The following is a 72,089-nucleotide window of genomic DNA, read 5'->3' as shown; positions in this document are numbered from 1 at the left end:
CGTGGCTCAGTTCCGTCTATCTCCAGTAGGGGGTGGCGTGGCTTAGTTCCGTCTATCTCCAGTAGGGGGAGGCGTGGCTCAGTTCCGTCTCTCTCCAGTAGGGGGAGGCGTGGCTCAGTTTCGTCTATCCCCTACACACCATACAGGATAGTGCAACGCACAGCGCCCCCTACACACCATACAGGATAGTGCAACGCACAGCGCCCCCTACACACCATACAGGATAGTGCAACGCACAGCGCCCCTACACACCATACAGGATAGTACAAAGCACAGCGCCCCCTACACACCATACAGGATAGTGCAACGCACAGCTCCCCCTACACACCATACAGGATAGCGCCACGCTTAGCACCCCCTACAAACCATACAGGATAGCGCCACGCACAGCGCCCCCTACAAACCATACAGGATAGCGCAACGCACAGCGCCCCCCTACACACCATACAGGATAGCGCAACGCACAGCGCCCCCTACACAGCATACAGGATAGTGCAACGCACAGCGCTCTCCAGCAGGGGGACAGCCCCCTACACATCATACAGGATAGCGCAACGCACAGCGCCCCCCTACACACCATACAGGATAGCGCAACGCACAGCGCCCCCTACACAGCATACAGGATAGTGCAATGAACATCGCCCCCTACACACCATACAGCATAGCGCATCGCACAGCGCCCCCTACACACCATACAGGATAGTGCAACGCACAGCGCTCTCCAGCAGGGGGACAGCCCCCTACACATCATACAGGATAGCGCAACGCACAGCGCCCCCCTACACACCATACAGGATAGCGCAACGCACAGCGCCCCCTACACATCATACAGGATAGCGCAACGCACAGCGCCCCCTACACACCATACAGGACAGCGCTACGCACAGCGCCCCCTACACACCATACAGGATAGTGCAACGCACAGCGCCCCCTACACACCATACAGGATAGTGCAACGCACAGCGCCCCCTACACACCATAAAGGATAGCGCAACGCACAGCGCCCCTACACACCATACAGGATAGCGCAACGCACAGCGCCCCTACACACCATACAGGATAGCGCAACGCACAGCGCCCCCTACACACCATACAGGACAGTGCAACGCACAGCGCCCCCTACACACCATACAGGATAGCGCTACGCACAGCGCCCCCTACGCACCATACTGGATAGCGCTACGCACAGCGCCCCCTACACACCATACAGGATAGTGCAACGCACAGCGCCCCTACACACCATACAGGATAGCGCAACGCACAGCGCCCCTACACACCATACAGGATAGCGCAATGCACAGTATCCCCTACACACCATACAGGATAGTGCAACGCACAGCGCCCCCTACACACCATACAGGACAGTGCAACGCACAGCGCCCCCTACACACCATACAGGATAGTGAAACGCACAGCGCCCCCTACACACCATACAGGATAGTGCAACGCACAGCGCCCCCTACACACCATACAGGATAGTGCAACGCACAGCGCCCCTACACACCATACAGGATAGCGCCACGCACAGCGCCCCTACACACCATACAGGATAGCGCCACGCACAGCGCCCCTACACACCATACAGGATAGCGCAACACACAGCGCCCCCTACACACCATACAGGATAGCGCCACGCACAGTGTCCCTGATGCTTTCTTTTACCTTGTTTCAAGGTCTGATCACTGGGGGAGGGGAGACTGAGGAAATGCTTTCTCCTGCCTGCAGCAGACTGATGACATCATCTGAGCCTAGACACAGTCATAAAAGTTGGAGTTTATCTAATTCTGCTCAGACTTGTAGTTACTGACATGCCCCCTTTATTGTCTCCTAAATATGGATGGGGGGGGGGGGGGGCATTTATAATGTTTGAAATGTACTGAGGAGAATTTTCATACAAACGTTTGGAAATCTACCAGCGAATGTCCAGATTCAGACAATTGTCCCCACCGGAAGATTTCCCCTCATTTCCTGTTCTGATGACAACTCATTATTTAGAATCCCCTCCCCCACATTTCCAGTATCAGTGATACCGAGACATATAGAGAGGGTAACTCTCCCCAGCAGGGGGCAGCAATAAAAACCTGCCAGGGGCTCCAATACTTCCCCCCTCCATAGATACTTAGAAGCTAAAATGTAATTTGCTTATATCTTGCCTTCAGTGGTCCCCCCTCCCCCTCCCATCAACACGATAACGACATTTCTATAAAACATTTCTAATTTCTTTACAGACATTATATTATTCCCAATGATGTCATCACCGGGTCTCTGCGCTTCTCTATGCAGTACAGGCAGATCATGGCTGGTGGAAGGGATCAGCAGGGGTCAGATCATGGCTGGTGGGAGGGGTCAGCAGGGGTCAGATCATGGCTGGTGGGAGGGGTCAGCAGGGGACAGATCATGGCTGGTGGAAGGGGCCAGCAGGGGTCAGATCATGGCTGGTGGGAGGGGCCAGCAGGGGACAAATCATGGCTGGTGGGAGGGGACAGCAGGGGACAGATCATGGCTGGTGGGAGGGGACAGCAGGGGACAGATCATGGCTGGTGGGAGGGGACAGCAGGGGACAGATCATGGCTGGTGGGAGGAGCCAGCAGGGGACAGATAATAACTGGTGGGAGGGGCCAGCAGGGGCAGATTATGGCTGGTGGGAGGGGGCAGATCATGGCTGGTGGGAGGGGTCAGCAGAGGACAGATCATGGCTGGTGGGAGGGGACAGCAGGGGACAGATCATGGCTGGTGGGAGGGGACAGCAGGGGACAGATCATGGCTGGTGGGAGGGGCCGGCAGGAGGCAGTTCATGGCTGGTGGGAGGAGCCAGCAGGGGACAGATAATAACTGGTGGGAGGGGCCAGCAGGGGCAGATTATGGCTGGTGGCAGGGGGCAGATCATGGCTGGTGGGAGGGGCCAGCAGGGGACAGATCATGGCTGGTGGGAGGGGCCAGCAGGGCAGATCATGGCTGGTGGGAGGGGCCAGCAGGGGGCAGATCATGGCTGGTGGGAGAGGCCGCCAGGGGGCAGATCATGGCTGGTGGTAGGGGCCGGCAGGGGGCAGATCATGGCTGGTGGGAGGGGCCAGCAGGGGCAGATCGTGGCTGGTGGGAGGGGCCAACAGGGGGCAGATCATGGCTGGTGGGAGGGGCCAACAGGGGACAGATCATGGATGGTGGGAGGGGCCGGCAGGGCGCAGATCATGGCTGGTGGGAGGGGCCGGCAGGGGGCAGCTCATGGCTGGTGGTTAGGGCCAGCAGGGGGCAGATCATGGCTGGTGGGAGGGGCCATCAGGGGGCAGATCATGGCTGGTGGGAGAGGCCGCCAGGGGGCAGATCATGGCTGGTGGTAGGGGCCGGCAGGGGGCAGATCATGGCTGGTGGGAGGGGCCGGCAGGGGCAGATCGTGGCTGGTGGGAGGGGGCAGATCATGGCTGGTGGGAGGGGCCAACAGGGGACAGATCATGGATGGTGGGAGGGGCCGGCAGGGCGCAGATCATGGCTGGTGGGAGGGGTCGGCAGGGGGCAGCTCATGGCTGGTGGGAAGGGCCAGCAGGGGGCAGATCATGGCTGGTGGGAGGGGCCAGCAGGGGCAGATCATGGCTGGTGGGAGGGAACAGAGCTTCCTGAAAACATCCCAGCCCCTTCTCCACAGCCCTCCGCCCTGATATGAGCAGTGGGCGGACCCTTGGGAGGAGTTATGCAAATATCAACATGCCATGATGGATGGGTGTCAGTCTGGAGAAGCAGGCGTTTGTAAATGCTTTCAGACCACCCACATGTGATACTGAGCCTCCATGATTGGAAGAACTGAAATCCAATGAATGAAAGAGGCGGGGCCAGGGACAGTAAGGTTGGGGAGGAAAGCGCTAGATGATGCTGGATGTCTTCCAGCCCGGAAATGAGGTGGGGCTCTATCTCACTGGCTGCAAATTCTAAGGAGCCGATACACCTGTGCAAGGCTGAAGGGGAGGAGCCGCAACACCTGTTTAAGACTGAGGGGGAGGAGCCGCTACTCCTGATCAAGACTGAAGGGGAGGAGCCGCTACACCTAATGAAGACTGGAGGGGAGAAGCCAGTACACCTGTGCAAGACTGAAGGGGAGGAGCCGCTACACCTAATGAAGACTGAAGGGGAGGAGCCGGTACACCTGTGCAAGACTGAAGGGGAGGTGCTGATACACCTGTGCAAGACTGAAGGGGAGGAGCCACTACACCTGATCAAGACTGAAGGGGGAGGAGCTGCAAAACCTGTGCGAGACTGAAGGGGAGGAGCCACTACACCTGTACAAGACTGAAGGGGAGGAGCCACTACAGCTGATCAAGACTGAATGGGAGGAGCCACTACACCTGATCAAGACTGAAAAGGAGGAGCTGCTACACCTGTGCAAGACTGAAGGGGGAGGAGCCGGTACACCTGTGCAAGACTGAAGGGGAGGAGCCTATACACCTGTGCAAGACTGAAGGGGAGGAGCTGCTACACCTGCTAAGACAGAAGGGGAGGAGCTGGCACACAGGTACTCTTTCATGCTCCAGTCAGATGTAAAAAAGATTGAAACATTTGTATTTATTTTTTGGCTGAACTGTAGAAAGAAACGCCCCCCATTCTTCAGGCTCCGCCCACTGCAGTTTGGAGTTGCAGAGAATCATGTGATGAGAAGCTGCAGCCGCAGATGATGTATATTATGGGAAGCCGAGGCGACTCCCAGAAATCCGCACAGCGCAGTACCGGCGTTCCCGGATGGTCCCCCCCATGTCTCTGATTGGTGTTCCTGTTCCCGGATGGTCCCCCCATGTCTCTGATTGGTGTTCCTGTTCCCGGATGGTCCCCCCATGTCTCTGATTGGTGTTCCTGTTCCCGGATGGTCCCCCCATGTCTCTGATTGGTGTTCCTGTTCCCGGATGGTCCCCCCATGTCTCTGATTGGTGTTCCTGTTCCCGGATGGTCCCCCCATGTCTCTGATTGGTGTTCCTGTTCCCGGATGGTCCCCCCATGTCTCTGATTGGTGTTCCTGTTCCCGGATGGTCCCCCCATGTCTCTGATTGGTGTTCCTGTTCCCGGATGGTCCCCCCATGTCTCTGATTGGTGTTCCTGTTCCCAGATGGTTCCCCCATGTCTCTGATTGGTGTTCCTGGATGGTCCCCCCATGTCTCTGATTGGTGTTCCTGTTCCCAGATGGTTCCCCCATGTCTTTGATTGGTCTTCCTGTTCCCGGATGGTCCCCCCATGTCTCTGATTGGTGTTCCTGTTCCCGGATGGTCCCCCCATGTCTCTGATTGGTGTTCCTGTTCCCGGATGGTCCCCCCATGTCTCTGATTGGTGTTCCTGTTCCCGGATGGTCCCCCCATGTCTCTGATTGGTGTTCCTGTTCCCAGATGGTTCCTCCATGTCTTTGATTGGTGTTCCTGTTCCCGGATGGTTCCCCCATGTCTCTGATTGGTGTTCCTGGATGGTCCCCCCATGTCTCTGATTGGTGTTCCTGTTCCCAGATGGTTCCCCCATGTCTTTGATTGGTCTTCCTGTTCCCGGATGGTCCCCCCATGTCTCTGATTGGTCTTCCTGTTCCCGGATGGTCCCCCCATGTCTCTGATTGGTCTTCCTGTTCCCGGATGGTCCCCCCATGTCTCTGATTGGTCTTCCTGTTCCCGGATGGTCCCCCCATGTCTCTGATTGGTCTTCCTGTTCCCGGATGGTCCCCCCATGTCTCTGATTGGTCTTCCTGTTCCCGGATGGTCCCCCCATGTCTCTGATTGGTCTTCCTGTTCCCGGATGGTCCCCCCATGTCTCTGATTGGTCTTCCTGTTCCCGGATGGTCCCCCCATGTCTCTGATTGGTCTTCCTGTTCCCGGATGGTCCCCCCATGTCTCTGATTGGTCTTCCTGTTCCCGGATGGTCCCCCCATGTCTCTGATTGGTCTTCCTGTTCCCGGATGGTCCCCCCATGTCTCTGATTGGTCTTCCTGTTCCCGGATGGTCCCCCCATGTCTCTGATTGGTGTTCCTGTTCCCAGATGGTTCCCCCATGTCTCTGATTGGTGTTCCTGTTCCTGGATGGTCCCCCCATGTCTCTGATTGGTGTTCCTGTTCCCGGATGGTCCCCCCATGTCTCTGATTGGTGTTCCTGTTCCCGGATGGTCCCCCCATGTCTCTGATTGGTGTTCCTGTTCCCGGATGGTCCCCCCATGTCTCTGATTGGTGTTCCTGTTCCCGGATGGTCCCCCCATGTCTCTGATTGGTGTTCCTGGATGGTCCCCCCATGTCTCTGATTGGTGTTCCTGTTCCCGGATGGTCCCCCCATGTCTCTGATTGGTGTTCCTGTTCCCGGATGGTCCCCCCATGTCTCTGATTGGTGTTCCTGTTCCCGGATGGTCCCCCCATGTCTCTGATTGGTGTTCCTGTTCCCGGATGGTCCCCCCATGTCTCTGATTGGTCTTCCTGTTCCTGGATGGTCCCCCCATGTCTCTGATTGGTGTTCCTGTTCCCGGATGGTCCCCCCATGTCTCTGATTGGTGTTCCTGGATGGTCCCCCCATGTCTCTGATTGGTGTTCCTGTTCCCAGATGGTTCCCCCATGTCTTTGATTGGTGTTCCTGGATGGTCCCCCCATGTCTCTGATTGGTGTTCCTGTTCCCGGATGGTCCCCCCATGTCTCTGATTGGTGTTCCTGTTCCCAGATGGTTCCCCCATGTCTCTGATTGGTGTTCCTGTTCCTGGATGGTCCCCCCCATGTCTCTGATTGGTCTTCCTGTTCCCGGATGGTCCCCCCATGTCTCTGATTGGTCTTCCTGTTCCCGGATGGTCCCTCATGTCTCTGATTGGTGTTCCTGTTCCCGGATGGTCCCCCCATGTCTCTGATTGGTGTTCCTGTTCCCGGATGGTCCCCCCATGTCTCTGATTGGTGTTCCTGGATGGTCCCCCCATGTCTCTGATTGGTGTTCCTGTTCCCGGATGGTCCCCCCATGTCTCTGATTGGTGTTCCTGTTCCCGGATGGTCCCCCCATGTCTCTGATTGGTGTTCCTGTTCCCGGATGGTCCCCCCATGTCTCTGATTGGTGTTCCTGTTCCCGGATGGTCCCCCCATGTCTCTGATTGGTGTTCCTGTTCCCGGATGGTCCCCCCATGTCTCTGATTGGTGTTCCTGTTCCCGGATGGTCCCCCCATGTCTCTGATTGGTCTTCCTGTTCCTGGATGGTCCCCCCATGTCTCTGATTGGTGTTCCTGTTCCCGGATGGTCCCCCCATGTCTCTGATTGGTGTTCCTGTTCCCGGATGGTCCCCCCATGTCTCTGATTGGTCTTCCTGTTCCTGGATGGTCCCCCCATGTCTCTGGTGTTCCTGATCATGGATGGTGGGAGGGGCCGGCAGGGCACAGATCATGGCTGGTGAGAGGGGCCGGCAGGGGGCAGATCATGGCTGGTGGGAAGGGCCAGCAGGGGGCAGATCATGGCTGGTGGGAGGGGCCAACAGGGGGCAGATCATGGCTGGTGGGAGGGCCGGCAGATCATGGCTGGTGGGAAGGGCCAGCAGGGGGCAGATCATGGCTGGTGGGAGGGGCCAACAAGGGGCAGATCATGGCTGGTGGTAGGGGCCGGCAGGGGGCAGATCATGGCTGGTGGGAGGGGCCGGCAGGGGCAGATCATGGCTGGTGGGAGGGGCCAGCAGGGGCAGATCGTGGCTGGTGGGAGGGGCCAGCAGGGGCAGATCGTGGCTGGTGGGAGGGGCCAGCAGGGGCAGATCGTGGCTGGTGGGAGGGGCCAGCAGGGGGCAGATCGTGGCTAGTGGGAGGGGCCAGCAGGGGGCAGATCGTGGCTGGTGGGAGGGGCCAGCAGGGGGCAGATCGTGGCTGGTGGGAGGGGCCGGCAGGGCGCAGATCATGGCTGGTGGGAGGAGCCGGCAGGGGGCAGATCATGGCTGGTGGGAAGGGCCAGCAGGGGGCAGATCATGGCTGGTGGGAAGGGCCAGCAGGGGGCAGATCATGGCTGGTGGGAGGGGCCAGCAGGGGCAGATCATGGCTGGTGGGAGGGAACAGAGCTTCCTGAAAGCATCCCAGCCCCTTCTCCACAGCCCTCCGCCCTGATATGAGCAGTGGGTGGACCCTTGGGAGGAGTTATGCAAATATCAACATGCCATGATGGATGTCTCTGATTGGTGTTCCTGTTCCCGGATGGTCCCCCCATGTCTCTGATTGGTGTTCCTGGATGGTCCCCCCATGTCTCTGATTGGTGTTCCTGGATGGTCCCCCCATGTCTCTGATTGGTGTTCCTGTTCCCGGATGGTCCTCCATGTCTCTGATTGGTGTTGCTGTTCCCGTGTGGGGTGAATGGTTCTGGTGAGTGCATTTCTTATGGGGAACCGAATGGAGTTTTTGAGGAGCACTTGTCACCTCTCTTATTTTACTTTACTAACTTCATGATATATATGGACTTGTAGCACACTTGCACTTTCTCTAGTATCCACTAGAGGGCATCACATGAGGATACAAGTGTCAGATTTATATGATGGCGCTGCTGTTTACACACAATATTTATATATTTTAATATCACATCAGATTGTTGGTGGTTTTTGCAGACAGGGATTGCACTAGTTGCTGGTCGGGCTCTTTGTACATCTGCACCCAGCACTACAATCGTACCGAGACCCCCCACATATGAAGATTGTACATGTATTGGCTTGTTTGGTATCCCTCTGATATCATCGGCAGAGTTATCACATTAGGAATAGAGAATCACTCAACAAATTTCGGGACCCTTCACAACGGGACGAGGTGGGAGGACAGAAGGGGCGGAGCTGAGGCTCCAGTGGGCGGATCTGCCTGTTGGGTTGATGAATTTTTTTTAAATTAATTTTCTGATATTATTACTTTACGTTATTATTTATTATTGAATGTCATTTAGTATTATTTTAGTACACAATGTTACTATTATTATTACTTTATGTTATTTATTATTATTAATAATATTATCCTTATTTTATGTTGATTATTTATTATCACTTAGTATTATTATTACCTTTTATTATTATTATTAGTTTATTTTATCATTTTTTATTATTATTATCATCATCAATGTTTCTTCTAAAACATATTTTTGAATGATTCCGGTTTATTACTTTATATTCCTCTATTGTAGAAATATTTGTTTCAGAAAAGTTCAATGATTTCAGGGAAAGGGTTAATCCCGCCGTGCCCGTCCAATTACCATAGAGCAGATATTGCGTTACAGGCGGCGTACACACACTGGCACGCAGCATCGCTGGCCGGCTCTGACGCTCACATTGGAGTATTGATCGATGTAGTCTAAACACAGACTGACTTATATATACAAATCAAACAGAACCCCCACCTGGAGATTCCTTCTACACCCGGAGAGAGCGTCCACTGAGGGGCGCCGTGTACCATATACATATAATGGGCACAGCGGGTGTACAGACCCAGGAACTCGGCACAGGGATGGTGGGAACCCCTCATAATGGGCACAGCGGGTGTACAGACCCGGGAACTCGGCACAGGGATGGTGGGAACCCCTCATAATGGGCACAGCGGGTGTACAGACCCGGGAACTCGGCACAGGGATGGTGGGAACCCCTCATAATGGGCACAGCAGGTGTACAGACCCGGGAACTCAGCACAGGGATGGTGGGAACTCCTCATAATGGGCACAGCGGGTGTACAGACCCGGGAACTCGGCACAGGGATGGTGGGAACATCTCATAATGGGCACAGCGGGTGTACAGACCCGGGAACTCGGCACAGGGATGGTGGGAACCCCTCATAATGGGCACAGCGGGTGTACAGACCCGGGAACTCGGCACAGGGATGGTGGGAACCCCTCATAATGGGCACAGCGGGTGTACAGACCCGGGAACTCGGCACAGGGATGGTGGGAACCCCTCATAATGGGCACAGCGGGGGTACAGACCTGGGAACTCGGCACAGGGATGGTGGGAACATCTCATAATGGGCACAGCGGGGGTACAGACCCGGGAACTCGGCACAGGGATGGTGGGAACCCCTCATAATGGGCACAGCGGGTGTACAGACCCGGGAACTCAGCACAGGGATGGTGGGAACCCCTCATAATGGGCACAGCGGGTGTACAGACCCGGGAACTCAGCACAGGGATGGTGGGAACCCCTCATAATGGGCACAGCGGGGGTACAGACCCGGGAACTCAGCACAGGGATGGTGAGAACCCCTCATAATGGGTACAGCGGGTGTACAGACCCGGGAACTCAGCACAGGGATGATGGGAACCCCTCATGGTTGGCACAGCGGGTGTACAGAGATCTCTTATGAAGAAGAGACTGTTGGGGGATTTTCCTCTCCGTCATCCACCACACATGGAGCTCTCAGTATTGGGTGGCGCCCCCTGTTGGTGTGAATGGTGGATGCGTGTTGATCAGAGTTCCTCCCCGGCACACACAATGGCGGAATGCGATCCGCGCGGCTCTGACCTCCATGATGTCTGTGCGGTCGGTCGGCGTGCGGCTCCACACATGAAAGCAATTCTGCGCCGGAGACATCTGCTTTTATTTTAGGCGGCGGCTCGTAAAGAGAGCAACAAAGTCTTCCTATTTTCATTTGACGGACGGAGGTTGGCATTAGCGGTGAAATTCTGCTGACCTCGGCACATTTCCCAGCCACCCACACAGCGGCCGCCCTGATGCCTGCATCCAGATCCCCGTCCTGCACCACACTGCGCCCTAAAGGGGAACTCCAGACAAAGCTCATCAGAGAGCAACATTGGACCTCACTGACACTTCCTGGCGTGTCACTGGGACAGGAAATGAGGGCAAATTTTCACAATGGGGACACAGAAAAAAAAAAGCTCGAACATCCTGGAATTCCCTTCACTATCTGCAGAGCTGGCCAATGAGGTCTCCAGAAGTCGTAGGTCTGGGACAAGTAGCCTTTTGCAGCGCTGGGACTCTGGACTGAGTTCCCACCAGGGATCCTATCTGCATGGAGTTTGTCTATTCTCATAGAGAGCAGGAATGTTGGAGAGTCACGTGATTCTGTGCTGTGCACCCTCCCTCTTGGGCTTGGTTCACATCAATGCGTTTCGGGAATGTGCTCAAAATTACACACTTTCCGTACGCCCCCCGAAACGCGCTGCCCTTCAGCAGATACACAGCGGTGCCGTTAATTGTTAATGCCGCCCCTACGGATCTGCAAATTGCAAGTTTTGGTTCTTTTGAAACCACATGGTGCCGCAGCACCGCGCAGTTCGGTACGACGCATGTTTAGAAAACGTACTTTCTGCGTTTCTTGCCTCAAACAAAATGCGTGGGAAAAACATTAAATAAATGTGTGACATGCACTTCCTTTGGACTAGAAAACAAATTCACATTCTTCGTGTTCCTCTAATTGCCCAACTGCATCGCATTTCAGTTCTCTGTCACACCTGCAGGGGGAGGGGGGGGCAGTGGTTGTCCATAGGGAAAGGGATGGTGGGAACCCCTCATAGTGGGCACAGCGGGTGTACAGACCCGGGAACTCAGCACAGGGATGGTGGGAACCCCTCATAATGGGCACAGCGGGTGTACAGACCCGGGAACTCAGCACAGGGATGGTGGGAACCCCTCATAATGGGCACAGCAGGTGTACAGACCTGGGAACTCAGCACAGGGATGGTGGGAACCCCTCATAATGGGCACAGCGGGTGTACAGACCCGGGAACTCAGCACAGGGATGGGGGGAACCCCTCATAATGGGCACAGCGGGTGTACAGACCCGGGAACTCAGCACAGGGATGGGGGGAACCCCTCATAATGGGCACAGCGGGTGTACAGACCCGGGAACTCAGCACAGGGATGGTGAGAACCCCTCATAATGGGCACAGCGGGTGTACAGACCCGGGAACTCGGCACAGGGATGGTGGGAACCTCTCATAATGGGCACAGCGGGTGTACAGACCCGGGAACTCAGCACAGGGATGGTGGGAACCCCTCATAATGGGCACAGCGGGTGTACAGACCCGGGAACTCAGCACAGGGATGGTGGGAACCCCTCATAATGGGCACAGCGGGTGTACAGACCTGAGCTCTCACATGGCCCATTCTGCTATATGTTGTATGTTGCTCGGTGCCTCAGTGGTTTGGGGTGTCCCCGCCACTCTTCCACACATGGGGGGGTGCAGTGCGGTTTGTTGTCGACAGAAGTGAGACTCTGGCCAGATTCCGGGTTATGGATTGGCTGTATCCCCGGTCTATGATGGGACGGTTCTTCATACATAGAATAGATCTGTTGGTTTGGATCTGTCGTGTGTGGTGAGATCTCAGATCCGGGATGGAGACTTGTGGACATTAGGAGAACATTTCACCCTCCAGCTCAGCTTTTCCACACGGGCCCAAAACAGCTGCCAGGGGCCCCTCAGGGTGGATCCCCCCCGAGCCGCAGAGCCAGGAGGGCGAGACTGAGAGCCATAAAAAGACAAATATACAAAACACACAGAGGGAGGAGCCATCGTTCTGGAAGAGCCAACAACTGCAAAAATTATCCCGGCTCATCACCGTCCAACTCACCAATGGGGTGCGGCACAATCGGGGGTCCCCGAGTACACCCCAATATACAGAGCTTGGTATAATGAGGACACCCCAATATACAGAGCTCAGTATAAATGAGGACACCCCAATATACAGAGCTCAGTATAAATGAGGACACCCCAATATACAGAGCTCGGTATAAATGAGGACACCCCAATATACAGAGCTCAGTATAAATGAGGACACCCCAATATACAGAGCCCAGCATAAATGAGGACACCCCAATATACAGAGCTCAGTATAAATGAGAACACCCCAATATACAGAGCTCAGTATAAATGAGGACACCCCAATATACAGAGCTCAGTATAAATGAGGACACCCCAATATACAGAGCTCAGTATAAATGAGGACACCCCAATATACAGCGCTCAGTATAAATGAGGACACCCCAATATACAGCGCTCAGTATAAATGAGGACACCCCAATATACAGCGCTCAGTATAAATGAGGACACCCCAATATACAGAGCCCAGCATAAATGAGGACACCCCAATATACAGAGCTCAGTATAGCTGAGGACACCCCAATATACAGAGCTCAGTATAGCTGAGGACACCCCAATATACAGAGCTCAGTATAGCTGAGGACACCCCAATATACAGAGCTCAGTATAGCTGAGGACACCCCAATATACAGCGCTCTGTATAAATGAGGACACCCCAATATACAGCGCTCTGTATAAATGAGGACACCCCAATATACAGCGCTCTGTATTAATGAGGACACCCCAATATACAGCGCTCTGTATTAATGAGGACACCCCAATATACAGCGCTCTGTATTAATGAGGACACCCCAATATACAGCGCTCTGTATTAATGAGGACACCCCAATATACAGCGCTCTGTATTAATGAGGACACCCCAATATACAGCGCTCTGTATTAATGAGGACACCCCAATATACAGCGCTCTGTATTAATGAGGACACCCCAATATACAGCGCTCTGTATTAATGAGGACACCCCAATATACAGCGCTCTGTATTAATGAGGACACCCCAATATACAGCGCTCTGTATAAATGAGGACACCCCAATATACAGAGCTCAGCATAAATGAGGACACCCCAATATACAGAGCTCTGTATTAATGAGGACACCCCAATATACAGCGCTCTGTATAAATGAGGACACCCCAATATACAGAGCTCAGTATAGCTGAGGACACCCCAATATACAGCGCTCTGTATAAATGAGGACACCCCAATATACAGCGCTCTGTATAAATGAGGACACCCCAATATACAGCGCTCTGTATAAATGAGGACACCCCAATATACAGCGCTCTGTATAAATGAGGACACCCCAATATACAGCACTCTGTATTAATGAGGACACCCCAATATACAGAGCTCTGTATTATTGAGGACACCCCAATATACAGCGCTCTGTATAAATGAGGACACCCCAATATACAGAGCTCAGCATAAATGAGGACACCCCAATATACAGAGCTCAGTATAAATGAGGGCACCCCAATATACTGCGCTGAGTATAAATGAGGACACCCCAATATACAGCGCTCTGTATAAATGAGGGCACCCCAATATACTGCGCTGAGTATAAATGAGGACACCCCAATATACAGCGCTCTGTATTAATGAGGACACCCCAATATACAGCACTCTGTATAAATGAGGACACCCCAATATACAGAGCTCAGCATAAATGAGGACACCCCAATATACAGAGCTCAGTATAAATGAGGGCACCCCAATATACTGCGCTGAGTATAAATGAGGACACCCCAATATACTGCGCTCTGTATAAATGAGGACACCCCAATATACAGCGCTCTGTATAAATGAGGACACCTCAATATACAGCGCTCTGTATAAATGAGGACACCCCAATATACAGAGCTCTGTATTAATGAGGACACCCCAATATACAGCACTCTGTATAAATGAGGACACCCCAATATACAGAGCTCAGCATAAATGAGGACACCCCAATATACAGAGCTCTGTATTAATGAGGACACCCCAATATACAGAGCTCTGTATTAATGAGGACACCCCAATATACAGAGCTCTGTATTAATGAGGACACCCCAATATACAGAGCTCTGTATTAATGAGGACACCCCAATATACAGCACTCTGTATAAATGAGGACACCCCAATATACAGAGCTCAGCATAAATGAGGACACCCCAATATACAGAGCTCAGTATAAATGAGGACACCCCAATATACAGAGCTCAGTATAAATGAGGACACCCCAATATACAGAGCTCAGTATAAATGAGGACACCCCAATATACAGAGCTCAGTATAAATGAGGACACCCCAATATACAGAGCTCAGTATAAATGAGGACACCCCAATATACAGAGCTCAGTATAAATGAGGACACCCCAATATACAGAGCTCAGTATAAATGAGGACACCCCAATATACAGAGCTCAGTATAAATGAGGACACCCCAATATACAGAGCTCAGTATAAATGAGGACACCCCAATGCAAGTCTTAAGGCCCGTACACATAGTCAAAAAAATCTGAAGTTCTAGTTCGTTCGATGAACGATCTGATGATTTTCTGATTGTTACTTTGCTGCTTTTGACAGTCAATTATGAATTTTTTAGCAGATAATAACTGGGGATCTGCATGTCATTGATGGTGTAGGGGATACCGAGCTCTGTATATTGGGGGGTCCTCATTTATGTACATATATAGATATATATAAATCTGTAGAGAGAGATTGTCTATGGCACAATTGCACCGCACATCTCCTGTGTATTCCCCAATGTCAGACTCGGAGCATTCAATCGCTATATTCCGGGTTGATGTACAATGTAACAATACACATCCCAATCCTGAGAATGGAGGACCCCCGACTCCTATTGTTACATTGTACACAGAGCTCTCGGGAAGAAAAAGATTGATTTGTGCTGCAATCGTCTGGTTGGATATATACATACAGTGTGTATATAGAGGTGGCACAGTGGTGTAGTGGGCGGCACAGTGGTGTAGTGGTTAGCACTCTCACCTAGCAGTAAGAAGGGTCGACACTACCTGCCAGGAGTTTGCATGTTCTCCCTGTGCCTGTGTGGGTTTCCTCCGGGTACTCCGGTTTCCTCCCACACTCCAAAGACATGCAGGGAGGTTAATTTGCTTCTGTCTCAAATTCTCCCTAGTATATGAATGGGGACCTTGGATTGTGTCTCCTTGAGGGTAGGGAGCGATGTGAGTGCAATGTACAGGGATGGGGACCATTGTAGACACTCAGGTTGAACTGGATGTCTTTATTCAACCTCACTATGTAACTATATAGATATAGATAGACGATTGTTTAGACATGGGAGGACTCTGTTCATATACAGATCTGATGAGGAGGATCGAATAATTTGGGACGTGACATCATCTCATTAACCCGAAGAGTGAGGACATCAGAAGAGAACCCGTCTGATGGGAAGGTCTCGGTGTGGAGGGATTGTCAAACATCGATTGTCTCACTAATTGTCACTGATCGATTGCCACTCATCAATTGTCACTCATCAGTTGTCAAAGATTGATTGCCACTCATTGATTGTCACCCACCGTTTGTTACTCATCGATTGTCACCCACCGATTGACATTTATGAATTGTCACCCATCGATTTTCAAACATCGATTGTCACCCACCGATTATCTCACTAATTGTCACCCACCGATTGTCATCCATCAATTGTCTCACTAATTGTCACCCACCGATTGACATTTATCGATTGCCACACACCGATTGTCACCCATTGATTGTCTCACTAATTGTCACCGATCGATTGCCAAATATCGATTGCCACCCACCGATTGTCAAACACCGATTGTCACCCATCGATTGTCTCACTAATTGTCACCCATCGATTGTCAAATATCGATTGCCACCCACCGATTGCCACCCACCGATTGCCACCCACCGATTGTCACTCATCGATTGTCTCACTAATTGTCACCCATTGATTGTCACCCATCGATTGTCAAACATCAATTGTCACCCACCGATTGTCTCACTAATTGTCACCCACCGATTGACATTTATCGATTGCCACACATCGATTGCCACCCACCGATTGCCACCCACCGATTGCCACCCACCGATTGTCACCCATTGATTGTCACCCATTGATTGTCACCCATCGATTGTAAAACATCAATTGTCACCCACCGATTGTCTCACTAATTGTCACCCACCGATTGACATTTATCGATTGCCACACATCGATTGCCACCCATCGATTGCCACTCATCGATTGCCACCCATCGATTGTCACTCATCGATGGTCACCCACTGATGGTCACCCATCGATTGTCAAACATCAATTGTCACCCATCGATTGTCAAACATCGATTGTCAAACATCGATTGTCACCCACCGATTGTCACCCACCGATTGTCTCACTAATTGTCACCCATTGATTGTCATCCACCGATTGTCTCACTAATTGTCACCCACCGATTGTCAAACATCAATTGTCACTCATCGATTGTCACACACCGATTGTCATCCATCGATTGTCTCACTAACTGTCACCCACCGATTGTCACCGATCGATTGTCAAACATCGATTGCCACACACCGATTGTCACCCATCGATTGTCACCCATCGATTGTCACCCATCGATTGTCACACACCGATTGTCACCCATCGATTGTCTCACTAATTGTCACCCATCGATTGTCACCGATCGATTGTCACCCACCGATTGACATTTATCGATTGTCACCCACCGATTGTCAAACATCAATTGTCAAACATCAATTGTCAAACATCAATTGTCACCCACCGATTGTCAAACATCGATTGTCACACACCGATTGTCACCCATCGATTATCACCCATCGATTGCCACCCACCGATTGTAAAGCCGCGTACACACGGGCGGACTGTATGGCCAACTTAGTCCGTCGAAACACATTTCAGCGGACAGTCCGCTCGTGTGTGGGCTTCAGCGGACTTTTTCAGCGGACAGTCTGGCGTACTAAGTATTTCGGAATTTCCGTAATATTGTCCGTCAGACTTTGGTTTCAGCGGACAATCCGCTCGTGTGTAGGCAAGTTGGACGGACTAAGAATGGCGCATGCTCAGAAAGGATTTACACGGCGGAAGGTTGCATTGCTGTGTATTGGACTTCCTATTTCTAGTCCCGTCGTACGTGCCGTTCACGTCATCACGCAAGCTTTCGGCGGACTGTTTTGCATCCGTGTGTGGTCAAGTCCGTTCATTCGAAAGTAGGACGGATTGTCCGTCGGATTGTCTGACGGACTAAGTTGGCCATACAGTCCGCCCGTGTGTACGCGGCTTTACTCATCGATTGTCACCCACCGATTGACATTTATCGATTGCCACACACCGATTGTCACCCACCGATTGTCACCCACCGATTGTCATAAACCGATTGTCATCCATCGATTGTCTCACTAATTGTCCCCCATCGATTGTCACCCATTGATTGCCACACACCGATTGTCATCCATCGATTGTCTCACTAATTGTCACCCATCGATTGTCAAACATCGATTGTCAAAAATCGATTGCCACCCATCGATTGTCTCACTTATTGTCACCCACCGATTGACATTTATCGATTGCCACACACCGATTGTCACCCACCAATTGCCACACACCGATTGTCATCCATCGATTGTCTCACTAATTGTCGCCCATCGATTGCCACCCATCGATTGTCTCACTTATTGTCACCCACCGATTGACATTTATCGATTGCCACACACCGATTGTCACCCACCAATTGCCACACACCGATTGTCATCCATCGATTGTCTCACTAATTGTCGCCCATCGATTGTCACCCATCGATTGTCAAACATCGATTGCCACACACCGATTGTCAAACATCGATTGTCAAACATCGATTGTTACTCATCGATTGTCACCCACCGATTGACATTTATCGATTGCCACACACCGATTGTCACCCATTGATTGTCACTCATCGATTGCCACCCACCGATTGTCATCCATCGATTGTCTCACTAATTATCACCCACCGATTGTCACACACCGATTGTCACACACCGATTGTCACACACCGATTGTCACACACTGATTGTCTCACTAATTGTCACCCATCGATTGTCACCCATCGATTGTCACCCATCGATTGTCACCCATCGATTGTCACCCATCGATTGTCACCCATCGATTGTCACCCATCGATTGTCACCCACCGATTGTCACCCACCGATTGTCTCACTAATTGTCACCCATCGATTGTCACCCATCGATTGTCACCCATCGATTGTCACCCATCGATTGTCACCCATCGATTGTCAAATATCGATTGCCACACACCGATTGTCACCCATTGATTGTCTCACTAATTGTCACCCATCGATTGTCACCCACCGATTGCCACTCATCAGTTGTCAAACATCGATTGGCACCCATTGATTGCCACACACTGATTGTCACCCATCGATTGTCTCACTAATTGTCACCCATCGATTGTCACCCACCGATTGCCACACACCGATTGTCTCACTAATTGTCACCCATCGATTGTCACCCATCGATTGTCCCCCACCGATTGTCACACATTGGTTGTCAAACATTGATTGTCTCACTAATTGTCACCCATCGATTGTCAAACATCGATTGTCAAACATTGATTGCCACCCATTGATTGTCTCACTTATTGTCACCCATCGATTGTCACCCACCGATTGCCACACACCGATTGTCACTCATCGATTGTCCCCCACCGATTGTCACACATTGATTGTCACCGATCGGTTGTCAAACATCGATTGCCACACACAGATTGTCACCGATCGATTGTCACCCATCGTTTGTCACCCACCTATTGTCACTCATCAGTTGTCAAACATCGATTGCCACCCATTGATTGTTACTCGTCGATTGTCACCCACCGATAGATATTTATCAATTGCCACACACCGATTGTCACCCATCGATTGTCAAACATCGATTGCCACCCATTGTTTGTCACCCACCGATTGTCACTCATCAGTTGTCACTCATCGATTGTCACACACCGATTGTCACCCATCGATGTCACCCACCGATTGTCACTCATCAGTTGTCACTCATCGATTGTCACCGATCGATTGACACACGATTGTCACCCATCGATTGCCACACACCAATTGGCACCCACCGATTGTCACCCATTGATTGTCTCACTAATTGTCACCCATCGATTGTCACTCATCAGTTGTCAAACATTGATTGCCACCCATTGATTGTCACCCACCGATTGATATTTATCAATTGCCACCCACCGATTGTCACCCATCGATTGTCACTCATCGATTGTCACTCATCAGTTGTCAAACATTGATTGCCACCCATTGATTGTCACCCACCGATTGATATTTATCAATTGCCACCCACCGATTGTCACCCACCGATTGTCACCCACCGATTGTCAAACATTGATTGTCACTCATCAGTTGCCACACACCGATGGTCACCCACCGATGTCACCCACCGATTGTCACTCATCGATTGTCACCGATCGATTGTCACCGATCGATTGTCAAATATCGATTGACACACGATTGTCACCCATCGATTGCCACTCACCGATTGGCACCCACCGATTGTCACCCATCGATTGTCACTCATCAGTTGTCAAACATCGATTGCCACCCATTGATTGTCACCCACCGATTGATATTTCTCAATTGCCACACACCGATTGTCACCCATTGATTGCCACACACCGATTGTCTCACTAATTGCCACCCACCGATTGTCACCCATCGATGGTCACCCATCGATGGTCACCCATCGATGGTCACCCATCGATTGCCACACACCGATTTTCATCCATCGATTGCGACACACCGATTGTCACCCATTGATTGTCACCCACCGATTGTCACTCATCGATTGTCACTCATCGATTGTCACCGATCGATTGTCAAACATCGATTGCCACACACCGATTGTCAGCCATCGATTGCCACACATCAATTGTCTCACTAATTGTCACCCACCGATTGTCACTCATCAGTTGTCACTCATCAGTTGTCACCGATCGTCAAACATCGATTGCCACACATTGATTGTCACCCACCGATTGATATTTATCGATTGCCACCCATCGATTGCCACCCATCGATTGCCACCCATCGATTGCCACCCATCGATTGCCACCCATCGATTGCCACCCATCGATTGCCACCCATCGATTGCCACATATCGATTGTTACCCACCGATTGTGACTCACCAGAGGGGATTTACTAACACTGGAGAATGTAGAATCTGGAAGCTGATTGGTTGCTCTGCTCCGGATTCTGCATCTCCTTTGTATCTTCTCTGATCTTAGATGGGGGGAGGGGCTGCCTTGGTTTTCTTATTTTCCTTTATAGATGGTGATCCTGCCAGTAAGTCACTTCCTGCCCTAGAGTCCCTGTAATGTCTCTATGGAGGAGCAGTGTTGTCAGCCTAGGACAGAACTACAGAACACCTCCCCCGTCCTCATCCCTATAACATAGAGATATTCTACACTCCTAACAGCCTTCCTGTCCCTGTAGTTTTCTATAGTGGGTGGAGCCTGTCAGGCCCCTTTTGTCTCCACCCCTTCCTGTAGTTTTCTGTAGTGGGTGGAGCCTTCTGTGCCCCTCTTGTCTCCACCCCTTCCTGTAGTTTTCTGTAGTGGGTGGAGCCTGCCGGGCCCCTCTTGTCTCCACCCCTCCTGTAGTTTTCTGTAGTGGGTGGAGCCTTCTGGGCCCCTCTTGTCTCCACCCTTTCCTGTAGTTTTATGTAGTGGGTGGAGCCTGCCGGGCCCCTCTTGTCTCCGCCCCCTGTAGTTTTCTGTAGTGGGTGGAGCCTGCTGGGCCGGTGTCTTGTAAAATAGTGTCCTCCATCAGATAGTGTCCTCTGTGTAGTGCGCATGAGCAGTACACAGCAACACAGATTCCGAAAATTGCCGAGGATGAACGGCGCCTGCGCACTGAGTCCAGGTTCTATCCCCACCATCCAAGTGGACATAGAGTAGGAATATAAAAGAGCCGAGCGGAGCGAGGCGGAGCCCGAAGCGTGGCGAGCGACCCTCTAAAATTCTTAACCCTATGTCCGCGTGGATAGTGGGGCTACCTCCTCCACTCACGGCGCAGGCGCCGTTCAGCTTCGGAGCGGACAGCATTTGATAGGCGGACTCTAATAGGCAGAACACCGGGTGCCTCTTGTCTCCACCCCTTCCTGTAGATTTATGTAGTGGGTGGAGCCTGCCTGGCCCCTCTTGTCTCTGCCCCTTCCTGTAGTTTTCTGTAGTGGGTGGAGCCTGCCGGGCCGAGCCCCTCTTGTCTCCGCCCCTTCCTGTAGTATTCTGTAGTGGGTGGAGCTCTGCTCTCTGTACATTGATGATGTCATATCCGGGTCGGTGTGCCGAGAACTTGTCGTTTCCATATATAGGGTGACAACGCAGGGGAGCCATTGTAAGACGGGGACAAAGCGTTGTCACCCTAGAACAGGAAGTGCCTCAATGGTGGGATCATTGCAGACATTTTAATGAAGGCGCGGTCCATGTGACATGCGCTTCTGGTGAGTTTCCTAATGTGGGTGAAAACGTGCGATTTTGTGCATGTTTACCAATCGCTGAGGTGTGATTGGAGTGAAGTCCGCGCACAGCGCCCCCCGGTGGGATCTCTTTATAAACGCTCCACCAATGGAAGTCGCACTTGTGAGCGATGGTATTGATAATGCCGCCGGCGTGATCTGTCACCGGAGAGACGCTCACTAAACGCACGGCTTTCACTTGCAGGGAGCGCCCCCCGTCCGGTGGCACAACATGGGGGGACCCGTGGCAGGCGGGGGAAGGGTTAAAGTCACACGCCGTACCACCCAAGACTTCTAATAATGTATTGTGTCCTTTGTCCCGCTGATGAATGGCTCCTTTAAGATTTTTGGGGGTCTTTTGTTTACACTTTTTGTTGTGCGTTGTGTAGCGGGGGAGGGGGGGGGCGGGTGGCAGGTGGCCGGTCAGTCGGGGGGCCGTTAGCGGCACACAAACTCTTTTCTTCCCGCTGGCGGGGGGACGTCATTCTCACAAAGTTACAAAATAAGCCGCTGCAATGTTTGCTAACATCCCCCCCCCCCCTCCTCCCAAAGTGACACAGAGAAATCGCCGGAGACAACGCACCGCAAACGCTGCGCAGCCTGAAATAAGAACTGTCAGTGCTCCAGATACAATGTATGTCTCCGCCTTCCCATGGAAGCCCCTCCCATCTCTGCGCCGTGGCAGCACATGTATCGCAGTGCACACGCATCCGCTTCAGAAACCTGAACGCACCTCGCCATCGCATGTTTTATGCGTTTTGGAGTCATTAGTCCTGTGAAAAACGCACCGCAAACAAGGTCAAATTGCGGCAAAAATGCGAATGTGTTTTTCCCGTGTGAGGCATTCGCCCCGAGCGTTACACTCAGGAGCATTTTTTATTGAGTTTTTGAGTTTTTTTTTAATTTTTTTCATTTTAGCTAATAAAGAAAAATATCTTTTCTCTCATTTGTTGCTGTTTTTCAGACGCTTTTATTATTTATTTGTTTATTATTATTGTTTTACTTGTAAGGGGTTGAGGCTCCGTTCACATCCCTTCCAATGGCACCCCGATAGCGCCGCCATTTTCCCGTGATTGTCGCCCAACGAATCGCAGTCAAATCTTCATTTGGGTGACAGGCGAACCGCGATTCTGTTTATTGTGATTCATCACAAGCTGGAAGTGACGCGGATTACAAGCGCGACGCGCGATTCACGGGGATTTGGGACGCCTAGATGTGAGCGGAGCCCGAGGGTTAGAGTTCAAAGGTTAGGGGTTCATTTATTTATTATTATTATTTATTTTGTTAGGTTAGGGGTTAATATTTGGGGTTAGAATTTAATGTTAGGGGTTGATATTATTGTTGGGGGTTATTATTAGGGGTGAAGGGTTAGGGGTTAATATTTGGCGTTAGGGGTTAATGTTGGGGGTTAATATTAATGTTAGGATTACGGTTTGGGGTTCATTTTTTTTAATGTATTTTTATTTTATTTTTTCATTTAATTGTTGCTTTTGAGTGGAAAAACTGCTGAGAAACTTGTGACAAAACGCACTAAAACGCTCAAATGCAGTGTTTCCATGCGTTTTTTTACGGAACAAAAACGCTCTAAAAATGCAGCAATCTGCCCGATGCGAGCTCCAGAACCTTTTCTGCGTTTCATGCGTTTGGGGTCATGCGTTTTGTAGAGGAGATGAGATCCATAGAGGAGAATTGGATTTTTCTGCGTTTTGGGGCTTCCAGCGACCTCACAGAGTCGCACGTTTTGTTGTTGTTTAGAGGTATTTGGTGTGGATGGAGATTACAGCCATTATTATCTGAGGCTTGTTAACATCGGACGCCAACGCATGAAAATGCATCGAGCCGCTCATTAGATGCGTTTTGGTGCATTGCTATTGACTTCAATGGGCCGCCCAACGCAGTAAAATGCAAAAAAAAAAAAGATATTTTTTTTTTTTTTCGGGAGCAGTGATTTTAATAATTAAAGCAATAAAAGTGTAATGTTCCTTTTAAATTTTGTACCTGGGGGGTGTCTGTAGGATGCCTGTAAAGGGGCGCATGTTAGAACAGTCCGAGAGCAAAATGACATTTCTAAAGGAATAAAAGTCATTTAAAACTCCTCGCAGCTACAATGGATTGTCGGTCCGCAATACACATAACAGCTCATTGATGGAAAACGGGATCCCCCCACAGTCCATTACCAGGCCCTTCAGGTCTGGTATGAATATTAAGGGGAACCCCAAACCAAATAAAAAAAAATGGCATGGTGTCCCCCCAAATTCCAGACCCTTATCTGAGCACACAACCTGACAGGCCGCAGAGAGCGCCCCCCCCCCCCCTCCTGAACCATATCAGGCCACATGGCCTCAACATTGGGAGGGTGCTTTGGGGTAGCCCCCCCCCCCGAAAGCACCTTGTCCACATGTTGATGGGGACAAGGGCCTCATCCCCACAACCACCGGGTTGTGGGGGTCTGCGGGCGGGGGGATTATCGGAATCTGGAAGCCCCCTTTAAAACATCACCCCTCCTAAACCATCCCGACCATTGGAATGAATGGACAGCACCTGAAAAGCGATTCAGCAGCGCCGCAACACTGGCGCTTTTAACCCTTTCTTTGGCCGCTAGCGGGGGTTACAGTGGTGCCCTGATAGCAGCTGAAAAGTGCCCCTAAAACGAGCGCCGCTTTGTGTGAAAGGGGTCTAACCCCATCATGTGACCCCATCATGTGACCCCATCATGTGACCCCATCATGTGACCCCATCATATAACCCTATCATGTGACTTTGGACACCTGAGGCTCACACTGGACCCGGCTGCGGATCGCTCTGCATTCTCCATCTCCCGGGGGCGGAGTCTTTGCCTGAATTGGCCCTGGAGATCTGTGATCCATGGAGAGCCGCCCACAGAACCCGGACTGAAGGTTCCGGACCGGCTTCATGAGACTCGAGTGCCAGAGAAGTCGCAGAATTCTCAGACTTTCCTATTAGCTATAAAAAAGGCAAAACGCCTTCCAATCGCATGGCTTGTTGCGGGTCGATTGAAGTCTGTTACAGGCAAAACGCAGTCTGTGGGAAAAGTCCAGAGAATCCCCCGAAATGATCCGCCGAGGACCGCGCCGCATGGACGCATCGCTGTGATCCCAAACCAGAGGCGGCTGCATTCCTTTTCTTTTTTAGGCTTTATTCACTCTGTTGTCACCTGGTGATCTGGTCAGTAACACACCTCCCATATAAGAGCCCCCCTCCCCCCACTCTGGAGGAAGGGGCACAGCATTGTCAGTCTGGGGATTGTTAGATGGACTAGCAGGTTTAGATACACTAACACATTGAAGCCGATCTCCACATCACACTTTATAATCCATTACAGGAAGTTTTGGGGATAAAGATTTTCCATCAATAAATAAAAGCTGATCATAGTAAGCACCCCTCTAACGGCTACATCTGCAGGACAGCTTGTTCTTTTGAAAAACAGCAGACTTGCTGGCTGGATCAACAGATGAAAGAATATCTGAAAAAGAAAATGAATGCAGCCGCCGCATCGAATGATCGGTGAAATCTTTTCTTCTGGGTTTAGCGATCGAATGAAAGGGGCACTCTCAGAAAAGAACAATGGAAAGTGACAGCGCGGTCTGTGCGGCGGCGGCGGGGGAATAAACATGGGGGGTGTCGGGAACAGCCGACCTCAGATGGTGCCAAAGATGATTTTCCACTGCTGATCGATCGGCGTCCCTGGAAGATGAAGACAGCCAGCCGTAGACTCGTCTCGCCAGTTCCTCCTCCGTGATTGGCTGAATGAATTGGGAGATGTGATATGTAATAGGATGGGGGAGGGGAGGAGTCCCCCACATTGGTGAATACGTCACACAGACATTGGATCACAGATTTCCGGCTCATTATGTGGAATCAAAACGCAGAACATGCCGGGCCACTATTTCTGATCGACAGTGTGCAGTCCACTGTGTGCAGTCCACTGTGTGCAGTCCACTGTGTGCAGTCCACTGTGTGCAGTATGCTTTGTGCAGTCCACTGTCTGCAGTTCACTGTCTGCAGTATGCTGTGTGCAGTTCCCTGGCTGTGTGCAGTCCGCAGTGTGCAGTCCGCTGTGTGCAGTATGCTGTGTGCAGTTTGCTGTGTACAGTCCGCTGTGTGCGGTATTCTGTGTGCAGTATTCTGTGTGCAGTATTCTGTGTGCAGTATGCTGTGTGCAGTATGCTGTGTGCAGTATTCTGTGTGCAGTATGCTGTGTGCAGTATGCTGTGTGCAGTATGCTGTGTGCAGTACGCTGTCTGCAGTATGCTTTGTGCAGTACGCTGTGTGCAGTCCACTGGCTGTGTGCAGTATTCTGTGTGCAGTATTCTGTGTGCAGTATTCTGTGTGCAGTATTCTGTGTGCAGTACGCTGTCTGCAGTATGCTTTGTGCAGTCCACTGGCTGTGTGCAGTATTCTGTCTGCAGTTCACTGTGTGCTGTCCGCTGTTTGCCGTCCGCTGTGTGTAGTATGCTGTGTGCAGTCCGCTGTGTGCAGTCCGCTGTGTGCAGTATGCTGTGTGCAGTCCGCTGTGTGCAGTCCGCTGTGTGCAGTATGCTTTGTGCAGTTCGCTGTGTGCAGTTTGCTGTCTGCAGTATGCTGTGTGCAGTCCGCTGTGTGCAGTCCGCTGTGTGCAGTCCGCTGTGTGCAGTCCGCTGTGTGCAGTCCGCAGTGTGCAGTTCCCTGTCTGCAGTATGCTGTGTGCAGTCCACTGTGTGCAGTCCGCTGTGTGCAGTTTGATGTCTGCAGTCCGCTGTGTGCAGTCCGCTGTGTGCAGTTTGATGTCTGCAGTCCGCTGTGTACAGTTTGCTGTATGCAGTTCCCTGGCTGTGTGCAGTCCACTGTGTGCAGTCCGCTGTGTGCAGTTTGCTGTCTGCAGTCCACTGTGTGCAGTCCGCTGTGTGCAGTTTGCTGTCTGCAGTACGCTGTGTGCAGTCCGCAGTGTGCAGTTTGCTGTGTACAGTCCGCCGTGTGCGGTATTCTGTGTGCAGTATGCTGTGTGCAGTATGCTGTGTGCAGTATGCTGTGTGCAGTCCACTGTGTGCAGTACGCTGTCTGCAGTATGCTTTGTGCAGTACGCTGTGTGCAGTCCACTGGCTGTGTGCAGTATTCTGTCTGCAGTTCACTGTGTGCTGTCCGCTGTTTGCCGTCCGCTGTGTGTAGTATGCTGTGTGCAGTCCGCTGTGTGCAGTATGCTGTGTGCAGTCCGCTGTGTGCAGTCCGCTGTGTGCAGTATGCTTTGTGCAGTTCGCTGTGTGCAGTTTGCTGTCTGCAGTATGCTTTGTGCAGTCCGCTGTGTGCAGTCCACTGTGTGCAGTCCGCTGTGTGCAGTCCGCTGTGTGCAGTCCGCTGTGTGCAGTCCGCTGTGTGCAGTCCGCTGTGTGCAGTCCGCAGTGTGCAGTTCCCTGTCTGCAGTATGCTGTGTGCAGTCCGCTGTGTGCAGTTTGATGTCTGCAGTCCGCTGTGTGCAGTCCGCTGTGTGCAGTTTGATGTCTGCAGTCCACTGTGTGCAGTTTGCTGTATGCAGTTCCCTGGCTGTGTGCAGTCCACTGTGTGCAGTCCGCTGTGTGCAGTTTGCTGTCTGCAGTACGCTGTGTGCAGTCCACAGTGTGCAGTTTGCTGTGTACAGTCCGCCGTGTGCGGTATTCTGTGTGCAGTATGCTGTGTGCAGTATGCTGTGTGCAGTATGCTGTGTGCAGTATGCTGTGTGCAGTCCACTGTGTGCAGTACGCTGTCTGCAGTATGCTTTGTGCAGTACGCTGTGTGCAGTCCACTGGCTGTGTGCAGTATTCTGTCTGCAGTTCACTGTTTGCCGTCCGCTGTTTGCCGTCCGCTGTTTGCCGTCCGCTGTGTGCAGTCCGCTGTGTGCAGTCCGCTGTGTGCAGTCCGCTGTGTGTAGTATGCTGTGTGCAATCCGCTGTGTGCAATCCGCTGTGTGCAGTATGCTGTGTGCAGTTTGCTGTGTGCAGTATTCTGTGTGCAGTATTCTGTGTGCAGTTTGCTGTGTGCAGTATTCTGTGTGCAGTTCGCTGTCTGCAGTATGCTTTGTGCAGTCCGCTGTGTGCAGTTCACTGTCTGCAGTATGCTTTGTGCAGTATGCTGTGTGCAGTCCGCTGTGTGCAGTCCGCTGTGTGCAGTTTGCTGTGTGCAGTACGCTGTGTGCAGTCCGCAGTGTGCAGTCCGCAGTGTGCAGTCCGCTGTGTGCAGTCCGCAGTGTGCAGTTCGCTGTCTGCAGTATGCTGTGTGCAGTATGCTGTGTGCAGTCCGCTGTGTGCAGTCCGCAGTGTGCAGTTTGCTGTGTGCAGTGCACTGTGTGCAGTCCGCTGTGTGCAGTTTGCTGTCTGCAGTACGCTGTGTGCAGTCCACAGTGTGCAGTTTGCTGTCTGCAGTACGCAGTGTGCGGTATTCTGTGTGCAGTATTCTGTGTGCAGTCCACTGTGTGCAGTTCGCTGTCTGCAGTATGCTTTGTGCAGTACGCTGTGTGCAGTCCACTGGCTGTGTGCAGTATTCTGTCTGCAGTTCACTGTGTGCTGTCCGCTGTTTGCCGTCCGCTGTGTGTAGTATGCTGTGTGCACTATGCTGTGTGCAGTCCGCTGTGTGCAGTCCGCTGTGTGCAGTCCGCTGTGTGCAGTATGCTGTGTGCAATCCGCTGTGTGCAGTTTGCTGTCTGCAGTATGCTTTGTGCAGTCCGCTGTGTGCAGTCCGCTGTGTGCAGTCCGCTGTGTGCAGTCCGCTGTGTGCAGTGTGCTGTGTGCAGTGCGATGTGTGCAGTATGCGGTGTGCAGTTCGCTGTGTGCAGTTCACTGTCTGCAGTATGCTGTGTGCAGTCTGCTGTGTGCAGTCTGCTGTGTGCAGTCTGCTGTGTGCAGTCTGCTGTGTGCAGTCTGCTGTGTGCAGTATGCTTTGTGCAGTCCGCTGTGTGCAGTTCACTGTCTGCAGTATGCTTTGTGCAGTTCGCTGTGTGCAGTTCGCTGTGTGCAGTCCGCTGTGTGCAGTATTCTGTGTGCAGTTCGCTGTCTGCAGTATGCTTTGTGCAGTCCGCTGTGTGCAGTTCCCTGGCTGTGTGCAGTCCGCAGTGTGCAGTTTGCTGTCTGCAGTACGCTGTGTGCAGTCCGCTGTCTGCAGTCCGCTGTCTGCAGTCCGCTGTCTGCAGTACGCTGTGTGCAGTCCGCCGTGTGCGGTATTCTGTGTGCGGTATGCTGTGTGCGGTATTCTGTGTGCAGTATTCTGTGTGCAGTCCTCTGTGTGCAGTTCGCTGTCTGCAGTATGCTTTGTGCAGTACGCTGTGTGCAGTCGACTGGCTGTGTGCAGTATTCTATCTGCAGTTCACTGTGTGCAGTCCGCTGTTTGCCGTCCGCTGTGTGTAGTATGCTGTGTGCACTATGCTGTGTGCAGTATGCTGTGTGCAGTATGCTGTGTGCAGTATGCTGTGTGCAGTATGCTGTGTGCAGTCCGCTGTGTGCAGTGCGATGTGTGCAGTGCGATGTGTGCAGTATGCGGTGTGCAGTGCGATGTGTGCAGTATGCGGTGTGCAGTTCGCTGTGTGCAGACCACTGTGTGCAGTTCACTGTCTGCAGTATGCTGTGTGCAGTGCGCTCTGTGCAGTGCGCTCTGTGCAGTCTGCGGTGTGCAGTGTGATGTGTGCAGTCTGCTGTGTGCTGTCTGCAGTATGCTGTGTGCAGTTCGCTGTTTGCAGTATGCTTTGTGCAGTACGCTGTGTGCAGTCCGCTGGCTGTGTGCAGTATGCTGTCTGCAGTATACTGTGTGCAGTCCACTGTGTGCTATCCTCTGTTTGCCATCCGCTGTGTGTAGTATGCTGTGTGCAGTCCGCTGTGTGCAGTCCGCTGTGTGCAGTATGCTTTGTGCAGTATGCTGTGTGCAATCCGCTGTGTGCAGTATGCTTTGTGCAGTTAGCTGGCTGTGTGCAGTCCGCTGTGTGCAGTTTGCTGTCTGCGGTATGCTTTGTGCAGTCCGCTGTGTGCAGTCCACTGTGTGAAGTCCGCTATGTGCAGTGCGCTGTGTGCAGACCACTGTGTGCAGTATGCTTTGTGCAGTCCGCTGTGTGCAGTTCACTGTCTGCAGTATGCTGTGTGCAGTTCCCTGGCTGTGTGCAGTCCGCTGTGTGCAGTTCCCTGGCTGTGTGCAGTCCGCAGTGTGCAGTCCGCAGTGTGCAGTCCGCAGTGTGCAGTCCGCAGTGTGCAGTCCGCTGTGTGCAGTCCGCTGTGTGCAGTCCGCTGTGTACAGTCCGCTGTGTGCGGTATTCTGTGTGCAGTATTCTGTGTGCAGTTTGCTGTGTGCAGTATTCTGTGTGCAGTATTCTGTGTGCAGTATGCTGTGTGCAGTATGCTGTGTGCAGTATGCTGTGTGCAGTATGCTGTGTGCAGTATGCTGTGTGCAGTATGCTGTCTGCAGTACGCTGTCTGCAGTATGCTTTGTGCAGTCCACTGGCTGTGTGCAGTATTCTGTCTGCAGTTCACTGTGTGCTGTCCGCTGTTTGCCGTCCGCTGTTTGCCGTCCGCTGTGTGCAGTCCGCTGTGTGCAGTCCGCTGTGTGCAGTCCGCTGTGTGCAGTCCGCTGTGTGCAGTCCGCTGTGTGCAGTATGCTGTGTGCAGTATGCTTTGTGCAGTCCGCTGTGTGCAGTCCGCTATGTGCAGTGTGATGTGTGCAGTGCGATGTGTGCAGTTCGCTGTGTGCAGACCACTGTGTGCAGTTCACTGTCTGCAGTATGCTGTGTGCATTATGCTGTGTGCAGTTTGCTGTGTGTAGTTTGCTGTGTGCAGTATGCTTTGTGCAGTCCGCTGTGTGCAGTTCACTGTCTGCAGTCCACTGTGTGCAGTATGCTGTGTGCAGTATTCTGTGTGCAGTTCGCTGTCTGCAGTCCGCTGTGTGCAGTCTGCTGTGTGCAGTATGCTGTGTGCAGTATTCTGTGTGCAGTTCGCTGTCTGCAGTCCGCTGTGTGCAGTCTGCTGTGTGCAGTCTGCTGTGTGCAGTATGCTGTGTGCAGTATTCTGTGTGCAGTTCGCTGTCTGCAGTCTGCTGTGTGCAGTCTGCTGTGTGCAGTCCGCTGTGTGCAGTTCGCTGTCTGCAGTCCACTGTGTGCAGTATGCTGTGTGCAGTATGCTGTGTGCAGTATTCTGTGTGCAGTTCGCTGTCTGCAGTCCGCTGTGTGCAGTCTGCTGTGTGCAGTCTGCTGTGTGCAGTCCGCTGTGTGCAGTTCACTGTCTGCAGTATGCTTTGTGCAGTTCGCTGTCTGCAGTATGCTGTGTGCAGTATGCTGTGTGCAGTCCGCTGTGTGCAGTCCGCTGTGTGCAGTCCGCTGTGTGCAGTCCGCAGTGTGCAGTTCGCTGTCTGCAGTCCGCTGTGTGTAGTATGCTGTGTGCAGTATGCTGTGTGCAATCCGCTGTGTGCAGTATGCTTTGTGCAGTTCGCTGTCTGCAGTATGCTTTGTGCAGTCCGCTGTGTGCAGTCCGCTGTGTGCAGTCCGCTGTGTGCAGTCCGCTGTGTGCAGTTCGCTGTCTGCAGTATGCTGTGTGCAGTATGCTGTGTGCAGTCCGCTGTGTGCAGTCCGCTGTGTGCAGTCCGCTGTGTGCAGTCCGCTGTGTGCAGTTTGATGTCTGCAGTACGCTGTGTGCAGTCCGCTGTGTGCAGTCCGCAGTGTGCAGTTTGCTGTATGCAGTTCCCTGGCTGTGTGCAGTCCGCTGTGTGCAGTCCGCTGTGTGCAGTCCGCTGTGTGCAGTCCGCTGTGTGCAGTCCGCTGTGTGCAGTTTGCTGTCTGCAGTACGCTGTGTGCAGTCCACTGTGTGCAGTCCACTGTGTGCAGTATGCTGTGTGCAGTATGCTGTGTGCAGTTTGCTGTGTACAGTCCGCTGTGTGCGGTATTCTGTGTGCAGTATTCTGTGTGCAGTCCACTGTGTGCAGTCCGCTGTCTGCAGTCCGCTGTCTGCAGTCCACTGTGTGCAGTCCGCTGTGTGCAGTTTGCTGTGTACAGTCCGCCGTGTGCGGTATTCTGTGTGCAGTATGCTGTGTGCAGTATGCTTTGTGCAGTACGCTGTGTGCAGTCCACTGGCTGTGTGCAGTATTCTGTCTGCAGTTCACTGTTTGCCGTCCGCTGTGTGCAGTCCGCTGTGTGCAGTCCGCTGTGTGCAGTCCGCTGTGTGCAGCCCGCTGTGTGCAGCCCGCTGTGTGTAGTATGCTGTGTGTAGTATGCTGTGTGTAGTATGCTGTGTGCAGTATGCTGTGTGCAATCCGCTGTGTGCAGTATGCTTTGTGCAGTTCGCTGTGTGCAGTTTGCTGTGTGCAGTATTCTGTGTGCAGTTCGCTGTCTGCAGTCCGCTGTGTGCAGTCCGCTGTGTGCAGTCCGCTGTGTGCAGTCCGCTGTGTGCAGTCCGCTGTGTGCAGTTTGCTGTGTGCAGTTTGCTGTGTGCAGTCCGCTGTGTGCAGTCCGCTGTGTGCAGTCCGCTGTGTGCAGTCCGCAGTGTGCAGTTTGCTGTCTGCAGTACGCAGTGTGCGGTATTCTGTGTGCAGTATGCTGTGTGCAGTCCACTGTGTGCAGTTCGCTGTCTGCAGTATGCTTTGTGCAGTACGCTGTGTGCAGTCCACTGGCTGTGTGCAGTATTCTGTCTGCAGTTCACTGTGTGCTGTCCGCTGTTTGCCGTCCGCTGTGTGCACTATGCTGTGTGCAGTCCGCTGTGTGCAGTCCGCTGTGTGCAGTCCGCTGTGTGCAGTATGCTGTGTGCAGTATGCTGTGTGCAGTATGCTTTGTGCAGTTCGCTGTGTGCAGTTTGCTGTCTGCAGTATGCTTTGTGCAGTCCGCTGTGTGCAGTCCGCTATGTGCAGTGTGCTGTGTGCAGTGCGATGTGTGCAGTATGCGGTGTGCAGTTCGCTGTGTGCAGACCACTGTGTGCAGTTCACTGTCTGCAGTATGCTGTGTGCAGTCTGCTGTGTGCAGTATGCTTTGTGCAGTCCGCTGTGTGCAGTTCACTGTCTGCAGTATGCTGTGTGCAGTCCGCTGTGTGCAGTCCGCTGTGTGCAGTCCGCTGTGTGCAGTATTCTGTGTGCAGTTCGCTGTCTGCAGTATGCTTTGTGCAGTCCGCTGTGTGCAGTTCACTGTCAGCAGTATGCTTTGTGCAGTATGCTGTGTGCAGTTCCCTGGCTGGGTGCAGTCCGCAGTGTGCAGTTTGCTGTCTGCAGTACGCTGTGTGCAGTCCACTGTGTGCAGTCCGCAGTGTGCAGTATTCTGTGTGCAGTATTCTGTGTGCAGTCCGCTGTGTGCAGTCCGCTGTGTGCAGTCCGCTGTGTGCGGTATGCTGTGTGCGGTATGCTGTGTGCGGTATGCTGTGTGCGGTATGCTGTGTGCGGTATGCTGTGTGCAGTATTCTGTGTGCAGTCCTCTGTGTGCAGTTCGCTGTCTGCAGTATGCTTTGTGCAGTACGCTGTGTGCAGTCGACTGGCTGTGTGCAGTATTCTATCTGCAGTTCACTGTGTGCTGTCCGCTGTTTGCCGTCCGCTGTGTGTAGTATGCTGTGTGCAGTATGCTTTGTGCAGTCCGCTGTGTGCAGTATGCTTTGTGCAGTCCGCTGTGTGCAGTCCGCTGTGTGCAGTCCGCTGTGTGAAATCCGCTATGTGCAGTGTGCTGTGTGCAGTGCGATGTGTGCAGTATGCGGTGTGCAGTGCGATGTGTGCAGTATGCGGTGTGCAGTGCGATGTGTGCAGTATGCGGTGTGCAGACCACTGTGTGCAGTTCACTGTCTGCAGTATGCTGTGTGCAGTGCGCTCTGTGCAGTCTGCGGTGTGCAGTGTGATGTGTGCAGTCTGCTGTGTGCTGTCTGCAGTATGCTGTGTGCAGTTCGCTGTTTGCAGTATGCTTTGTGCAGTACGCTGTGTGCAGTCCGCTGGCTGTGTGCAGTATGCTGTCTGCAGTATACTGTGTGCAGTTCACTGTGTGCTATCCTCTGTTTGCCATCCGCTGTGTGTAGTATGCTGTGTGCAGTCCGCTGTGTGCAGTGCGCTGTGTGCAGTATGCTGTGTGCAATCCGCTGTGTGCAGTATGCTTTGTGCAGTATGCTGTGTGCAATCCGCTGTGTGCAGTATGCTTTGTGCAGTTAGCTGGCTGTGTGCAGTTTGCTGTCTGCGGTATGCTTTGTGCAGTCCGCTGTGTGCAGTCCACTGTGTGAAGTCCGCTATGTGCAGTGCGCTGTGTGCAGTGTGCAGTTCGCGGTGTGCAGACCACTGTGTGCAGTTCACTGTGTGCAGTATGCTGGGTGCTGTCAGCTGTGTGATGTGTGCGGTCCGCTCTGTGCAGTGTGCTGTGTGCACTGCGGGTCCCGCCTCCAGTATGTACGGACTCTGGACGTCGCCCTGCGGCGATGTGAATGAGCACCATTTTTTTTGTACATTTTTATAGTTTTATAATAAATGGAATGAAAATAATTTTTGTGTTTTTCTGCGATACGAATATCAGAATCGCGATTTCTCGGGCGCCATCTTTTCCACGCCTCATTCGCACTTCAATCTTTGTTTCAGCCAATTGGAAGCGAGTGTTTGGAAGGTGGAGATGCTCATGAAGGGCGATACACACTTTTTCTTTCAGGTGTTTTTCGGATGCGCCTCGTTAACTCCTCCCCCGCCAGCCCGGCGGCCCGTCCAAAAGTCCTGAATTGAAACAATCGGCTGATCACTGTGATTGGCTGTCTCAGTGATCACATTACTGGGAGCCAATCATCAATCAGTACAGACACATCGCCCCCTAGAGGGACCCCCACACTGCAAACGGGCCACCAATGCAGGCAAAGCGACTTACCTGTATGGCCGACACAGCGGGAGTCTGCAGATCCCAGCCAATGATTCACGGCCGTGATCAGCTGTGTCCAATCACAGGCCAGAGCTCCGTGTCCAATCACAGCCCAGAGCTCCGTGTCCAATCACAGCCCAGAGCTCCGTGTCCAATCACAGCCCAGAGCTCCGTGTCCAATCACAGCCCAGAGCTCCGTGTCCAATCACAGCCCAGAGCTCCGTGTCCAATCACAGCCCAGAGCTCCGTGTCCAATCACAGCCCAGAGCTCTGTACAGAGGGAACAATCTCTCTGTTTTTTATCCCTGCAAAGCCGGGAGAGGAAACAAAGAGACATTTAGTGAAAGCTGTACATAAACACCGGCTAGGCACACAATGAACCCTTCCCAGCCGCTGTCATTAGTACAGTGACAGTGCATAGTATTATCACTCATCTATGTATTGGTTTCCCACATCCGTGCGTTTTGAGGCGGTGCGGAAGGGAAAGGGGCGGGGACTTTTTTCCTGCAGCAGATTGGAGTTTACATTTAATAGACTTTAATGGACCCGCCCCCAAAAACAAGTGTTGCGATTTTGCGTTTCACTTTTTTTTGTTTGGCTCGGGTCGGTTCAAACAAAAAAACTCCTCCTCTGGATCCGGTGCCGAGGTTTTTCTGCATGTGCTTTTTAACCTCTTGTCTACCGGGAACCTAAACCCCTCCCCCCTGCACAGACCAATTCTCAGCTTTTAGGGCTGATGCACTTTGAATGACAATTACGCGGTCATGTGACATGAACACACAGGGCATCCTTATCATTTTTCCCCACAATTAGAACTTCCTTTTGGTGACATTTGATCACCTCTGGGGGGGGTTTATTTTTTGTTAATAAATTTTGCAAACGGGTAATTTTTCTGCTTCATTGATGTACACTGATAGGTGCTGCTGATAGCTGGCACTTATGCACTGATAGGTGGCAGGGATGGCACTGGTAGGTGACACTGATAGGCAGCACTGATTGGCACCACTGGTGGTCATTGATAGGTGGCACTGATTGCTGGCACTTATTCACTGGTGGGCACTGATAGGTGGCAGTGATGGGCACTAATTGGCACTGGCAGGCGACACTGAGAGGCAGCACTGATAGGTGGCACTGATTGGCACCACTGGTGGGTATTGATAGGTGGCACTTATTCACTGGTGGGCACTGATAGATGGCAGTGATAGGCACTAATTGGCACTGGTAGGTGACACTGATAGGTGGCACTGATTGGCACCACTGGTGGGCATTGTTGGTGGCACATATTCACTGATGGGCATTGATAGGTGGCAGTGATTTCTGGCACTTATGCACTGGTGGGCACTGATAGGTGGCAGTGATGGGCACTAATTGGCACTGGCAGGCGACACTGATAGGCAGCACTGATTGGCACCACTGGTGGGTATTGATAGGTGGCACTTATTCACTGGTGGGCACTGATAGATGGCAGTGATGGGCACTAATTGGCACTGGTAGGTGACACTGATAGGTGGCACTGATTGAATGCACCACTAGTGGGCATTGATAGGTGGCACATATTCACTGGTGGGCACTGATAGGTGGCAGTGATGGGCACTAATTGGCACTGGTAGGTGACACTGATAGGTGGCACTGATTTGCACCACTGGTGGGCATTGATAGGTGGCAGTGATTTCTGGCACTTATGCACTGGTGGGCACTGGCAGGCGGTACTGGTGGGCACTGATGTCCTTTGCACAGAAGCCGGTGATTGGCATTTTTTTCTCCTTTCACTGTCAGCATGAGGAGAAAAAAAAAGATTAGCGATCTTCTGTTCACATCACGTGATCCGCTGTCATTGGCTGTCAGCTGGTCACATGGTGAGGGTTCCTGTTTTTTCCTGTTTTTCGCTGTACTGGGGTCTGATGCGTTTTTTATGCGTTGCGGTGAATTTTTGATGCCGCGTCCCATTTACAGTCCAGTGCAGGAAAAATGCAGCGTTCTGCTTTCTTTTATGGACCTGACCCCTCCCCCCCGGTGCGATCGATGCCATTGGAACCCATATAAGCGACTTTCCATGTGTTTTCAATGTGTTTCCGGGTGATTTTTTTTCCTGGTTCTTTTTCTCTGTACGGAGGGTGCTGTGCATCTTTCGATGCGTTTCGGTGCTTTTTTGATCCAGTGCAGGAAAAACGCAGCATGTATTACTTTGTCTTCTGGAACTGACCACACCGGTGCGATCGATGTCATTGGAAAACATATAAGCGACTTTCCATGCGTTTTTGATGCAGAAAAAACCCGGCAGTGGCCTGCATGTGGTGCAAAGTGGCCCTAACAGGAAAGTTCTGTTTCTGTATCGACACTTTAATGCGACTCGAGTGCCGGAGAGTGTAAAGTTGCATCAAAATCGCATTACAGGAACAGAATTGCCCAAAAAAAACACGATATGCATCAAAAAAACGCAAAACGCATCACCTGCAGAGATGTGAGCGGCGGAAGGTTGAGCGCCGCATTCACCGCAGAGATCGTTTATTGGAGGTTCTCATCGAACGTTTCGCTCAATGCGTCAGTCTATTCTATAAATGGGGGGGAGGGGGGCTGCGATGAATCATGGCGGATGTGGTCGCCGGCTCGGAGAGTGACACCCCTGAACCCCCAAATGTCCCCTCCCCCCCCCCATGGGGCACCCCTCTGCCAGTCCCCGGGGGGTCCGGCCACCCACACTGCACCCAGGTAACGAGGATGGAAGCTGCGATAATGAGGGACGTATCTATATGGAGGATAAATGAAGAATTAGCGCCCCTCTCCTCCTGTGTTCCCAACTCGCTGGGTGGTCTCCCTCCTCCCGCCTCACACACTCATTACACTGTCAATGGCCGCAGGAAGTGGGGGAGGGTGGGAGAGAGGTGAGTGCGGCCTGTTTAACCGGCTCCTGTTCTGCAATTATTAATAGAAGAAATACTTCCAGCATTCATGGGGCCCGGAGACTGGGGGGTAAAATCTCCGGTTTGGCTTCACTGGGACTTGTTGGGAATAATGCAAAGTTTGAAGTTTCTGTGATTCCCTATTACTGCTAACTGGGGATGAAATGGCGTCCGCTGACGCCGGGGATAAGGACCGGTCCATATACACAATCGCCCAGAACCCCCGGGACCCGCTCTGTACTGCCCCCCATAGACAGCGATGAGGAGATGCGGCTGTACACAGGGATGCCCTGAGGTCTGTGTAAAGCGAGTGGCCCAATCCCCGACCGCCTGCTCAACCCCCAATGCATAACCGTGTACAGCCGCATCTCCCAACGGCTGTCTATGGGGGGCAGTACACCACAGCTGCGGGTCCCAGGAAGTTCTGAATGCTGTACAGCCCCCATATGGGTGCAAGAGGCCCCCCCCCCACTCCACCCGGGTGTAAAACACCAATGCTGGGGGTTATTATACTCTCACTGACCCCAATGGTGGGGGTTCTTATCACTACCACTAATACCAATGCTGGGGGTTATTATACTCTCACTGACCCCAATGGTGGGGGTTCTTATCACTACCACTAATACCAATGCTGGGGGCTATTATACTCTCACTGCCGCCAATGCTGGGGGTTCTTATTACTGCCGCCAATGCTGGGGGTTCTTATTACTGCCGCCAATGCTGGGGGTTATTACTGCATCCACTGCCACTTTACACAACTCTCAATGCATAACCGTATACAGCCGCATCCCCTAATTTCTGTCTATGGGGGGCAGTACACAGCGGGTTATTTCTGTGGCAGTGGACACCAATGCTGGGGGTTATTACTGCATACCTTTGGGGAGGAGTGGGCTCCCTCCAGGCTCAGCTGCCATCTACCTGTCCATTATTATACATGTGCTCATACTATGGGGACTTGCAGAATTTATAGAGTTGGGACTGGATAGAATACGGGGGTGGTGCGCCCTCTGCAGGTTACATATAGATGTGCAAACTAAACCCCCTCGTTTTATCAACTGTGAGGATCATTTGTTGTTTTTTGCAGGCTGGCTGGTAAGTGAGCTGGGAACTTTGCTTTGTTGTTTTTTTACAGGTTATTATTGCATCCACTGACACCGCTTGGGGTTATTTATTGCTGCAACTCCAATGCTGGGGGTTATTCCATCCACTGACTCCAAAGCTGGGGGTAATTATTACTTTTACTGACTCCAATGCTGGGGGTAATTATTACTTCAACTGACTCCAATGCTGGGGGTAATTATTACTTCCACTGACTCCAATACTAGGGGTTATTATTACTTTCACTGACTCCAATGCTGGGGGTTATTATTACTTTCACTGACTCCAATGCTGGGGGTTATTGTTACTTTCACTGACTTCAATGCTGGGGGTAATTATTACTTTCACTGACTCCAATGCTGGGGGTAATTATTACTTTCACTGACTCCAATGCTGGGGGTAATTATTACTTCCACTGACTCCAATGCTGGGGGTAATTATTACTTCCACTGACTCCAATGCTGGGGGTAATTATTACTTTCACTGACTCCAATGCTGGGGGTAATTATTACTTTCACTGACTCCAATGCTGGGGGTAATTATTACTTCCACTGACTCCAATGCTGGGGGTAATTATTACTTTCACTGACTCCAATACTAGGGGTTATTATTACTTTCACTGACTCCAATGCTGGGGGTAATTATTACTTTCACTGACTCCAATGCTGGGGGTAATTATTACTTTCACTGACTCCAATGCTGGGGGTAATTATTACTTTCACTGACTCCAATGCTGGGGTAATTATTACTTCCACTGACTCCAATGCTGGGGTTATTGCACTCCTCCTTTTTCTTCAGTGTGTGTTGAATGAGTGGGAACTTTTGGGGCGCTGCCATACATTATACATGAGGCACCTCAACAAACACGCTCTGCCATTCTGCATCCTCCGGGAGTGTTGGGGACGCACTTGGAGGCCACCGCCGGTCTCCACCAATGACACGCGAGTACACGGCCGCCATCTTGGGAAGAATGGAATACATGGTACATATAAAGTAGGATAAGGATCTTTATTTGCAGCCATGTGACTCCTCTAAAAACACCGGACACTCCTCCGGGGGGCGTCTCTCCGTACACCGAGCTCATATCAGCCAATCACACAAAGAGACACCATAAGATCCAAATCTTTTATTGTCATATAAATAAATTGGCTCCGGGGACATTCGGGGAACGCGCCGCTTCTTCCAGCTAAATCTCCATCAATTGCTCGTTTCCTACGATGATTTCGTTGACGCGTTTTTCTGCAAAGGAAACACAGAGATCAGGTGAATACAGCGAAACGCATACATGCTGGTGAATCCGCCATCTCCATGGTGAGCTGTGGGAGGAGCCTCAGCGGCAGCATACAGATGTGTGTGACTGTGGGGGGAGGGGACATTAGAGTGTAAGCTCCTCTGTACAGAGACTGATGTGACTGTGGGGGGAGGGGACATTAGAGTGTAAGCTCCTCTGTACAGAGACTGATGTGACTGTGGGGGGAGGGGACATTAGAGTGTAAGCTCCTCTGTACAGAGACTGATGTGACTGTAGAGGAGGGGACATTAGAGTGTAAGCTCCTCTGTACAGAGACTGATGTGACTGTGGGGGAGGGGACATTAGAGTGTAAGCTCCTCTGTACAGAGACTGATGTGACATTAGAGTGTAAGCTCCTCTGTACAGAGACTGATGTGACTGTGGGGGGGGGGGGACATTAGAGTGTAAGCTCCTCTGTACAGAGACTGATGTGACTGTGGGGGAGGGGACATTAGAGTGTAAGCTCCTCTGTACAGAGACTGATGTGACTGTGGGGGGAGGGGACATTAGAGTGTAAGCTCCTCTGTACAGAGACTGACATGACTGTGGGGGGGAGGGGACATTAGAGTGTAAGCTCCTCTGTACAGATACTGATGTGACTGTGGGGGGAGGGGACATTAGAGTGTAAGCTCCTCTGTACAGATACTGATGTGACTGTGGGGGGAGGGGACATTAGAGTGTAAGCTCCTCTGTACAGAGACTGATGTGACTGGGGGGGAGGGGACATTAGAGTGTAAGCTCCTCTGTACAGAGACTGATGTGACTGTGGGGGAGGGGACATTAGAGTGTAAGCTCCTCTGTACAGAGACTGATGTGACTGTGGGGGGAGGGGACATTAGAGTGTAAGCTCCTCTGTACAGAGACTGATGTGACTGTGGGGAGGGGACATTAGAGTGTAAGCTCCTCTGTACAGAGACTGATGTGACTGTGGGGGGGAGGGGACATTAGAGTGTAAGCTCCTCTGTACAGAGACTGATGTGACTGTGGGGGAGGGAACATTAGAGTGTAAGCTCCTCTGTACAGAGACTGATGTGACTGTGGGGGGAGGGGACATTAGAGTGTAAGCTCCTCTGTACAGAGACTGATGTGACTGTGGGGGAGGGGACATTAGAGTGTAAGCTCCTCTGTACAGAGACTGATGTGACTGTGGGGGGGGGACATTAGAGTGTAAGCTCCTCTGTACAGAGACTGATGTGACTGTGGGGGGAGGGGACATTAGAGTGTAAGCTCCTCTGTACAGAGACTGATGTGACTGTGGGGGGGAGAGGGGACATTAGAGTGTAAGCTCCTCTGTACAGAGACTGATGTGACATTAGAGTGTAAGCTCCTCTGTACAGAGACTCCTGTGACTGTGGGGGGGGGGGGGGGGGACATTAGAGTGTAAGCTCCTCTGTACAGAGACTGATGTGACTGTGGGGGGAGGGGACATTAGAGTGTAAGCTCCTCTGTACAGAGACTGATGTGACATTAGAGTGTAAGCTCCTCTGTACAGCACTGCGGTATATGTCAGAGCTACATAATAATAATAAATGACGGAATGTGTCAGTGTTGTAGAAATGGATAAATCAGTCAGCGGGGAATGTTTGGCACACGGGTCGGGGGACCTCGAGGCATTTACAGATGAGGTGCGATGTTTGAACGGCGCACGGCGGGTGGTCTCGGCTCGCTGGTGGTAAATGTCTGTATAGAATACAAGCAGAAGGAATACGGAGTTTCCGATTCCGCCACCCAGAGACTCACATGAATGCCACGCAAACAGCAGCAAGTGCCGTGCCACAGCCGAGCTTCATGTAAATACTCGCCGGGTTATTGTAAGCATCCCCACCATTGTGTCAACACAGCAATCCCGGAGCTGGAGGACCACCCCGGAGGCCAGACTCAACAATCTGTGCGGGGGGGTCACATCATCCTACAGGTGTATGCCGGAGAGCCGCCGGATTACACCCTCCGGCTCTCTCAGGTTACGGGAACGATCAACGTCATCTTCTGGTAAGATATTCAATGATAAGGAGCCCCCCCCCCCGCAGACCTGAGCTCATTCCCACATCAGAGGCTCATAGGAGCTTACAATCTAATGTCCCCTCCCCCCACAGTCACATCAGTCTCTGTACAGAGGAGCTTACACTCTAATGTCCCCTCCCCCCACAGTCACATCAGTCTCTGTACAGAGGAGCTTACACTCTAATGTCCCCTCCCCCCCACAGTCACATCAGTCTCTGTACAGAGGAGCTTACACTCTAATGTCCCCTCCCCCCACAGTCACATCAGTCTCTGTACAGAGGAGCTTACACTCTAATGTCCCCTCCCCCACAGTCACATCAGTCTCTGTACAGAGGAGCTTACACTCTAATGTCCCCTCCCCCCCACAGTCACATCAGTCTCTGTACAGAGGAGCTTACACTCTAATGTCCCCCCCCCCCCACAGTCACATCAGTCTCTGTACAGAGGAGCTTACACTCTAATGTCCCCTCCCCCACAGTCACATCAGTCTCTGTACAGAGGAGCTTACACTCTAATGTCCCCTCCCCCACAGTCACATCAGTCTCTGTACAGAGGAGCTTACACTCTAATGTCCCCTCCCCCACAGTCACATCAGTCTCTGTACAGAGGAGCTTACACTCTAATGTCCCCTCCCCCCACAGTCACATCAGTCTCTGTACAGAGGAGCTTACACTCTAATGTCCCCTCCCCCCCACACACACATATATAGGTATACATGCCAAACTGCCACCTCCCCCCACCTCACAAAAACACTGAGCACTAATCTACATGCTTACCCCTAAATCATAAATTCCCCCTCCTCACCGTATAAATCGCCCCCCCCACCCCCCCTTCAAATTTCCCCTTTCCAGCAAATATTTCCCCAAAATCTCACCTATCACAAATCTTCTCCCCCCCATCCCCCTTCCTACACAAACCCCCCTAAATCACCACCTGTAGCACCCTCCCCTCCCCCCTAACAAATTCCCCCTTTCAACACAAATCCCACCCCCCCCATCTTCTCATGGCACCCCCCATCTCACATGATACCTCAGCGTTCAGGGAAGCTGCCCCTTGTATATATTATATATACAGTGGATATAAAAAGTCTACACACCCCGGGGGGTAAAATGTCCAGTTTCTGGGATGTAAAAAATGAGACAAACATAAATAATTTCAGAACTTTTTCCCACCTTTATGTGACCCCCAAACTGCCCAACTCAGGGGAACAACAAACTGAAATATTTAGGGGGGGGGGGGGGGTTGGGGGAATAAAACAAAAAAAAAATGTAAATGATGTGGTGACATAAGTTTGCACACCCTCTTATATCGGGGGATGTGTTCAGAATTAACTAATCACATTCTCATGATAAATAGGAGTCAGTACACACCCGCCATCATTTACAGCTCCTCTGATTAACCCCAAATAAAGTTCAGCTGTTCTAGTAGGTCTTTCCTGACATTTCCTTGGTCACATCCTACAGGAAAAGTCATGGTCCTCGGAGAGCTTCCAATCATCAGAGGATCTCATTGTTAGAAGGTATCGGTCAGGAGAAGGTCCGAGGCATTGGACATTCCATGGAGAGCGGTGAAGACCATCGTCATCATCAAGTGGAGAAAATATGGCACCACTGTGACATCACCAAGAACTGGACGTCCCTCCAACATGGATGAAAAGAGGGAAGAGAAGCGGTCAGGGAGGTCGCCAGCAACATTCAAGGAGCTGCAGAATATCTGGCTGCGTGGTGACAACAATCTCCCGTACTCTTCACATGTCTGGGCTATGGAGGAGAGAAATTCGGCAAACACACATCTGAATGTCTTCTGGTCTGAGGAAACCAAGGATGAACTTTTTGTCCATAATTCCAAAAGATAGACAACACTGAATGTCGCCAGAATAACACCGTAACCACTGTGAAGCATGGTGGTGGCAGCATCATGTTTTGGGGCTGGAACAGGGGCCTTAGTCCAGGTGGAGGGAATTATGTTCCAATCACCGGTCAATATTGTCACAAAACCTTCAGGCTTCTGCTAGAAAGCGGAACATGAAGAGGAACTTCATCTTCCAGGATGACAACGACCCGAATCCTCCATCCAAATCGACAAAGGAAGATTCCTAGCCAGAGCCCAGACCTGAATCCCATCGAAGATCTGTGGGGTGATGTGAAGAGGGCTGTGAACAGGAGATGTCCTCACCAGCTGAAAGATTTGGAGGGTTTTTGGGGAAATTATTGCCAACTCAGGATGAGCCATGCCGATAGACTCCTCCCCCAAAACACCGATCAAAAGGGGCTTCAAAGTATACAGGGGGGGGGGGGGGGGTGTATATATATAGTATACAGGGGGGTGTATATATATAGTATACAGGGGGGGGTGTATATATATATATAGTTTACAGGGGGTGTATATATATATAGTATACGAGGGGGGGTATATATATATATATAGTATACGAGGGGGGGTGTATATATATAGTATACAGGGGGTATATATATATAGTATACGAGGGGGGGTGTATATATATAGTATACGAGGGGGGGTGTGTATATATATAGTATACGAGGGGGGGTGTGTATATATAGTATACAGGGGGGTGTATATATATAGTATACAGGGGGGTGTATATATATATATATATATATATATATATATATATATATATATAGTATACGAGGGGGGTGTATATATATAGTATACAGGGGGGTGTATATATATAGTATACGAGGGGGGGTGTGTATATATAGTATACAGGGGGGTGTATATATATAGTATACAGGGGGGTGTATATATATATATATATAAATACGGGGGGGTGTATATATATAGTATACAGGGGGGGTGTATATATATATAGTATACAGGGGGGTGTATATATATAGTATACGAGGGGGGGTGTATATATATAGTATACAGGGGGGTGTATATATATAGTATACGAGGGGGGGTGTATATATATATATAATACGGGGGCTGCAACTAACAATTATTTTCATAATCGATTAGTTGGCTGATTATTGTTTCCATTAAAAACCTTAAAAAAAAAAGTGGGTGAAATGGACGTTCATTTTCACCCACAGTGACGGGAAAATTGGGAAATGGAAAACTTCTCGGTCAAAGGACTTCTCAGACGGTGGATGTGGTTTTTTGTTCAGAAATGAAGTGAAAATTTCAAACAAAATTCTTTCATTCAGCGAATGTACAAAGATTTTTCATCTGAATATTCTCACCTGAAAATTGACCGGTGTGGTCAGCATAAGGCTCGGTACACACCTCTGCAGTTTTTTCTTTTGATCCGTTTCTGCCGTGCTTTTTGCTGTGTGTTTTGATTTTTGCGCACGTGATTTTACTGCAATTTGCGGTTTCTGCATTTTCTTTTTTTTGGGCAGATTAATAAAACACAAATTGCTGCAAAAACGCATGACATTCTTTTCTGCAGCTTCTCCATTGAAGTATATCGAACCAAAAAAAAAAAAGCGCCGTTTTGCAGTAAAAGTCCCCGACCCTTTCCAAATATGCAGCGGGCGGAAAAAAGCACAGATGTGAACGTGTCCCATAGGAAACCATGGAAATGAACTGCAGGGCGTTTCTGAAAAAAGCGCCAATAAACACAGAGATGTGACCCGGGCCTGAGACTTTTAGTAACATAATGGGGGTTAAAAAGACTAAAATGAGCCCCTTTATAGTACAAAAAAACCCGATAATCACCACTGGAAGGGATCATTTTTACTGTAGAACAGTGACAGTAATATTTACAGTGGTGATTATATTTTTGTACTATAAAGGGCTCATTTTAGTTTTTTTTTTTAACTCCATTATGTTACTGGCCGATTTTTCATAATAGATTAGTTGTTTCAGCCCAAATATATATATATATAGTATACAGGGGGTGTGTGTGTGTGTGTATATATATATATATATATATATATATAGTATACAGGGGGTGTGTGTGTGTGTGTATATATATATATATATATATATATAGTATACAGGGGGTGTGTGTGTGTGTGTATATTATATATATACAGTGGTGTGAAAAAGTGTTTGCCCCCTTCCTCATTTCCTGTTCCTTTGCATGTTTGTCACACTTAAGTGTTTCGGAACATCAAACCAATTTAAACAATAGTCAAGGACAACACAAGTAAACACAAAATGCAATTTGTAAATGAAGGTGTTTATTATTAAAGGTGAAAAAAAATCCAAACATCATGGCCCTGTGTGAAAAAGTGATTGCCCCCTAAACCTAATAACTGGTTGGGCCACCCTTAGCAGCAACAACTGCAACCCAGCGTTTGCGATAACGTGCAACGAGGCTTTTACAGCGTCCTGGAGGAATTTTGGCCCACTCATCTTTGCAGAATTGTCCTAATTCAGTTACATTAGAGGGTTTTCGAGCATGAACGGCCTTTTTAAGGTCATACCACAACATCTCAATAGGATTCAGGTCAGGACTTTGGCTAGGCCACTCCAAAGTCTTCATTTTGTTTTTCTTCAGCCATTCGGTGGTGGACTTGCTGGTGTGTTTAGGATCATTGTCCTGCTGCAGAACCCAAGTTCGTTTCAGCTTGAGTACACGAACAGATGGTCGGACATTCTCCTTCAGGATCTCTTGGTAGACAGCAGAATTCATAGTTCCTTTTATCACGGCAAGTCTTCCAGGTCCTGAAGCAGCAAAACAGCCCCAGACCATCACACTACCACCACCATATTTTACTGTTGGTATAATGTTCTTTTTATGAAATGCAGTGTTCCTTCTACGCCAGATATACTTGGACACACACCTTCCAAAGAGTTCCACTTTTGTCTCATCGGTCCACAGAATGTTGTCCCAAAAGTCTTGGGGATCATCAAGATGTGTTGTGGAGAAATTGAGACGAGCTTTGATGTTCTTTTTGCTCAGCAGTGGTTTTCTCCTTGGAACTCTGCCATGCAGGCCATTTTTGCCCAGTCTTTTCCTGATGGTGGAGGCATGAACGCTGACCTTAACTGAGGCAAGTGAGGCCTGCAGTTCCTTGGACGTTGTTGTGGGGTCTTTTGTGGCCTCTTGGATGAGTCGTCGCTGCGCTCTTGGGGTAATTTTGGGCGGCCGGCCACTCCTGGGAAGGTTCACCACTGTTCCATGTCTTCGCCATTTGTGGATAATGGCTCTCACTGTGGTTCGCTGGATTCCCAAAGCTTTGGAAATGGCTTTATAACCCTTTCCAGACTGATAGATCTCAATTACTTTCTTTCTCAATTGTTCCTGAATTTCTTTGGGTCTCGGCATGATGTGTAGCTTTTAAGGATCTTCTGGTGGACCTTACTGTGTCAAGCAGCTCCTATTTAAGTGATGCCTTGATTGTGAACAGGTGTGGCAATAATCAGGCCTGGGTGTGGCTAGAGAAATTGAACTCAGGTGTGGACAACCACAGTTATAGTATGTTTTAACAAGGGGGGCAAACACTTTTTCACACAGGGCCATGATGGTTTGGATTTTTTTTCACCTTTAATAATAAACACCTTCATTTAAAAATTGCATTTTGTGTTTACTTGTGTTGTCCTTGACTATTGTTTAAATTGGTTTGATGTTCCGAAACACTTACCGTATATACTCGAGTATAAGCCGAGATTTTCAGCCTCTTTTTTGAGGCTGAAAGTGCCCCCCTCGGCTTATACTCGAGTCATCGCTGTCTGCCCGCTCGATCAGCGTGTCGAGCAGACAGACAGCGGCCATTCTGATTCAAAAGCCGCGCCTCCGGCTCCGCCTTCGCCTGTGATAGGCGGAACACTGAATTTCCCAGCAGCCTGTGTTCCGCCTATCACGGACGTCGTATCATCCTCGTACTACGGACGAGGATGATACGACGTCCGTGATAGGCGGAACACAGGCTGCTGGGAAATTCAGTGTTCCGCCTATCACAGGCGAAGGAGGAGGCGCGGCTTTTGAATTTTACAATGGCCGCCGACGAAGAGGGCACGGGACGGAGGCAAGGCAAGGCAAGGCACGGCAAGGCACGGCCCGGCACGGGACGGGACGGGACGGGACGGGACGAAGGCAAGGCACGACACGGGACGGAGGCTCGGGACAAAGGCTCGGGACACAGGTAGGCTGGACACACACACACACACACACACACACACACACACACACACACACACGGATGGATGGATGGATGGAGACACACACACACACAGGGATGGATGGATACACACACACACAGGGATGGATGGATGGATGGAGACACACACACACAGGGATGGATGGATGGATGGATGGAGACACACACACACAGGGATGGATGGATGGATGGATGGAGACACACACACACAGGGATGGATGGATGGATGGATGGAGACACACACACACAGGGATGGATGGATGGATGGATGGAGACACACACACACAGGGATGGATGGATGGATGGACACACACAGGGATGGATGGACGGACACACAGGGATGGACGGACACACAGGGATGGATGGACGGACACACAGGGATGGACGGACACACAGGGATGGACGGACACACAGGGATGGACAGGCATGTCTCACCCTCGGCTTATACACGAGTCAATAAGTTTGCCAGTTTTTTTGGGGGTAAATTGGGGGCCTCGGCTTATATTCGGGTCGGCCTATACTCGAGTATATACGGTAAGTGTGACAAACATGCAAAGGAACAGGAAATGAGGAAGGGGGCAAACACTTTTTCACACCACTGTATATATATATAGTATAGTATACAGGGGGTGTGTGTGTGTGTATGTATATATATATATATATATATATATATATATATATATATATATAGTATACAGGGGTGTGTGTGTGTGTGTGTGTATATATATATATATATATATATATATATATATATAGTATACAGGGGGTGTGTGTGTGTGTATATATATATATATATATATATATATATATATATATATATATATAGTATACAGGGGGTGTGTGTGTGTGTGTATATATATATATATATATATATATATATATATATATATAGTATACAGGGGGGGTGTGTGTGTGTGTATATATATATATATATATATATATATATAGTATACAGGGGGTGTGTGTGTGTGTGTATATATATATATATATATATATATATATATATATATATAGTATACAGGGGGTGTGTGTGTGTGTGTATATATATATATATATAGTATAGTATACAGGGGGTGTGTGTGTGTGTGTATATATATATATATATATATAGTATACGGGGGTGTGTACACTTATGTCACGCAATTATTTTATTTATTTTTACTTCTCTCCACCTAAGAGAGTTCAGTTTGTTGTTCTCCTGAGTTGGACATTTTAGGTGGAAAAAGTTCTGAAATGATTTATCTTTGTTACATTTTTTTACATTCCAGAAACCTGAAATTTTAGAATTTTCTATCCACTGTATATATATATACTGTATACAGGGGTGTGTAGACTTTCCATATGCACTGTGTCTCAAAGAACCTCAGCTGACATATAATCACACACGTATGTTGGACTCGATGGACTTGTGTCTTTTCTCACCTTCTATGTAACTGATCTCAGTCCCCGGTGCTGCAAGGCCAAACTGCTAACCCCCTCCCCCACCCCCGTGCTCTACCATCCACTACAAGCAGAGGTGTGGTGTCATGTGGTGTCATGTGATAATGGGGGTGGCAGACCCCCCCCTCATGGACTCACCTTTGCTGGGAATATGAAGGCCGGAACCCAGGAGGCAGTCCTTGATGTCGGCTCCGCCCTCTATGACGGCGTTGTTGCAGATGACGCTCCCCTGGAGGATGCAGCTAAACGGAAGAATGAGAATTATTCAGATTGTGACTTCTCTCTATCTGATCATAAAATGTGTTGGGAAGTTTCTCACCATGAACCTCGGGCCGGGCCGTGGGGTAGGCAGGAGAGGCGTCTGCCTTGGGGCTTTAGCAGGAAGGGGCTTGACTTGCAACCTACATAGTTACTGATCCTTGTCCCAGCCCTGACCTCCGCCATTCATATATGATCATTACATAGAATAGACCATCTATGGGGTGGATGTATGACAACCATCTTAGCGGATTGGTGGCCGCCTGTAAGCAGCTGAATACTCTCCAGGAGGGAATTCTCCAGCGCGGTGCAGCTCCGGAGACTGGCGCTATTCTGAGGACATCCTGAATGGGTCTCCTCACACGGCACCCTCATAGCTGGCGGTGCGGAGATCGGCAGAATCAGTGCGTCGCTCTGTCCGTTTCCTTCACAGAGGACTCACTTATCTCAGGCAGAGAACACAGGTCAGTGGTGGGAGAGGCCATCCGGTGCCCAGGGTGAGGGTGGCAAACTGTGCCCCACAGTGTGCGCCCGATCTCCCTCTTCCCTCTGCAGCTGGGATGCCACTCCCAGATTCCACCAAGCGGCTCCGGGTCACTGCGCGGCTCCGGGTCACTGCGCGGCTCCGGGTCACTGCGCGGCTCCGGGTCACTGCGCGGCTCCGGGTCACTGCGCGGCTCCGGGTTCACCGAGCGGCTCCGGGTCACTGCGTGGCTCCGGGTCACTGCGCGGCTCCGGGTTCACCGATTCCTCCAGACTACGGCCCACTACAAGATTCTCCGACCCCCAGCCAGGGTCAGCGGGGTGTATCCTCCAAATGGGCCCACTGGGCTCTCACAGGAGAGCAGAAATCCCCCCCCCCCCCACACGTGCAGGTTCCCTCTACTCTACTGTCATTGGTTGTTAGGACGCCGTTATCCTAGCAGCCAATCACATGCTTGCCCCAGCATTCACAGGGAGACAGACCCGCAGAGGTGATCAAATACGAAAACAGCGTCGCACGACCGCGCAATTGTCAGTTAAAGTAACACAGTGCCATATCGCAAAAAATGGCCTGGTCTTTAAGGGGGTAAATGTTCCCGGAGGTCAGGGGGTTAAATATCATCAAAGCTGCGTCTGCTGTACATTGCTTCCTGAGAACGTCCCAGCCCCCGGTGTTCTATCGAAAAATGCCCCCCCCACGATGGGTCTGTGCATGCGCAGTAACAAGCGTCACTCCAGCTGGCGTGACATCAACGCAGCGCAAGCGCAGATGGTCGGAGGCGTCAGCCAACGCTCTGTGAACAGCGGGGGAAGTTTTCACATTGAGACTCGCTGTTGCAGGGCGGGCTTTCTGTGTGCTGAAGGGCGGAGTTTTGTCTGTTCCCAGAAGGGTTGTAACACCCACAACAGCGAAACTCAATGTGACAACTGCGGTTATTTTATACGGGAGGCAACACAAACAGCGACACCTGTGCGAGACTGAAGGGGGAGGAGCCGCTACACCTGTGCAAGACTGAAGGGGGAGGAGCTGGCACACCTGTGCGAGACTGAAGGGGGAGGAGCTGGCACACCTGTGCAAGACTGAAGGGGGAGGAGCCGCTACACCTGTGCAAGACTGAAGGGGGAGGAGCCGCAACACCTGTGCAAGACTGAAGGGGGAGGAGCCACTACACCTGTGCAAGACTGAAGGGGGAGGAGCCGCAACACCTGTGCAAGACTGAAGGGGGAGGAGCCGCTACACCTGTGCAAGACTGAAGGGGGAGGAGCTGGCACACCTGTGCGAGACTGAAGGGGGAGGAGCTGGCACACCTGTGCGAGACTGAAGGGGGAGGAGCCGCTACACCTGTGCAAGACTGAAGGGGGAGGAGCCGCAACACCTGTGCAGGACTGAAGGGGGAGGAGCCGCAACACCTGTGCGAGACTGAAGGGGGAGGAGCCCCTACACCTGTGCAAGACTGAAGGGGGAGGAGCCGCAACACCTGTGCGAGACTGAAGGGGGAGGAGCCGGGACACCTGTGCGAGACTGAAGGGGAGGAGCCGGGACACCTGTGCAAGACTGAAGGGGAGGAGCCACTACACCCGTGCAAGACTGAAGGGGAGGAGCCGATACACCTGTGCAAGACTGAAGGGGGAGGAGCAAGTACACCTGTGCAAGACTGAAGGGGAGGAGCCGGTGCACCTGTGCAAGACTGAAGGGGAGGAGCCGATACACCAGTGCAAGACTGAAGGGGAGGAGCCGGTACACCTGTGCAAGACTGAAGGGGAGGAGCCGGTACACCTGTGCAAGACTGAAGGGGAGGAGCCGGTACACCTGTGCAAGACTGAAGGGGAGGAGCCGGTACACCTGTGCAAGACTGAAGGGGAGGAGCAGGTGTACCTGTGCAAGACTGAAGGGGAGGAGCCGATACACCTGTGCAAGACTGAAGGGGGAGGAGCAAGTACACCTGTGCAAGACTGAAGGGGGAGGAGCAGGTGCACCTGTGCAAGACTGAAGGGGGGGAGCCGGTACACCTGTGCAAGACTGAAGGGGAGGAGCCGGTACACCTGTGCAAGACTGAAGGGGAGGAGCCGGTACACCTGTGCAAGACTGAAGGGGAGGAGCCGGTACACCTGTGCAAGACTGAAGGGGAGGAGCCGGTGTACCTGTGCAAGACTGAAGGGGAGGAGCCGGTACACCTGTGCAAGACTGAAGGGGGATGAGCAAGTACACCTGTGCAAGACTGAAGGGGGAGGAGCAGATGCACCTGTGCAAGACTGAAGGGGAGGAGCCGGTACACCTGTGCAAGACTGAAGGGGAGGAGCCGGTACACCTGTGCAAGACTGAAGGGGGATGAGCAAGTACACCTGTGCAAGACTGAAGGGGGAGGAGCAGGTGCACCTGTGCAAGACTGAAGGGGAGGAGCCGGTACACCTGTGCAAGACTGAAGGGGAGGAGCCGGTACACCTGTGCAAGACTGAAGGGGAGGAGCCGCTACACCTGTGCAAGACTGAAGGGGAGGAGCCGCTACACCTGTGCATGACTGATGGGGGAGGAGCCGGTACACCTGTGCAAGACTGAAGGGGGGGCGGAGGGAGGATTTAAGAAGGGATCAGGCACTGGATTGGCACATTGGCCACTCTTACTCTGCAGGAAAAGGAAGGGACAGCTTCCGGCCTCAGAAGAGAACTTTGCTGTATTGGGGATGGGGATGGGGAGGGGGTGACAGATGTGGGGAGGGGGAGGGGGTGACAGATGTGGGGTGGGGGTCGGCTGACATACATACTTGTCGCTCACGGTGACGCCGTTCATGATGATGCAGTTGGTGATCTTCACTCGGTCTCTGATGGTGCAGTTGGAGCCGAGAAGCGAATGTTTTATGGAGGTCTTCTCCCCGACCTGCGTCTGAGCCCCGACCATGCTGTCCGACCCCACCTGAGGAGGAAGAGATCCCATCATTACCCCTCCCCCACACACACAAATCAGCATATCCATCACTTCCTGTCCTGGTGACCACACAGGAAGTGGGTAGAAATCTCCACTGTGGACAGAGACCCTTCACAACTCCAATCAGGACTGGGAAAAAATCAATTTCTGTGGATTTGTTGATTAGAGCTCCTTCTATCCACATATTTGGAATGGGAGGTGCAACGGACTATGAATGTTAAAGTTGATATTAAAGAATCGGCTTTAAAAAACACATAAAACAAACATCTTATACTTCTCGGCTCTGTGTAATGGTTCTGCACAGAGCAGCCCCGATCCTCCTCTTCCTCCCGCCAGGACTCCAGGTCCCTCCACCTTGACTGTGTGTGTGCTCGCTCCCGTGCCCCCCTCTCTACGCCTATAAGACACATAGAGCTGCGGGCTCAGCCCTGCCCCCTCCTCATTGGCTCACCGGCTGTGATTAACAGCAGTGGCAGCCAATGGCTCCCGCTGCTATCTCAGCCAATAAGGAGAGGGTGTCCGGGACAGCTGAGGCACCATGCACATGGCTGGATGGGGAGGGGGCTCAGGGGAGTATTGGGGGGCTGAGGGGGGAGAAGCACACAGGAGGTTCTTTACCTTCAGCCTTTACAATCACTTTACTGCCCTCCGACATACATCAGGCTCTTCTAACGCACTTCCTGACCGCAATACATAAATATATATATATAAACGCACATTGCGGGTCACAAGTGGTTTACCGGGATTATAACGGAAGATCTCATCATAAGCCGGTATGAATTCTTTTCAGGCAGGGGTCGGCTTTCTCATGAAAGTGGTCCAAGCAGCTCATTAGCCACTGGAACACTTTCAGAATCAGCGGGAGGGGAAGCCGCCCCCCCCCTCCCCCCAGCGTCATTGTTTCTTGGGTTTACCGCTCTTACCGGCGCACCCGAGAAACGATCAGTGAAAAGGGGCCGTGTATAGATATAAAATTACATTATAAATTCCTTCTCCCTTTTTTATAAGGCCGGGATCACATACATGCGGATTGGATGAGGGTTTCCCCGCCTAAAATTCACATGACAGGCGAGTGTGACCGACGCTCTATGGAACCGGTTCCCACATCACCGGGGCAGCCGCAGAGCCCTGGTGAGTGTTTGGGGGCCGGTGAGGGTTTGGGTGGCCGGTGAGTGTTTTGGGGCTGGTGAGGGTTTGGGTGGCCGGTGGGGGTTTGGGGGCCGGTGAGTGTTTTGGGGCTGGTGAGGGTTTGGGTGGCCGGTGAGGGTTTTGGGGCTGGTGAGTGTTTGGGGGCCGGTGGGGGTTTTGGGGCTGGTGAGTGTTTTGGGGCTGGTGAGTGTTTTGGGGGCCGGTGGGGGTTTTGGGGCTGGTGAGTGTTTTGGGGGCCGGTGAGTGTTTTGGGGCTGGTGAGGGTTTGGGTGGCCGGTGAGGGTTTTGGGGCTGGTGAGTGTTTGGGGGCCAGTGAGTGTTTTGGGGGCCGGTGGGGGTTTTGGGGCTGGTGAGTGTTTTGGGGCTGGTGAGTGTTTTGGGGGCCGGTGGGGGTTTTGGGGCTGGTGAGTGTTTTGGGGCTGGTGAGTGTTTGGGGGCCAGTGAGTGTTTTGGGGGCCGGTGGGGGTTTTGGGGCTGGTGAGTGTTTTGGGGCTGGTGACTGTTTTGGGGGCCGGTGGGGGTTTTGGGGCTGGTGAGTGTTTTGGGGCTGGTGAGTGTTTTGGGGGCCGGTGGGGGTTTTGGGGCTGGTGAGTGTTTTGGGGCTGGTGAGTGTTTGGAGGTCGGTGAGTGTTTTGGGGGCCGGTGAGTGTTTTGGGGGCCGGTGGGGGTTTGGGGCTGGTGAGTGTTTTGGGGCTGGTGAGTGTTTTGGGGCTGGTGAGGGTTTGGGGCTGGTGAGTGTTTTGGGGCTGGTGAGGGTTTGGGGCTGGTGAGTGTTTTGGGGCTGGTGAGTGTTTTGGGGCTGGTGAGTGTTTTGGGGGCCGGTGGGGGTTTTGGGGCTGGTGAGGGTTTTGGGGCTGGTGAGGGTTTGGGGCTGGTGAGGGTTTGGGGCTGGTGAGTGTTTTGGGGGCCAGTGAGGGTTTGGGGGCCGGTGAGTGTTTTGGGGCTGGTGAGGGTTTGGGGGCCGGTGAGGGTTTGGGGGCCAGTGGGGGTTTGGGGGGCCGGTGAGTGTTTTGGGGCTGGTGAGGGTTTGGGGGCCAGTGAGTGTTTTGGGGGCCGGTGAGTGTTTTGGGGCTGGTGAGGGTTTGGGGGCCGGTGGGGGTTTGGGGGGCCAGTGAGTGTTTGGGGGCCAGTGAGTGTTTGGGGGCCGGTGGGGGTTTGGGGGCCGGTGAGTGTTTTGGGGCCGGTGAGGGTTTGGGGGCCGGTGAGTGTTTTGGGGCTGGTGAGGGTTTGGGGGCCGGTGGGGGTTTGGGGGCCGGTGAGTGTTTTGGGGGCCGGTGAGTGTTTTGGGGCTGGTGAGGGTTTGGGGGCCGGTGGGGGTTTGGGGGCCAGTGAGTGTTTGGGGGCCAGTGAGTGTTTGGGGGCCGGTGAGGGTTTGGGGGCCGGTGGGGGTTTGGGGGCCGGTGAGTGTTTTGGGGCTGGTGAGGGTTTGGGGGCCGGTGGGGGTTTGGGGGGCCAGTGAGTGTTTGGGGGCCGGTGAAGAGACACACACCAGACCCCAGGCAGGAACCCGCAGCCACAAATGTGTGAACCCGGCTTAAGTGATCACATTCCTTCTGTTCTCGGCTACATAAGAGCTGGGGGGAGGAAAAGCAGCAGCACACTGATCTTCCCAGTGAATTACTGTGCAGCGGGGGGCGTGTCGGGACAGGTCTGATCATTGAAGGAGAGCAGGCTGTGTTCCCAGCAAACCTAGAGAACTGATCATGCTGTGTTCTCCTTGCTTAGTGTGGTAAGCAGTGTTTAACAGGAAAGCAGAGGGGCTGGCAGGATCAGCAGGGATCTCACACAGGAAGCGATACAAAGAGAGCAGGAGACTTCCTCATACCAGTACAGGGGAGAGCTGCCACATACATGAAGGGACAGCCGCCACATACATGAAGGGACAGGGGCCACATATATGAAGGGACAGGGGCCACATATATGAAGGGACAGGAGCCACATATATGAAGGGACAGCAGCCACATGTATGAAGGGACAGGGGCCACATATATGAAGGGACCACTGCCACATACATGAAGGGACAGCTGCCACATATATGAAGGGACAGCCGCCACATATATGAAGGGACAACTACCACATACATAAAGGGACAGCCGCCACATATATGAAGGGACAGCCGCCACATATATGAAGGGACAGCTGCCACATATATGAAGGGACAGCCGCCACATACATGAAGGGACAGCCGCCACATATATGAAGGGACAGCCGCCACATATATGAAGGCACAGCCGCCACATATATGAAGGGACAGCCGCCACATATATGAAGGGACAGGGGCCACATACATGAAGGGACAGCCGCCACATACATGAAGGGACAGCTGCCACATATATGAAGGGACAGGGGCCACATACATGAAGGGACAGCCGCCACATATATGAAGGGACAGCCGCCACATACATGAAGGGACAGCTGCCACATATATGAAGGGACAGCCGCCACATATATGAAGGGACAGCCGGCACATATATGAAGGGACAGGGGCCACATATATGAAGGGACAGCCGCCACATATATGAAGGGACAGCCGCCACATACATGAAGGGACAGCCGCCACATATATGAAGGGACAGCCGCCACATACATGAAGGGACAGCCGCCACATACATGAAGGGACAGCCGCCACATATATGAAGGGACAGGGGCCACATATATGAAGGGACAGGGGCCACATATATGAAGGGACAGCCGCCACATACATGAAGGGACAGCCGCCACATATATGAAGGGACAGCCGCCACATATATGAAGGGACAGGGGCCACATATATGAAGGGACAGGGGCCACATATATGAAGGGACAGGGGCCACATATATGAAGGGACAGGGGCCACATATATGAAGGGACAAGGGCCACATATATGAAGTGTTGGGGTAACAAATGCTGTAATGCGTGGCGTGTTTGGTATCCAGTTACTCGCCGTGACATCATCTTTTATATCATACTAAACAATTGGGTTATATGTTTGCGTTTTTTCCCCAAACTGTGTTTGAAAAACTGCTGTGCAAATACCGCGTGACATAAAATATTGCATTGATCGCTATTTTATTCGCTTGAGCAGGGACGGCGAATCCTCGGCACCCCCGATGGTTTGGAACTACATTTCCCATGATGCTCCACTACACTGCAGAGTGCACCATCATCAAAGAGCATCATGGGAAATGTAGTTCCAAACCATGGGGGGTGCCGAGGATCGCCGTCCCTGCTCCCGGGTCTCTGCTAAAGAAAAAAAAGTCTAATGTTTGGGGGGTTTCTAGCAAAAAATAAAGATTTTAACACAAAATTGCACAAAAAGTTCTGTTCTTCCATTGGTTCTGCTGTAGAGGGGCCCCGAGACTGAACCCTGTATAATAATAATGTCCATGATCTGCTCCAGACTCACCATGAGCTTATCTGCGATGGTAGCGGACGGGTGAACGCGCAGATCTTCCCCGCAGAGGCCGCACACCTGTACCTGCCGGACAGAAACAGAGACGTCAGATGAACCCCTCCCCCATCATAGTATCTGACACCCTCACCTGTGATACTCTGGGGTCCTGCGCTGCCACCCAGCTGAAGAGCTGGCACCCGGGCAGAGAGTCAATGACCTCGGCCCCACACCTACTGATGACCACTATTCCTGGCAGCCAAGAACGGGGATCATGCGGACTGACTATGTGAGTTCTCTCTGCCCGACTAACGCATGTCCAGACCAGGGGGAGGTCCGGGGCCTTGTTAGTTGACTTTTGATGGGGGAGAAATGGGACAGACTCACCCGGGACAGGGGCTGTTGGAGGGGACTGAATGCCGGCCTCCTGCATGCCGACTATGGGCCCGGGCATTTGAGGGACCTACAAGCATTTAGGAAGATGTTCTGTTATGTAATGCAAATTATTAAGGAGGTCATGATGGTCTCTGCTGGATGCGGCTGTATTCCAATGTTCTATTGTGTCTGCCTTGGATATTATGGGATGTGTATGTAGATTAGCTGTGGTGGGGGCGAATTCCTCCAACAGCTTTTCTTGCTGATTGGACAGTCTACCCCGTCTGGCATGCAAAGCTGGCAGTATTATCTGTGTACCCGTGTTTTCAATAAACAGTCCATGTTCAGCAACCAAACAAGTATTGTCTTATTTTGTGGTTGTCAGGAATATCTGATATCTACATTCAGACGGGGAAGAAGAGGTATATTACGAAAGCCACTCAATCGGTGTGAGGGACGTTTCATTACAATTTCAATATATACCGGACTGGTGACCCCACAATATATAAATACCGGGCTGGTGACCCCACAATATATAAATACCGGGCTGGTGACCCCACAATATATAAATACCGGACTGGTGACCTCACAATATATAAATACCGGACTGGTGACCTCACAATATATAAATACCAGACTGGTGACCCCACAATATATAAATACCGGACTGGTGACCCCACAATATATAAATACCGGACTGGTGACCCCACAATATATAAATACCGGACTGGTGACCCCACAATATATAAATACCGGACTGGTGACCCCACAATATATAAATACCAGACTGGTGACCCCCCAATATATAAATACCGGACTAGTGACCCCCCAATATATAAATACCGGACTGGTGACCCCACAATATATAAATACCGGACTGGTGACCCCAAAATATATAAATACCGGACTGGTGACCCCAAAATATATAAATACCGGACTGGTGACCCCACAACAGGGAGAAAACTTTTTTGCAGAAGGGAATATAACAAGACTCGTGGCCACTCATTAAAATGAGAAGAAAAGAGGTTTAACCTTAAACTACGTAGAGGGTTATGCCGCGTACACACGATCGGACATTCCGACAACAAAACCGTGGATTTTTTCCGACGGGTGTTGGCTCAAACTTGTCTTGCATTCACACCATACATGATATACAATGTAATACTGACATATAATCACACACCATACATGATATACAATGTAATACTGATATATAATCACACAACATACATGATATACAATGTAATACTGACATATAATCACACACCATACATGATATACAATGTAATACTGACATATAATCACACACCATACATGATATACAATGTAATACTGATATATAATCACACAACATACATGATATACAATGTAATACTGACATATAATCACACACCATACATGATATACAATGTAATACTGACATATAATCACACAACATACATGATATACAATGTAACACTGACATATAATCACACACCATACATGATATACAATGTAATACTGACATATAATCACACAACATACATGATATACAATGTAACACTGACATATAATCACACAACATACATGATATACAATGTAACACTGACATATAATCACACAACATACATGATATACAATGTAACACTGACATATAATCACACACCATACATGATATACAATGTAACACTGACATATAATCACACACCATACATGATATACAATGTAATACTGACATATAATCACACAACATACATGATATACAATGTAACACTGACATATAATCACACACCATACATGATATACAATGTAACACTGACATATAATCACACAACATACATGATATACAATGTAACACTGACATATAATCACACACCATACATGATATACAATGTAATACTGACATATAATCACACAACATACATGATATACAATGTAACACTGACATATAATCACACAACATACATGATATACAATGTAACACTGACATATAATCACACAACATACATGATATACAATGTAACACTGACATATAATCACACACCATACATGATATACAATGTAATACTGACATATAATCACACAACATACATGATATACAATATAATACTGACATATAATCACACACATGGGTTGGACTTGATGGACTGGTGTCTTTTTTCATCCTCACCTCCTATGTAACTATGTGAATGCCCTGCATGGACAAGGTGTCTTTATCGCTTTAACACCTTCAATACCGGGCATTCCCCCCCCCCCCTTCATGCCCAAGCCAAATTGTAGCGCTGTCGCACTTTGAATGACAATTGCGCGGTTATGCGAAGCTGTACTAATATGCGCTGTCAGTCTGAATGGATGGGACAGACTGGGAGTCTGACCAGCCTGGGACCGCCCACTGTGGACATCGGTGATGTATTTACAGCAGGATACCACACAGGGGCAGCTCAATGACTGGTGGCCTCGCTGTAGGAGAGAGCAGAGCGGCATCCGGTCTTACAAGGATATCGGGGCGGTGAGCCCGGAAATGGGACCTTTACAGAAGAATTATTCATGTCTACATTAAAGGTGCGTTAGTCCCTCCCTCACAGTTACACACGACACGGCCGGCACCAATGAGAGGACAACACCATACCGACAACCCACCTGCTTGTTGGCCTCAATGTACATCCCCAGACTGTTCACTCTGCAGCACAGCTCGTTGTGGGCCACGTGGACGTAGCAGCGCAGGCGGCTGCCGTGGTAAGGTTCCCGCATGTCACCGCGGTGGTCGTTCCAACTCGATTTACTCAGCGCTGTTTCCAGGAGCTCATCGCGAGGTATAAAGCTGAGGATGTCTGTCGGGGGGGAAAGAGCAGAGAATACATGAATGATGTTAGCAGCAGAACCTACGAGTTGTACCGGAAATCTGTCAGAACATTCCCCTTCACACCCATTTCTCTATGGCTTAGAAGACACTGAACTGCATGGCCACCATCTTTGTTATATAGCCACTCCCTGTACAGGGCCCCACCCCCCAGACAAATGTCCGAAACCTCAACTGTTCGCATCAGAGACCCCCCATCACATCAGAGACCCCCCATCACGTCAGAGACCCCCATCACATCAGAGATCCCCCATCACATCAGAGATCCCCCATCACATCAGAGGCCCCCCCCATCACATCAGAGGTCCCCCCATCACGTCAGAGACCCCCCATCACGTCAGAGACCCCATCACATCAGAGGCCCCCCCATCACGTCAGAGACCCCCCCATCACATCAGAGACCCCCCATCACATCAGAGACCCCCCATCACGTCAGAGACCCCCCATCACGTCAGAGACCCCCCATCACATCAGAGGTCCCCCCATCACGTCAGAGACCCCCCATCACGTCAGAGACCCCCATCACGTCAGAGGTCCCCCCATCACATCAGAGACCCCCCATCACGTCAGAGACCCCCCATCACGTCAGAGACCCCCCATCACGTCAGAGACCCCCCATCACATCAGAGGTCCCCCCATCACATCAGAGACCCCCCATCACATCAGAGACCCCCCATCACATCAGAGACCCCCCATCACGTCAGAGACCCCCCATCACATCAGAGGTCCCCCCATCACATCAGAGACCCCCCATCACATCAGAGACCCCCCATCACATCAGAGACCCCCCATCACGTCAGAGACCCCCCATCACATCAGAGGTCCCCCCATCACATCAGAGACCCCCCATCACATCAGAGGTCCCCCCATCACATCAGAGGTCCCCCCATCACATCAGAGACCCCCCATCACATCAGAGACCCCCCATCACATCAGAGGTCCCCCCATCACATCAGAGACCCCCCATCACATCAGAGACCCCCCATCACATCAGAGACCCCCCATCACGTCAGAGACCCCCCATCACATCAGAGGTCCCCCCATCACGTCAGAGACCCCCCATCACGTCAGAGACCCCCCATCACATCAGAGGTCCCCCCATCACATCAGAGACCCCCCATCACATCAGAGACCCCCCATCACATCAGAGGTCCCCCCATCACATCAGAGGTCCCCCCATCACATCAGAGACCCCCCATCACATCAGAGACCCCCCATCACGTCAGAGACCCCCATCACGTCAGAGACCCCCCATCACGTCAGAGGTCCCCCCATCACGTCAGAGACCCCCCATCACATCAGAGACCCCCATCACATCAGAGACCCCCCATCACGTCAGAGGTCCCCCCATCACATCAGAGGTCCTCCCATCACATCAGAGACCCCCCATCACATCAGAGACCCCCCATCACGTCAGAGACCCCCATCACGTCAGAGACCCCCCATCACGTCAGAGGTCCCCCCATCACATCAGAGGTCCCCCCATCACATCAGAGACCCCCATCACGTCAGAGGTCCCCCCATCACATCAGAGGTCCTCCCATCACATCAGAGGTCCCCCCATCACGTCAGAGGTCCCCCCATCACGTCAGAGGTCCCCCCATCACGTCAGAGACCCCCCATCACGTCAGAGGTCCCCCCATCACATCAGAGGTCCCCCCATCACGTCAGAGACCCCGCATCACGTCAGAGACCCCATCACATCAGAGGTCCCCCCATCACGTCAGAGATCCCCCCATCACATCAGAGGTCCCCCCATCACATCAGAGACCCCCCATCACATCAGAGACCCCCCATCACATCAGAGACCCCCCATCACGTCAGAGGTCCCCCCATCACGTCAGAGACCCCCCATCACGTCAGAGACCCCCATCACGTCAGAGGTCCCCCATCACATCAGAGGTCCCCCCATCACGTCAGAGACCCCCCCATCACATCAGAGGTCCCCCCATCACATCAGAGGTCCCCCCATCACATCAGAGGTCCCCCCATCACATCAGGAATCCTTCTTTCACATCAGAGGACCCCCATCAGGTGAGGAGGACAAAGACAAGTGTGTCTTGTCTACAGTCAGGCATGGTGGTGGGGGTGTCATGGTCTGGGGCTGCATGAGTGCTGCCGGCACTGGGGGGCTACAGATCATTGTGGGGACCATGAATGCCAACATGTACTGTGACATACTGAAGCAGAGCATGATCCCCTCCCTTCAGAGACTGGACCGCAGGGCAGTATTCCAACATGATAACCACCCCAAACACACCTCCAACACCACCACTGCCTTGCTAAAGAAGCTGAGGGTGAAGGTGATGGACTGGCCAAGCATGTCTCCAGACCTAAACCCTATTGATCATCTATGGGGGATCCTCAAATGGAAGGTGGAGGAGGGGAAGGTCTCCAACATCCACCAGCTCTGTGATGTCATCATGGGGGAGGGGAAGAGGACTCCAGTGGTGACCTGTGAAGCTCTGCTGACCTCCATGCCCAAGAGGGTGAAGGCAGTGCTGGAAAATAATGGCGGCCACACAAAATATTCACACTTTGGGCCAAAGTTGGACATTTTCACTTAGGGGTGTACTGACTTGTGAGATAATGTATATATACTGTATGTGTTTGCTGGCACACCACATCCTTACATAGAGGGGCGGCGGGGGGGGGGGGGGGGACATTAGGGAAAGCCCCCCGGAGAAGGATGGTCTGATCTAGGAGAGGATATGAGGGAACGATGGTGGACATTTATACCGGTTCCTCACCCTTCGCTCGGATCTCTTTGCTCAAATCCTGTTCCACCTTCTTATGTGAGTAGAACTGTTTACTGACCAGGTAAGGTACCAACTCCCGCCGGATGGAGGATATTGAACTGCAGAGGAAAGAAAAGAGGTAAAAACTCAACACAGTTACAGAAAAAGAGAAATTTCAATTAGAGACGACGTCTAACTGGCATCATTATCCAATGGCTACCGATATCACTTAGAGACCAGATCCCCCCCGACAGCTTCCATCTTCCCTCCCCCTCTGAGAGATCAGACCTCCTCCTACTACACCCTCCGTCATATAAATAATAAACCCAGCAAGTATGGCAGGAACCCCTCATAATGGGCACAGCGGGTGTACAGACCCGGGAACTCAGCACAGGGATGGTGGGAACCCCTCATAATGGGCACAGCGGGTGTACAGACCCGGGAACTCAGCACAGGGATGGTGGGAACCCCTCATAATGGGCACAGTTGGTGTACAGACCCGGGAACTCAGCACAGGGATGGTGGGAACCCCTCATAATGGGCACAGCGGGTGTACAGACCTGGGAACTCAGCACAGGGATGGTGAGAACCCCTCATAATGGGCACAGCGGGTGTACAGACCTGGGAACTCACCACAGGGATGGTGAGAACCCCTCATAATGGGCACAGCGGGTGTACAGAACCCGGGAACTCAGCACAGGGATGATGGGACCCCCATAATGGGCACAGCGGGTGTACAGACCCGGGAACTCAGCACAGGGATGGTGGGAACCCCTCATAATGGGCACAGCGGGCATACAAACCCGGAAACTCGGCACAGGGATGGTGAGAACCCCTCATAATGGGCACAGCGGGTGTACAGACCCGGGAACTCAGCACAGGGATGGTGGGAACCCCTCATAATGGGCACAGCGGGTGTACAGACCCGGGAACTCAGCACAGGGATGGTGGGAACCCCTCATAATGGGCACAGCGGGCATACAAACCCGGAAACTCGGCACAGGGATGGTGAGAACCCCTCATAATGGGCACAGCGGGTGTACAGACCCGGGAACTCAGCACAGGGATGGTGGGAACCCCTCATAATGGGCACAGCGGGCATACAAACCCGGAAACTCGGCACAGGGATGGTGAGAACCCCTCATAATGGGCACAGCGGGTGTACAGACCCGGGAACTCAGCACAGGGATGGTGGGAACCCCTCATAATGGGCACAGCGGGTGTACAGACCCGGGAACTCAGCACAGGGATGGTGGGAACCCCTCATAATGGGCACAGCGAGGGTACAGACCCGGAAACTAAGCACAGGGATGGTGGGAACCCCTCATAATGGGCACAGCGGGTGTACAGACCCGGGAACTCGGCACAGGGATGGTGGGAACCCCTCATAATGGGCACAGCGGGTGTACAGAGCCGGGAACCCCTCAAAATGGGCACAGCGGGGGTACAGACCCGGGAACTCGGCACAGGGATGGTGAGAACCCCTCATAATGGGCACAGCGGGTGTACAGACCCGGGAACTCAGAACAGGGATGGTGGGAACCCCTCATAATGGGCACAGCGGGTGTACAGACCCGGGAACTCAGCACAGGGATGGTGGGAACCCCTCATAATGGGCACAGCGGGTGTACAGACCCGGGAACTCAGCACAGGGATGGTGGGAACCCCTCATAATGGGCACAGCGGGTGTACAGACCCGGGAACTCAGCACAGGGATGGTGGGAACCCCTCATAATGGGCACAGCGGGTGTACAGACCCGGGAACTCAGCACAGGGATGGTGGGAACCCCTCATAATGGGCACAGCGGGTGTACAGACCTGGGAACTCGGCATAGGGATGGTGGGAACCCCTCATAATGGGCACAGCGGGTGTACAGACCCGGGAACTCAGCACAGGGATGGTGGGAACCCCTCATAATGGGCACAGCGGGTGTACAGACCCAGGAACTCAGCACAGGGATGGTGGGAACCCCTCATAATGGGCACAGCGGGTGTACAGACCCGGGAACTCGGCACAGGGATGGTGAGAACCCCTCATAATGAGCACAGCGGGTGTACAGACCCGGGAACTCGGCACAGGGATGGTGGGAACCCCTCATAATGGGCACAGCGGGTGTACAGACCCGGGAACTCAGAACAGGGATGGTGGGAACCCCTCATAATGGGCACAGCGGGTGTACAGACCCGGGAACTCAGCACAGGGATGGTGGGAACCCCTCATAATGGGCACAGCGGGTGTACAGACCCGGGAACTCAGCACAGGGATGGTGGGAACCCCTCATAATGGGCACAGCGGGCATACAAACCTGGAAACTCGGCACAGGGATGGTGAGAACCCCTCATAATGGGCACAGCGGGTGTACAGACCCGGGAACTCAGCACAGGGATGGTGGGAACCCCTCATAATGGGCACAGCGGGTGTACAGACCCGGGAACTCAGCACAGGGATGGTGGGAACCCCTCATAATGGGCACAGCGGGGGTACAGACCCGGAAACTAAGCACAGGGATGGTGAGAACCCCTCATAATGGGCACAGCGGGTGTACAGACCCGGGAACCCCTCATAATGGGCACAGCGGGTGTACAGACCCGGGAACTCGGCACAGGGATGGTGGGAACCCCTCATAATGGGCACAGCGGGTGTACAGAGCCGGGAACCCCTCAAAATGGGCACAGCGGGGGTACAGACCCGGGAACTCGGCACAGGGATGGTGGGAACCCCTCATAATGGGCACAGCGGGTGTACAGACCCGGGAACTCAGCACAGGGATGGTGGGAACCCCTCATAATGGGCACAGCGGGTGTACAGACCCGGGAACTCAGCACAGGGATGGTGGGAACCCCTCATAATGGGCACAGCGGGTGTACAGACCTGGGAACTCGGCATAGGGATGGTGGGAACCCCTCATAATGGGCACAGCGGGTGTACAGACCCGGGAACTCAGCACAGGGATGGTGGGAACCCCTCATAATGGGCACAGCGGGTGTACAGACCCGGGAACTCAGCACAGGGATGGTGGGAACCCCTCATAATGGGCACAGCGGGTGTACAGACCCGGGAACTCGGCACAGGGATGGTGGGAACCCCTCATAATGAGCACAGCGGGTGTACAGACCCGGGAACTCGGCACAGGGATGGTGGGAACCCCTCATAATGGGCACAGCGGGTGTACAGACCCGGGAACTCAGAACAGGGATGGTGGGAACCCCTCATAATGGGCACAGCGGGTGTACAGACCCGGGAACTCAGCACAGGGATGGTGGGAACCCCTCATAATGGGCACAGCGGGTGTACAGACCCGGGAACTCAGCACAGGGATGGTGGGAACCCCTCATAATGGGCACAGCGGGTGTACAGACCCGGGAACTCATCACAAGGATGGTGGGAACCCCTCATAATGGGCACCGCGGGTGTACAGACCCGGGAACTCAGCACAGGGATGGTGGGAACCCCTCATAATGGGCACAGCGGGTGTACAGACCCGGGAACTCATCACAGGGATGGTGGGAACCCCTCATAATGGGCACAGCGGGTGTACAGACCCGGGAACTCAGCACAGGGATGGTGGGAACCCCTCATAATGGGCACAGCGGGTGTACAGACCCGGGAACTCATCACAAGGATGGTGGGAACCCCTCATAATGGGCACCGCGGGTGTACAGACCTGGGAACTCGGCACAGGGATGGTGGGAACCCCTCATAATGGGCACAGCGGGTGTACAAACCCGGGAACTCGGCACAGGGATGGTGGGAACCCCTCATAATGGGCACAGCGGGTGTACAGACCCGGGAACTCAGCACAGGGATGGTGGGAACCCCTCATAATGGGCACAGCGGGTGTACAGACCCGGGAACTCCCCTCTCTGTACTGATTGGTACATTGTGAGAGGAGAGGGAGAGATCGTTTGCAGCACTGTGGGCACTACAGATCCAGCCCACAGCGCTGCTCAGTGCCCATATTCTGCCAATACTCTGCAATCAATTTTAACAGAAACAAAGAATTTATTTTATTTTATTTTTTTACAGGATTTTTTAGTATTTTTTGATTTATAGGGCAAAAAATAAAAATCCCAGCGGTGATTAAATACCACCAAAAGAAATCTCTATTTGTGTGAAAAAAAGACAAACATTTCATATGTGTACAGTGTTGTATGACTGAGTAATTGTCATTCAAAGTTGTGAGAGCACCAAAAGCTGAAAACTGGTCTGGTTAGGAAGGGGGTTGAAGTGCCCGGTAGTCAAGTGGTTAATACTGTAAATGTCAGATCCAATTACAGTATTAATAAAATAATGTAACAAAAATAGAAAAGAAAAACGTTTTTTTCTCACAGCTCCGTTATATGACCAGCATAGATATTGTTCGGCGGAGATTACGTACTCATCGGCCATGAGGAAGTCCACCACATATTTGCGCAGGCAGTACAGATGTGCGTCCACCATGCCCATCTTGATGTGAATCCGGCGGTACCTACAACAAAACGGGGGAGGTGCTCATTATGGATTGAGGATGAGACAGCATCAAAGAATTCATGGAGCACAAACCAGCTTGGAATTCCCCCAGACAAGTATTTTGGAACATATGTGTCTTTTGTTTGTTAGAATTTTCTGTAGTGCCCTTTGGCCCAGTATGCTGTTCAGCCCTCAAGGGGCAGTTGGCGACAGGGTCGGATGGCCGCCATAAAAAATACAATGCATTCTATACAGCCATAATCATTGACCATGGTGAACGACTGATGGATGGCACCACCAAAGAGGTCCAAAAAAGGTGAAATCTCACCAACACACCGTGTAGAATACCAAATGGGGTCAGTTATTTGTGACAGACCACCATGGTGCAATGTTTTGGGGCCAGATGACCCCTTCCTCAGGTAATAATTACAGAAACGAACTTGTCTTACCTGAGTTGGTAGCGACACGTCTCTCCTGTCTCAATGCCAGTTGAAGGGTTCCCAGTATTGGTGTCAGGTGATTGACGGCACAAATTCTGGTGCTACTGCTTGAGGACGGGGTCCTCAATGGCACTCTGGTGGTCCCATCCATTGGTAGCTCACCAAAGCACCCAATATGGTGCCATCCATCAGTAGTTCACCAAACCCAGTACTGTAAGTGTCTATGCTTGTAAGGAGCCCACTGGACCCAGGCCGCCAACTGCCTTCAGAGGCCTAATCAATTGTGGATGGTCTACCATGTATAATGGGGCCAACAAGGAGCTCCCAACAAAAATGCTTCTTAGAATCCTAAAGAATTTGATACCACAAACAACCTACCAGAAAACAAAAAAAGGCAGCCAACGCGTTTCAGGGGCCAAAACAAGCCCCCTCAATCAGGGCCCCTGTACAGGACTCAATTATATTTACATTACCCAATTCAGGTGACCTCTATATTTTGGGATGGACTCCATTTTATAGAGTGCAGCTGAATGTAAGCCATCAGGCTGAGCCAAGAACTTCTATTTGTATCGGCCGGAGATGGAAGAACTTCTATTTACATTGGTTGGTGATCCAATGACTTCTATTTGTATTGGAGATCCAAGGACTTCTATTGGCATTGGATAAAGATCTAAGAACTTCTATTGGTTTTGGTTGGAGAGCTAAGGACTTTCTGTATCGGTTGGAGAGCTAAGGACTTCAATTTCTATCAGATGGAGACCTAAGGACTTCTCTTTGTATCTGTCGGAGAGCTAAGAACTTCTATTTTGTATTGGTTGGGAAACGAAGGACTTCTATTTGTATCGGTTGGAGTTCTAAGGACTTCTGTTTGTATCGAATGGGGATCCAAGGCCTTTCTTGTGTATTGGCTGGAAATCTTGAGACTCCTATTTTTATCAACTGAAGATCTAATGACTTCTGCTTGTATTGGTTGGAGATCTAAGGACTTCCATCGGTATTGGTTGGAGATCTAAGGACTTCCATCGGTATTGGTTGGAGATCTAAGGACTTCCATCGGTATTGGTTGGAGATCTAAGGACTTCCATCTGTACTGGTTGGAGATCTAAGGACTTCCATCTGTACTGGTTGGAGATCTAAGGACTTCCATCTGTACTGGTTGGAGATCTAAGGACTTCCATCTGTATTGGTTGGAGATCTAAGGACTTCCATCTGTACTGGTTGGAGATCTAAGGACTTCCATCTGTACTGGTTGGAGATCTAAGGACTTCCATCTGTATTGGTTGGAGATCTAAGGACTTCCATTTGTACTGGTTGGAGATCTAAGGACTTCCATCTGTATTGGTTGGAGATCTAATGACTTCCATCGGTATTGGTTGGAGATCTAAGGACTTCCATCGGTATTGGTTGGAGATCTAAGGACTTCCATCGGTATTGGTTGGAGATCTAAGGACTTCCATCTGTACTGGTTGGAGATCTAAGGACTTCCATCTGTACTGGTTGGAGATCTAAGGACTTCCATCTGTACTGGTTGGAGATCTAAGGACTTCCATCTGTACTGGTTGGAGATCTAAGGACTTCCATCTGTATTGGTTGGAGATCTAATGACTTCCATCGGTATTGGTTGGAGATCTAAGGACTTCCATCGGTATTGGTTGGAGATCTAAGGACTTCCATCTGTATTGGTTGGAGATCTAAGGACTTCCATCGGTATTGGTTGGAGATCTAAGGACTTCCATCGGTATTGGTTGGAGATCTAAGGACTTCCATCTGTACTGGTTGGAGATCTAAGGACTTCCATCTGTATTGGTTGGAGATCTAAGGACTTCCATCTGTACTGGTTGGGGATCTAAGGACTTCTATCTGTATTGGTTGGAGATCTAAGGACTTCCATCTGTACTGGTTGGAGATCTAAGGACTTCCATCTGTACTGGTTGAAGATCTAAGGACTTCCATCGGTATTGGTTGGAGATCTAAGGACTTCCATCTGTACTGGTTGGAGATCTAAGGACTTCCATCTGTACTGGTTGGAGATCTAAGGACTTCCATCTGTACTGGTTGGAGATCTAAGGCCGCGTACACACGCGGGGACTGTTCGCCCAACTTTGTCCGCTGAACAGTGTTTCGGCAAACAGTCCGCTCGTGTGTGGGCTTTCAGCGGACAGTTTCAGCGAACAGTCTGCTGAACAAGGTTTTTCGGAAATTCCGAAAAACTGTCCGCTGAAACGAAGTTTCAGCGAACAGTCCCCTCGTGTGTAGGCTTGTTCGTCAAACTAAGTTCCGCGCATGCTCAGAAAGGATTTACATGCCGAAAGTTATAATGCAGTGTATAGGACGTCGTATTTTTCGTCCCGTCGTACGTGCCGTTCACGTCATCGCGCACGGTTTCAGCAAACTGTTCGTTCGTCGTGTGTGGCCATGTCCGTCCATGCTAATTTTGAGCGGACCGTTTGCCGAAACTGACGGACAAAGTTGGGCGAACAGTCCCCGCGTGTGTACGCGGCCTTAGGACTTTCACCTGTATTGGTTGGAGATCTAAGGACTTCCATCTGTATTGGTTGGAGATCTAAGGACTTCCATCGGTATTGGTTGGAGATCTAAGGACTTCCATCGGTATTGGTTGGAGATCTAAGGACTTCCATCTGTATTGGTTGGAGATCTAAGGCCTTCCATCTGTATTGGTTGGAGATCTAAGGACTTCCATCTGTATTGGTTGGAGATCTAAGGACTTCCATCTGTATTGGTTGGAGATCTAAGGACTTCCATCGGTATTGGTTGGAGTTCTTAGTCCAGCAGCTTCCCCTACCTATTCTTTGGATGGTCTACCAAGCACTCTGATTGAGAAAAGTTAGGTCAGGCATACCCAGGGGCCATTCAAGACCCGGGTTTTCTCCACAGCCATCCCTACCCTTTGGGTCTGCAATGATAGGGAATTATGGGAAGTCAAGCAGAGACAGCCATAATGCAACATTTACCTCCTGCCAAGACCAACTCCATCCTCCCGATCACAGGGGATTATGGAAAAACGGGAGGCTCTCTGCGCTTTCCTCCAAATTCCCGCTGAATTCCGTTTATCGGAGTTTTCATCTTCCTAACACCTAATTAACATTCATTGACTAATCCCGGAGAGTGGAAGGGGAGCGTTATCGGGCTCTGCGGAATGTGATCTCCCCGGAATTTGTAAACACACGAGGGAATATACATGAGATCACCAGAGCCTTGTGCAAGTGGAAGAATTCCGACACATCCCGGGATTTCCCAACAAGACAAAAAACGTGAATATTCAGCCATTCTCCAGCCTCTGACAGCCGGTAGGATGTCCACTCACCGGCCACTTTATTAGGTACACCCGTTCAGTTGCTCAGTAACACAGATTTCTAATCAGCCAATCACATGGCAGAAACTCAATG

The 72,089-nt window shown here is 51.4% G+C and overlaps 1 protein-coding gene across 1 annotated transcript; it reads right to left on the bottom strand.

Annotated features, from left to right (window-relative positions):
* Positions 1 to 39,962: 39,962 nt before the first annotated feature.
* On the bottom strand, positions 39,963 to 68,261 carry EIF2B3 (eukaryotic translation initiation factor 2B subunit gamma; the record flags this gene model as incomplete). The annotated part of the gene is given in 7 exon segments (XM_077450819.1): positions 39,963 to 40,090; positions 49,796 to 49,899; positions 53,161 to 53,309; positions 57,856 to 57,927; positions 60,835 to 61,025; positions 63,805 to 63,911; positions 68,172 to 68,261. Coding segments are annotated over 7 exon segments (766 nt in total), but the record flags the coding sequence as incomplete, so codon positions are not given.
* Positions 68,262 to 72,089: the final 3,828 nt, after the last annotated feature.

The sequence above is a fragment of the Lithobates pipiens genome, unplaced genomic scaffold (genome assembly GCF_037356315.1).
Source record: "Lithobates pipiens isolate NorthernLeopardFrog02 unplaced genomic scaffold, aLitPip1_a1.2 Scaffold_23, whole genome shotgun sequence".
Taxonomy (NCBI): Eukaryota; Metazoa; Chordata; class Amphibia; order Anura; family Ranidae; genus Lithobates; species Lithobates pipiens.
This window is presented reverse-complemented; position numbering and strand designations above follow the sequence as displayed.